This window comes from Perognathus longimembris, chromosome 2 (assembly GCF_023159225.1).
Source record: "Perognathus longimembris pacificus isolate PPM17 chromosome 2, ASM2315922v1, whole genome shotgun sequence".
In the NCBI taxonomy this organism is placed as follows: Eukaryota; Metazoa; Chordata; class Mammalia; order Rodentia; family Heteromyidae; genus Perognathus; species Perognathus longimembris.
In genome coordinates, this window is record NC_063162.1 from 14638141 (window position 1) to 14710229 (window position 72089).

Consider the following 72089-nt stretch of genomic DNA (forward strand, 5'->3'; position numbering starts at 1 on the left):
TTATTTATTTTAAATTTTATTGTTAAGGTGATGTACAGAGGGGTTATAGTTACATACATAAGGTAGTGAGTACATTTCTTGTCAATGTTACCTCCTCCCTCATTTTTCTACCATCTTTTGCCTTCCCCAGTTCCCCCTCCCTACAAGGTACCAAGGTGTACAGTTAGTTTACAACAGATTGTCTTGTTAGTATTACTGTTGCATTGGTTCATCTTTTATTCTTTCTCTCACCATTTTGATGTTCTCCTTCCATTCCCTAATTCAGATAAACAATGCACAGGGTGCCAAAATAAAATATAGTGACAACAGGGGCTAAACCATAGGGAAGAACAATGGAAGAAAAAAATGAAATAATTTCACAAAATATATTAAAAATAACAGCAACCATGAAAAACCACTGTGTCCATATCTTAGAGTTCATTTTGCTTAGCATCATCTTATATAGTCATATGTACATAGTCATTGAGCTATTCTGATCCTCTGCTAGGACTATCCTAGACATACACTAATTATTACCAATGAGGGAAAGCACAGACACATGAAAAAGTGCTCAGCATTTCTGGTCATAAAAGAAATGCAAATCAAAACAATATTGAGATTCTACTTCACCCAAGAAGAATGGCCATTATCAAGAAAACTAATAACAACAGATGCTGGCAGGGATGTGGCCAAAAGGGAATGCTACTACACTGTTGATGGGAGTTTAACTTTGTTCAGCCATTCTAGAAAACAGTATGGAAGTTCCTCAAAAGGCTAAACATAGAGCTCCCCCATGACCCAGAAAACCCACTTCTGGACATTTATCCAAAGGATCACAAAGTCATACTAAAGCTACCAGCACAACCATGTTCATTGTAGCATTATTTACCATACCTAAAATATTGAACAAACCCAGATGCCTCTCAGTAGATGAATGGACCAAGAAAATGTGGTACATATACAAAATGGAATTCTATGCTTTTATCAGATAGAATGACATTGCCCCATTTGTAAGGAAATGGAAAGACTTGGAAAAAATAATACTAAGTGAAGTGAGACAGACCCAAAGAAATGCATCTTTACACAATCATAAAGTATTTTTGTGAGAACAATAAAGTGTGTCTATAAAAAAGCTGTTATAATTGATATTTTGGGTTGTAGATGTTTTTGCCTGGGAATACTAGAAGTCACAACACCAGAGGAGCTTCTCATGGCAGCCTCTACTTATGAGGGAATGCAGACTGCATTTTATTTCTAGGCTATTAGAGCAACTAAAAGTTGTGTAGCTGGTTTAACATGTCATTGATGTCCAATGTGAGAAAAAGGCAGAGGCAGCTGTCTGACTATTTAAACTATATTTTAAATTAAGAAAGGAAGAAAGAAAGGCTGAGTGAGTCTAAGCCAAGAAACATGGAAGCTCAAATATCAACTGAGATCCCAGTAGTGACTGAGATCCAAGACTCAGATCTTGACTGAGATCCAGTCCATATTAATGATGTCAACAATGGCTAACATTTATATAGTAATGTCTAATATTACAGCATAAAGACTTCTGCTAATTTCTCTGCCTAGGACATCTCATTATACTTTTATAACAATCCTGTAAGCTAAGTAATATTATCCATTTATTTATGAAAAGTCTGAGGCTCAGGATTATATAGTCATAGGAAGTGAGGATGAGATTATAATTGAAGCTTTTTGGTCCTAGAATTTATACTACTGTCTTAGAATAACAATGAAATAAAAAGAAAAAAATGACTATGGTCAAGAGCTGATTCCAACTCATGATCAGAATGTCTAGGATACAAGAGTCAAGATTCAAGGAAAAGATGGCTGTATTTAAGCTGATGACAGGGGGAGGAGAGAAACCTCAAGAAGAAATCTGTTTTTTTTTTTTTTTTGCCAGTCCTGGGCCTTGGACTCAGGGCCTGAGCAATGTCCCTGGCTTCTTCCCACTCAAGGCTAGCACTCTGCCACTTGAGCCACAGCGCCGCTTCTGGCCGTTTTCTGTATATGTGGTGCTGGGGAATCGAACCTAGGGCCTCGTGTATCCGAGGCAGGCACTCTTGCCACTAGGCCATATCCCCAGCCCCTCAAGAAGAAATCTTGATGATTTCCTTGATCTTGGTCTTCAAGTCTTTAAAATCCCAGTAAAATAATTTTTTTGTTGTTAAGCCACCTAATATAGCCTTAGTTAAGGCAGCCTGGTGATCTATCACTAGTTAGCTATCTATCACTAGTTAGCCATTGCTCTCTGAGTTATAGTGAGTTCCATCATTGCCCTGGAGATTTGTCTACATTTTTCAGTGATTAAACTTGAATTTTTCTAGATTGCTTTAGCATCCCATTTGCAGAATCCAGTTTGGTCACACTTGTATATGGAAACCTCATCCATCCCCATTTGATGTTCCTTCTCTTCTTACATGAAGTTCCAAGAAACCCTTGCTGTCTCTTTTACATGCAGAGCACATCAATTCCATTTTAATCTCAAGAAGCAACTTTTTATCTATGGGTTATGAAACAAGGAGGTAGTGAGATTTGCTTCTGAAAATGTCTAACTCCTCAAGGCAAGGCAAAAAAAAAAAAAAAGACCTCTTTGGTGTGTCACCATTCTATGTAGCAACTGTTACATAATAAGTAAGTCCCTCTAGACCAGATGGCAATCATATGCTTCCGAGACAAGCTACCATCTTTTCATTTTTCCTTGCTGCACCACAATTCATGTGGATCAGGACAACAGGAGCAGGATGAAGAACATCCTGCATTTTTTCTCCATCTGTTCCTGGGAAGCTAGTGTGATAACAATGTGGCATTCTCTGCAGGATGACAACACTGGCTCTAGACTGGGACCAACAGAATCCTACTTCATAGTAAAAAAAAATGGTACTGTTAAGCCTTGGAAGGTAATTTACTAATTTCTGTGCCTGAAAGTTCAAAGTGCAATGGCATAGTAAATTAAACATGATATATAACCATAGAATCACAGGGCTCGAGGCCTAACTATGTACCTTCCAAGCTATATGACCTTAGATAAGTCACCTTTTAATTCTGAACATGGGTATTGAATCTGTCAATAGGAGAAGGAGATGGGTGCTGGGACTCAAATCTGTAATTCTAGCTACTCAAAGGTCTGAAATCTGAGGATTGAGATGCAAAGCCTGCCTGGGTAGAAAAGTCCATGAAACATTACCTCCAACTAACGAGCAAAAAGCTGGAAGTGGAAGTATATCTGAAGTGGGAGACTGCCAGCCTTGAGCAAAAAAGCCAAGTGAGACCATTAGACACCAAGTTGAAGCCATAGTATACAGTACGCACAGAACAAGGAGGAGGAAGAGCAGGAGGAGAAAGAGAAAGAGGAGAAGAAGGAAGAGAGGAGGAAGAAGAGGAGGGGGAGAAGGAAAAAGAGAAGAAAGAAGAGGAGGAGAAAAAGGAGAAGGAGGAAGTGAAGGAAGAGAAAGAGGGTGAAGAGGAGGATGAGAAAGAGGGGAGGAAGAAGAGAAGGGGAGCAAGAGGAGAAGGGGAAGAGAGAATAAGAGAATGAGGAGGAAGAAGAGGAGGAAAAAGAGAAGGAGGAAGAGAGGAGGAGGAGGAGGAGGAGGAGGAGGAGGAGAAGGAGGTGGTGAAGACATCAAGTGGGAGAAGTACCTGACTTGAGACTGCTGGGTCATTAAGGTGGTCAAAAATGTACTGTAAAAGTATTCTTACTCTAGGGGCTGGGGATATAGCCTAGTGGCAAGAGTGCCTGCCTCGGATACACGAGGCCCTAGGTTCGATTCCCCAGCACCACATATATGGAAAACGGCCAGAAGCGGTGCTGTGGCTCAAGTGGCAGAGTGCTAGCCTTGAGCAAAAAGACGCCAGGGACAGTGCTCAGGCCCTGAGTCCAAGGCCCAGGACTGGCAAAAAAAAAAAAAAAAAAAAAAAAAAAAAAAGTATTCTTACTCTAAAATAACCCTGTGAGCACAGAAGTTGTGATTATTACTTTGTCATGATGCCAGGCTATAATTAATTTGGAAAAGTAGGGATAGAAGACCACATTTTTTTTTTTGCTGTATCTTACTGAATACAGAGAGGCAAACATCAGTCCTCATCATCCAAAGCAGTAGGTAATTTGTGAATAAATGCTTCAACAAAGTAGAAACTTTCAAGTAGCTAAGACAACCTAGAATGGTAATTTTCCCTATTAAAAACCCATATTCAAATAATTTCTTTGGGTATAAGGTTATTTGTGTAGCAGGACAATTTTTTTTGTCAGCTTTATTGAGGTATAATTTACATATAATAAAATTTACCTATTTTAAATACCCCATTTTTGGAGATTTGACAAATGGATACAGTCATGAAACTACCACCACTTTGGCAAGGTAATTTTTGCAGATCATGACTAATAATGTTTTTCTTTTCTATTTTCCCAAGCGTGTCTGAGGCTCTAGCCTCCTGTCTTAGGTGAAGTTTATGTTGCAAAGGCACAGTTGACTTTTTCTTTTCTTTCTGATTTTGACCTCTAATATTCTTAGACATGGAAGAACTTAAGGTCTAATGGGGGGAACAAAGAGAGTTCCCTAGAGGTAAAAATGAGGATAATGATGAAGATGGTGGTACTAAAGATGAGTGAATGCCACTCCCTTGTCTGGGAGATTTGAGGCTCAGTTGCTTATTGTAACATTCTGTGAGGTAGGCTCTGGTTTTATTCCCATCTTCCAGATGAGGAATCTGAAGTATTGTGTCAGAAACATTCCTTGCTTGTGACAAAATACCCAAGAGAAGTAACTTTACAAAAAAAAAAAAAAAAAAGGATTCATTTGAGTTCACAGTTTCAGAGAGCTCCATCCAAGGTCAGCTGACTACACAGCTTTGGGCCGGAGGTGAAGCAGAACATCATGGCAGGTGCATGAAGATAAGAGGTTTCTCACTTCTGGAAGTCAGAAAACAAAGTGGGGGGGGGGGGGGGCGGGGGGCGTAGAACTAGGTCCAGAGCAACTATGTTGTGCTTTAAGTTATAACAAAAGTTCAACTGTGAAATTTTTATGCAATGTTTTCTCTCATATCTGGAAGTCAGATTATATATATCCATAAACATATAGAGGGTCATATATATGCGCATATATATATGCACATATATATATGCACACAAATGTATTAACCAAAGCATGGTTTATGCAAGGGAAAAGTCCAATGGTGTAATTCCTTTGAACAACTAACTTACAGTCTAACAAAATGAATACCAGGAAGCTGGAACTTGAAGTATTGAGAGTGGAGTGAGGTCAAGGGGAGTGGGGGTAGGTGAATGGAGATAGTAAGGGTGGGAAAAAGCAGTCATAATATTCAATGTGTGTGTGTGTGTGTGTGTGTGTGTGTGTGTGTGTGTGTACATGGAACTACAAAAATTGAGGGGTAATGGGGTTGGGAAAGCTGGGGAAGAATCGTGAAAGAAGTGACATTATACTCATAAACATGTCAAATTGAGGGTTGGGAATGTAGCTTAGTGGTAGAGTGCTTGCCTAGCATGCATGAAGCCCCAGGTTCGATTCCTCAGTACCATGTAAACAGAAAGGGTTGGAAGTGGTGCTGTGGTTCAAGTTGTAGAGTGCTAGCCTTGAGCAAAAGAAGCTCTGAGATAGTGCCCAGGCCCTGAGTTCAAATCCCAGGGCTGTCAAAAACAAAACAAAACAAAACAAAATGCTGAATTGAAACCTTTTTACAACCACTTAAAGACTGTGTGTGTGTGTATGTGTGTGTGTGTGTAAGTCTGCAGCTAGTATCAGAATGTGACCTCATATTTAGAAGTGGTATCATTAGTGATATAATTATTTCAAATGAGGTATCCAACTACAGTATGGGTTTTACTCATCCAATATGACTGATGGTCTCTTAATAAGGAGACATTTAGAGAGATAAACATGCAAAAGATTGTTATATGGAGATAAAGGCATATATCTACAGGATGGCTTGCAAACCACCAGAAGCTAGAAGCTAGAGCTTCTGATACATGGGTTAGTGGAATGCTGAATCTCTGAATTTAAGTCTAAGTTTAAAACCCAGTCTATGGCGCTGCTGTACATGATACCCAAAATGACACTATATATCTATTTGGGTGCAAAAGGAAAAGAACTGATCAAGATCAAAATGCATTGGGTTCATAAACTGACACGTTTCATTAAAACCTCTTTGTACAACTTTTTGAAGGCAATAAAATGTTGGGGGACCCTGGGCCCCCTTCCTCCTATCTCCCAGGGGGATGCCTGAATCCCAAACTATGACAGAACACTCGGCTTTAACCTCAAGCCTGCAGAAGGAACAAAGAGTGTTCTAGTGAATTGTGCTGAGCTGAGAAGAAGGTTGCCGAGGCCCCCTCTCCCCACTGTCCCCCCTCATGTGTCAGGAACGGCGGCATAGAGAGGCATCGGGAAGACAATTTGATGGTCCATACTTCTCACCCGTCCAGAGGGTGGGCAGAAGAATTTATTACGGTGACAAAGGTGGAAGGGGAGGGACTTGGGATGACTAGCTAATTGGCATGAAACTTCCTCTGTGGGCGGGGATCACAATCCCCCAAGGGTCAGGCCTCCGCCATTAGACATGTGGCCGAGCAGAGAGGCGGGGACCACTTGCTTCTTTTCTGGTTGAGGCTGGAAGGTGGGAGGGGCTCCCTCCCACACTGCCCCAGGGCTGGGGGAAGGGCAGTGTGAATCCCCAACATCTGCTTTTTTTTGTTTTTTAAATTAGCAGGGGGTGCTGTAAACACATGGCATATGTGGGCATGAGGCAAATGCTGACATAAGATATGTATGTGGGGCCCCTTCCACAAACGGGATGAGGGGTAGGTAAGGGGCCATCCATGTAACTTAGTCCAGAGAAGTTGGGGTCCTTAGCGTTTCTGTGCCATTCAAGATAATGCGGGCATCATTCCTCTTTTGGCAGTGAGGTAGAAGCAGGTTGAAGCTTTGGCATCTCTGGTAGTTCACAGTAGCTGGTAACGCTATCGATGTTGTGTGCAGGCAGGCTTCCTATATTCTCTTGGAAGAGCAGAAGAAATCCAGTACGGTCTTTGTTTTCCTAGAGAAGGCAACAAGACATTTCTCCAGAGTAAGTGCTCTGGGTTTAGTTTTCTAATCTGGAAAGGCACATAAATGTTGCATCCCACACTGATTTGGGATGATTTAAAATTTTTTGATATTTAATGTAAGCATAACTATCCTTAATTAATCCTGGGGGCTACCCCCCCTTTTGTTTTTTAAAATTATGACACCGGCGGGCACCAGGCAGGGCGTATGGGTGAAGGTCTTTTCTTCTATAGCTACTTCCTGCTGAAAGGGGGCGACGTAATCAAGGACCCCTGATCAGCCGGGCACCATCCAGTGTGGCTGGCAAAAGTTCCCATCATTACCACGAGAATGGTCACTAGGGCCAGAGAGTGGCATGGTCTCCTCTGGCCAACTCTTGCATCTTGGGCATACCCAGAAGTTTTCAGGTCTGTGTTAGGATGATGGCTATGAACGGCAAATTCCCAGGTGGTGATCTCAGCAAGAGATTTTATTCTGTTAAAAGAGACTTTTGAAAAGGTCAGGCAAAAGATTAATAAGTTTATAGAGCTAGTTAACATGAATGGCGTAGAACATACCATGGGCATAAGCCAGGAAAGTTCCATTTGGAGCATAAACCCAATTGTAAAATGAACAGGTAAGGAGAAATGACTGAAAGAAGTGTTTAGTGATAGAAAACTGGTTTGGCGTAGCCAGTCAAAGGCAAAAAAATAAATATATATATACATATATACAACTGGCAGAAAAAAAGGAAAATGGACAGGTATTGCCTCTCTCGATTTCCTGGCTCTCATCTGTTTTGAAAGGGCGAGATAAGGCAGCTCTGTTTAGGATATGACGCCATTCTCCTCTCACTCCACTCCATATTCCCGTCTCCTGGACTGGCTAAGTCCCAGGACTTTTAGCCCTAGTTGCTGGGATGGCATGCTCCCATCCGCATTTATGGGTTTTGAACTCGGGGCCTGAGCACTGTCCCTGAGCACTTCTGTTTGAGGCTGGTGCTCTACCACTTGAGCCACGGTGCTGCTTTCAGCATTTTGCTGGTTCTTTTGAGCCAAGCTCTCAATCTGGCTCTCTGCTGGTTAACTGGGAGGTGGAATTTTAGAGAGATTTTTTTTTTTTTTGAAGACGTATACCTTTATTGGCTATGCAGGTTACTTGAGGGGGGTGAAGCATGCCGAGTGGGTGGCCCCAATGCCAGGCTGATCATGCTTCACAGGCTTGTAGGTGATGGAGAACTCGCCCAGGTAGTGGCCGATCATCTCAGGCTTGATTTCCACCTGGTTGAATGTCTTGCCATTGTATACACCAACCATGCTTCCTACCATCTCAGGCAGGATGATCATGTCTCGAAGATGTGTCTTCACCACTTCAGGCTTCTCCATGGGTGGTGCCTCCTTCTTGGCCTTGTGCAGGCACTTCAGCAGCAAATGCTGCTTTCTGCGCAGACCCCGGTTGGGCCGTCGCCACTGCCGGGCACTGTACAGCTGCATCAGCTGCTCATAGGATAAGTCCAGCAGCTGGTCGAGGTCCACACCACAGTAGGTGAATTTGCAGAAAGTCAACAATTTTAAAATTTTACAAAATGAGTTATCAATTTTGAAAAGAACTTCTTTCCCAAAGTACTTTAGGGAGGTATGCTAGCAGGGAAGTTGAGGGGTTATAGGGTGGGCTCTAGGATGGGTCTAAAAGGTTGGTAGGTAGAGAATTTTGGACAAAGTCCTTTGAGGAGAAAGGGAAGTAATCTCGAAGTGGAGGCTTAGGTTGGAGAGAAAAAAAAATTTTCCCTGCATCTTTTATCAGCATCAATTAGTTGTATTAGACAATTTCATTTTGACATATATGTGTGTGTGTGTGTGTGTGTATTTGTGTGTGTATACATAATCTCCTTGATTACACTCACCCACTCTGTCACTCTCCTTCATCCTCCTTCTTCTTCTCAAACAAATCTCAAGAAGCTCCATTATTCCATTTCCACGCACGTACATCTGTTTTGATCATATTTACACTCTTCTAGCTTCTTTGTTCTCCCTCTCCCATACACTACTGCAACTTGCACTCCAGATAAGACATGCTCAAGATTCCATATTCTTTTTAGTGTAAAGCATTTGTGTATATAGCACATAATGCATATACACTGTTTTAATCAGAATGAACCCTCACTTACTGTCACTTTCCCATTCCCAGTTCTTCGTATTGTTCAATGGCTTTCGTTGAGTTCCATTTTGTCATCTTCCTCCACAGATGCGATGTATCACCCTCTGACATTCTAGAAGAATGGAAGAGGAAATATAGTATTAAAACTGGAGTGAAAACATACATTATATTGATTTTTCTCCTTGTGGATATTTCTCTGGTGGGGCTTTGAGCTTTCAGACTTTACCCCTTCCTGTCTGCTTTTGCCTCAACTTGCTCTTTTATACCAACATACTTAAAGTTTGCTGTTATTTTCAATCAGGCACAACTCAGGAGTTCTTCTTCAACATGGATTTGGTCTGCTTATTCATCTGCAAATAAAGAGCCAAGTGAAGTTCAATTGGAACAGGAGTATATGTCTGTGGTTTGAGATCTGCAGAGGCAAAGGGAGATAATGTAGAATTGTGTTTCTTTTATCCTTTATAACAACCTCCTTTCTCTCTTTTACCTGCTGTGCTTGAAGTCTGGGCACAATATGTACCTTCTCTGTGTCTGGTTGATCAGTTCATTTTCTTTCTTTAGTAAACATGAGGACCTAATGAGATAAAGCTGCAAAGCAGCCGCCATGGAACCTGGCTCAGAATAGATCATCTTCAGCAGTGTAGTTAGTGGAAGAACATTGGATTTGCAGATTTGCAGGCTGAAAGGCAACCATATCTTGAAACTAGAGGCATGAGTTAGAACTATTTAGAACCAGAGCAAAACATTATAATACTGATCAACTTTGTGTCTTGACTAAGCCTAGTGGATGAATAACTATAATAAATCCTCAAGATAAACACTTAGAGCTTACTTAGCACATGCTCATTTCTTCTCTTCCCTTTCTCTCTGGAAAGCTGATTTTTTTTAAAGACAAATGGTATTATTTTCTTGTGCTCACTATGAAGTAATTGTGAATGAGAATAGATACAAGGTCACTATTTATTGTATAAGAATTTCCCCCTAGACTTAGTGGTTTCAAGCAATTGATATTGATATTCTAGAGTTTCTGAGGATCATAAACCTGGTTCCTCCAATGTCAGGGTCTTTGATGAGGGTTTTGTGGTGATGTCATCTTGGTGATGGTCTCCTGTGAAGTCTTCATTATGAAGGAACTGTTTCCACATTTATTCAGGCAGTGTTTGTAGGATCAATTTCTCATGGGTTGTTGGAATGAGGGCCTGAGTTCTCTGCTGGGCTGAGATTTCTCTCAGTTCCATGCTACATGAACCTCTCCAAAAAGAGTAACTTTTAATTTGGTATCTGGGTTCATTCAAATTGAGCAAGTGAGAGAGGGAAAGACAGTACAGGAAGAACATCTGTCAGTCTATTTTTTGGCAACTTAAGATCACTCTTTTTCTGGCTGCTTTTTTTTTTTTTTTTTGGCCAGTCCTGGGGCTTGGACTCAGGGCCTGAGCACTGCCCCTGGCTTCTTTTTGCTCAAGGCTAGCACTCTGCCACTTGAGCCACAGTGCCACTTCTGGCCGTTTTCTGTATATGTGGTGCTGGGGAATTGAACCCAGGGCCTCATGTATACGAGGCAAGCACTCTTGCCACTAAGCCATATCCCCAGCCAAGATCACTCTTTTTCTTGTATTCTGTTCACTTGAGGAAAGTCTGGCTCACAATAGGAGGGAATTACAAAAGGGCACAGATATTAGGAGGTGAAGATCACTGAGGTTGTATGTAAGGCTGCCTACCACAATCTATTCTCTGATTCTCAACACTTCAGCTCTCACACATACAAAGCTAATTCTCCTCTCTTATGGCTCCAAATGCCTTATTCCATGACAGTGGAAACTGGAAGTCATCAAAGTCATCCTTCATGAGGGTTCTGGGAATGTATGAGGCCCCTTTACTTTGACTGTTAAGTCAACTCCCTGAGTACAGGTACTCTCAGTATGAGGATCTGTAGAATTAAGAAAACAGTGATTTGCTACCTCTACCCAACAGACAGTGATAAAGCAAACATAGGCTCTAGATATACGTGTTGTAGACATGCTTGTTCAAACCAGGGAGCAGTCTACAGCAACCAATCTATAGACATTCTGGAATTTCCTGCATGGGAATTCCTCCATACTTCATAGTTATGCTTGAAGGACTATACTTCAACTTTCTACTTATACAGAAGTTTTTTTTCTTGTGCTGGTCCTGGGGCTTGTATTCAGGGTCTGGGTGCTGCCCCTCAGCTTTTTTTTTTTTTTTTTTTGCTTGAAGCAAGCAATCTACTACTTGAGCCACATCTCCGCTTCCAGCTTTGTATTAGTCAATTGGAGATGAAAGTCTGGATGGTCTGCAAATCATGAGCCTCAGATCTCAGCCTCCTGATTAGCTAGGATTACAGGTGGAACCACCAGCATCTTGCTTAGCATTCTTATCTTTGAAGACTGATGCAATAGACTCATCATCAGACAGGTGTTTAAATGATGGCATCATTTCCAAGTCACACAGTCTCTCTGAGGTTAGTTTTCTTCTCTGTAAAGTGGGAATTGTATTTTTACATTGCAGATTGCTAGGAGAGTCAAGATGAAAAGAGATCTATGCATAAGTCCTGACAGATGACTGGACACAGAATAAATAATGAATGGTAGTTCTATTCCCCTTCAGTTAATTAGTGAGTAAAACCATCAGTAGACTGGCTTGTAATAAGGCCATTGGTTTTTATGGGCTTAAATAGTTCCAGTTAATGGCTTATGGATTCCTGCATGGTCAGACTCCACTAGAGAAGGAGGAGTGGGTACCAAGCAGACATAGGGCTGAATACAGGCCCAGCCAGGCAGTGATAATCTTTCAAGATATCATAGCTCTTCTGTAAGTCTGAAACAATGAGAGACAGAGGACGTCTCATATGAGAAGCTTCAAAGTTGAGTTACAGTGGCCACTGAGGATGAAAATGGATTATTTTTCCAGGGTGTGGGACAGTCATCTTGATTGAGGCCACAGGGCACAGATTTTTAGGTTGACTTCCCTGAATACTGATTCTGCTGCTTTCTTACTTTGTGGCCTGGCTAAGTCACTTAATTGTTTATTTCTTTGCCATGTTCCTGAGAGTAACAGCATCCACTCCACAGGGTTGTGGTGAAGATTAAATAAACTAACTTAATAAGGAAAATTCTAAACATGTCTGGCATGGGGTAAGCATTGTATAAATGTTGTTAATATTATTTCAAGCTTGAGAGAGCATCTCAAGCATATTTAATTCTAGTCAGCCATTTTGCCCCTGAGTAGCCACAGAAAGAGCTATGGCAGAAGATTCCTGGGGAGTAAGCGATGGCTTATCATGTTATATTTAATTAGCATAGTTGCAATTTATTGAATATAAATAGAATGAGGCCTATACTTAGAACATTATTATGGAAGGATCTAATTAGGAGATATTAAGAAAAAAATAGAACCACTTAAGTATTTGAGAGAGAGGAAGCAGAAAGCAGGGAACTGGAAGAGAAAGATCTGATGAGATAGTCCAGAATATGAGGCAGCTCTGATGACCCATAGAAGAGTCTATATCTACCTTGAGCTAGCAAGGCAAGGACAATGCAGAATAACTGGAAGGCACAGGCTGGGGGATGCATGGTTGCAGCTAGAACCTGTCCACTATCAAGTGGGAACAGGAGCCATGACAGAGAAGCCAGAAAGAGAGAAAAATCATATGGTTTCCCACCTTCTTGTAGTGTTTTCCCATTGGCTAGCCTCACCACAAGCCAGCTGAGAAACACAGCCTTATGGGCCTCAGCCTCTAGCATACAAAGTAGACCAGTGGAAGGGTGGTGGGTGTACTTGATGACAAGCAAGCCCAAGAATGGCACAGTTGTCATTGCCACAAAAAATGCACTCGCTGCCTTACATATGAATTTGTAACCCCTCTGTACCACACTTTGACAATAAAGAAAAAAGTTTAATAAGAAAAAAAGAGAGAAGGTTGGGCACTGGTGGCTCACACCAATTGTATAAGCTACTCAAGAGGCTGAGAACTGAGGATCATGGTTTGAAGCCCGTCTGGGCAGGGAAAGTCCATGAGACTCGAACTTCCAATTAGCCACCAAAATGCTGGAAGTGGAGCTGTGGCTCAAGTAGTAGAGCGCTACTCTTGAACAAAATGGCCCAGGGATAGCACCGAGGGTCTGAGTTCAAGCCCCAGGACCGGCACAAAACAAAAAAGCAACAAACAGAAATTTAAGCAGAAAGCAGTTTACAGATGTGGCTGTTGAAGCTGGAGAGATTAGGTTTACAATTGAAATAGTCATAGCTGAAGTGGCTGATATAGACAAGGATGTAACCAAATTAACCTGACTTCAAAGCCCATATTTTCCCACCCAGGACGGTGAGTCATGGGGACCCATCTTGCCTATATGTGCTCCATAGCAGGGTTACCTGCATGGGTCTGGGGTCCCTTTATTTGCTTCTTTGGGCTGTACTTGAGGACTCCAAGCCTATGTTTGCCTGACTTGAAGGGGTTTTGGCTTAATGTTAACTGTTCAGGTGTTGGGTGAGATCTGTGGAATGTAAAGGCCTTTGAAGGCATTTCTAATTATGCCACCAGAGCCCAAAGCTTCTACTTACAGCTTACTACATTAGGAACCAAGCTAGGCACATACAGACCACATTGCTGGACTTTTTCTTTTAAACTAAATCTCTTTGTGCTTGGAGATCCTGAATCAGATGAGCTATGAGGGGCCCGGGAAACTAAGGTACATGTTTGTTTTAAAACTTTGGAAATGACTGGCCTCCTCTGATCTTACCATCTGCTCTGATACCCTGCATGGGTGGGCAGGATTTGTTTTGTTCAAATTCAGTTCATCAGTAAGGTTGTCTGAATACTTAAGCTGTCTCAACATCTGGACAGAGTGTAGGGCGAGGCCAGGAGACCTTTGCTGGCTCTACATTCCTATGAGTATTTCTCACTGACCTGTGCTATAATGGCTGACTACACACTATTAAACTGGGCTTGATATGCAAACAGTACCACAGTGTTCAGAAGAAGGAACTTTCTGTCCTGTTTATACTTGACCTGCTAGCATTTTATATTTGCTTTTAAGAGTCTGAGAAGGCTCTCTACTAATAGGGGTTGCTTGGCATAAGAAGCTGTCTCTCTCATTACATTTCCAGATACACAAACTTCTTGGGCTAGTTTAGTATTTTCTTAGGACTTAAGAATTCAACCACACAGATTTGGAAGGTAATTCAATGCATGATTGTCTTTAAATAGCAGTTGTACCTAGAGATTGTTCTGTATGATAAAAAAATGAATTTCAGATTGGAATTCTACTAGTTTGCAAAAGGTCTCAATTCCAAGTGCACTCTAGAATAAATGGAGATAGCTTTAAAACATTGATGCAAATTTTCAGCCAGGAGCATTTTGATTAAATCAGCCTGTGGGATGGGTTTGAGCATTGCATTAGAAAAAAAAAAACAATTTTCAAGTGGTGAAAATGAATTAATGAATTGAGAAGAATTGAATGTGGCATCTCCCTGTTTCATATTGCTATGCTCACTGAAGCCAAGCAAGCTGGTTTCAAATCTGTGGTCTAGTGTCTCAAGAACTATATGAACTTACTCATTTAATTTCTCTGAAGCATAATCATATTGAGTTTGCATGTAGACTGGAGTAGGGTAGAAAGAGTTGGGGGGAGGAATCGAACATGTATATCGGCAATTAGAGTGTTATCTGTGGAAATCTTACAACACGGGTGAATGTAGTCTATCTTTCATTTCCACCCCACATTGGGACATGTTTAAAACAGTATTCAAGTAGCCCCCTATCTATGATTCAAGCTTTCCCAAGTTTCTGTTATGGTAATGTTAGAAGGCAAATTTTAGGAATAACTTAGAAATTAAAAAGTGAGAGCTATTTTCTCACAAGCACAGTACAACCTTCCACGACCCTACTTTGTCCAGTCAGAGATGTGAATCCTCACTTGGCGTAGTGTATGTAGGCTGTATACCCTACCCAGCTGTGGATCACTGAGTAGCTGACTTCTCAGATTAACTTTCAAGTGGGCAATGCTGTGTTCAAGTAACCTTTATTTTATCTGCTGACCCAAAGTGCAAAAGGATGACATGAGCAATTTTATGATAGTGTATTTGAATTCTTCTATGGATTACTACTGTTGCTAATTTATAAATTCAACTTTATGATAGGCATGTGTGAGTGGAGAAAAAGCATTGCATATAGGGGTCTGTATGAGCTGCACTTTCATGACTCTTCCAGGCTTCATGGATAAGGGACTAATCCTAGTGACTAAATTCTCTAGCGTTTCATTCCCTTTCATGCTCCCCCATGCATCTTTGGGATGGCACTGAGCTTAAGTCCTTCATCTGTAATACCTACTTTGCAGAGTTGTCTTTATAATTTAGCAATAGTATTATATTTGAATTGCCTCTTGGTCACTATTCCCTTCGGCCATATTGCTTGGCTTAAATCCGGACTTCATCATTGTAACTTTCAGCAAGTTGCTCAGTGTCTTTCCCTCAGTTTTCCTTACTGTAAAATGGGGTTAAGAAACCACTACTTTGTGGTCTTGCTTTTAATCTTGCTTGGCACCTGCAGAGCCCTCAATAAGTATTAGCTATTGTTAGTAGCATGTATTTACTTTCAGGTAATTGTTGTTTGTGCTTAATAACCATTTGCTAAGCATCTGTATTTCTAATGAAGTGCTAGTTACCTTCTTAAGGATTCAAAATAGAGAGTTAAGTATTGTGTAAGGATGTCAAAATTGTGAAATCCCAATCTTTCTCTTGGCACAAGACTCCTATCTACTCTAAAAATCCCCCACTTTTATTCCTTTCCTCTTATTATATCTATGCTGGAAATAGGCAGGATTTCATTCTGACATTTCAGACAAATTATACTGGTGTGTAGTCACCTGCCTCAAATATCATTTTTCTAATGCATACTCTCAAGAAAGAGAAGCTGGAAGACAGTGTACAGGTGTGCCATTGGGTTTAAATGAAATTTTGATTTCTGAATTGCTTTACCACATGTTCTTATTTATTCTAAAATATTACTTATGATAAGTTACATTCTTTAGCACTCACCATGCATCATCTCACTTAATTTGTTTGCATCAGAGCTCCCTTGAATACGCTGTATCTGTCCCTTTCCAACCTGCAATAAAACATGGGCCAAAGAAGCCAAGTGTGTGTGTCATAAGTAGAGCTTATGAATGGCAACCTCGAACCCAGGCCCCTATCTCCAAAGTCAATCGTCAACATGTACGCAAATGTCATTTCCTCACAGCAAATGTGCAAAGGCCATTCGTTGGTAAGGACATCCTGGGACATCATGATGCAATACAGAGATACAAAGTAAATCCATGTTCTGCTTCTATCTATGGAACTAGTTCTCTATTAAGAGTTTATGCAGAATTCAGAGCTGTTGCACAGCCTGCACAAGGACTAAAGGTTGCGGTGCAGTATCATTAACTTCACAGGGCAGTTTGTCATTGTCAAACATGAAACATTTAGGCATCTGCTGACACTTCATATTTTTGCTCTTTTTCAGCTGGCTCCAGTGTTGTCTAGTTCAGTGCAAGGCACTCCACAAGTAGGGAAGGATTCCCTCAGGCTGAAGCTTCTGTTGGAATTCTCTCTTCACTGGAGCAAAAAACTCTTGCAGTTTTTCATCTCTACCCACAGACCCTTCACATCTTTGCCTGTGCATTCCCTTTCCTTGCAGAACTATTTGCATGGTGCATTCATTACAATTACAATTGGCTTTTTAATTCATAGTTGCTCCAATCATTGTGACAATTATGGTTAATTCACAGCAGCTCCTGTTGTTATCATTGTTATTCATTTATTCAGTTTCACATCTAAAAAAATTTAAATACAATTATGGCTTAAGCCAGGGCATCCCACTCTCCACAGGATGAGTGTCCACCAAGCCATGTGTTGTCATCGAAATAGCATGAGTCTCTTTATGGCAAAAACCATGTCAGAATAATAGGAAGAATTGCGAAGATAAGCAATCAAAATTTCAGTAGTCGTGCAACTGTTTTAGTTTTCCTTATGCCTCTTTGCAAATTAGCAGAATGCTTTTGCACTGTAGTAATTACAACATGACTATAATTTTATGCACTTTCTTCTCTTTCAGCTAACATTCTCCCAGATGCAGTTGTCCACATTGTTTTACGGTGCCTGTAAGTTTTATATTAAATTAGAATTTGAATTTCTACTTGATGACCTTAAGCCTATCAACTAGCACCAAAGCTCAGAGTAATAGCTGAAAACACAGTGATCCGGGCTTTCTAAGCAATGCTTTCTGAGTTAGGCTGAAAACATGATTTCTAATGCTTGCCTTCCTTCCTTCCTTCCTTCCTTCCTTCCTTCCTTCTTTCCTTCCTTCCTTCCTTCCTTCCTTCCTTCCTTCCTTCCTTCCTTCCTTCCTTCCTTCCTTCCTTCCTTCCTTCCTTCCTTCCTTCCTTTCTTTCTTTCTTTCTTTTTTTATGAAGGTCCTTTTTATGTATTGTGCCAGGAACGCAGGACCTTTAGTTCTTGCTAACAGTCTGGCATTCTACTACTTGAGCCACATTTCTAGTCCCTTTTTCATGACCATTTATTTATTTATTTATTTATTTATTTATTTATTTATTTATTTATTTATTTGCGTGTGTGTGTGTGTGTGTGTGCGCACGTGTGTGAATGTGAATGTGTGTGTGCACGTGCATGTGCATGAACATGCACAATAATCAGAGGGTAGGTATACAAATTGGAGAAACCCTTAAAATAGAATTTTAAATATACATTCCCTCCTGTTTGATCACCTCTTAATCTATGACTTCAGTAGTCTTGTCTTTGATCCATTGAAACTTCATGGTTGAGAGTCTTTTTAGAATACAGTTCTTACTAGGCATTATAAATTAATGTTTTACTTCACTGGACCAACAGCCCTGGAGGCCAATTTGGCCATTTTGCGGGGCCAGCCAAGGCCTTACTTAGCTTAAAGGTAATCATCATTCTTTACTCTTCTTGTCCTGAGATAAAAGGCTTGATATGTGCTTTGTTTTGGTGCCAGTCCTGGGGCTGGAACTCAGGGCCTGGGCACTGTACCTAAGGTTTTTTTGTTTGTTTTGTTTTTCTGTTCTCAATGCTAGTGCTCTGTCATTTGAGCCACAGCTCCACTTCTCGCCTAATGGACTTTCCTGCACAGGTTGACTTTAGACCACAATCCTCAGATTTCAGCCCCCTGAGTGGCTAGGATTACAGGCATAAGCCACTGATGCCTAGTTTGCATATATATTTTTAAATGCTGATTTTTCAATTTCATTGATTATAAAAAGTGCTGTTAAATTTCAATATACATTCAAAATATTTTAAATATCATCCATAACATTACTAAATTCATACACCTGTGTTAGTTGTAGATAGTGGCAATCATGATTTATGTGAAATTTGCTATTCTTGCCTTTTACCTTACTACTGTGACTTTTATCTTTGGTGTCTATAATCTTGTGCATTAAATTCATGTTCTGTCATTTAGAAGCTTCTATTCCTAGGGTTTGCCATTCAGGTTGTTTTCAGAGTTTTACTATTATCCATAATAATGCAATGATCAATTTCACCTAATAATCACTTTCTCTTCTTTTAAAATACCTCTCAGAACAAATCCCCTAGAGTGGAATTTGGGTGTCATAGGAATAAGCTTTCCAAAAATTTACAATGTAACATTTATTTCCTTAGTAGATGAAAACTGTTTCACTTAAATTAATATCACTTTTCAAAATCTTAAGAAAGTAGATAGAGGACAATTTTGTAAAATGAAAAATTATCAGTGCACTATTTTTATGAGCAAATTATCATTCAGTACTTTTATTTCTCTTATTTATTGTCTCTCCTTCATTTCTCTTTCTTCTCCTCTTCCTTTCCTTTTTCTTTTCTTCTTTCCCTTCTTAGTGGCATTGGCCTTGCTTTTAGTTTGTGTTAGGAATTAGACAAAGCAGGGAATGAAATAGACTTGGAACAGGAATAAATAAGATTGATTTAATGCATTGTGGTAGGTGGACAAATAAACATAGTTTACCAGCAACCCTATGAAGTCCAAAATGCAAATCCTATCCTCATTTAGTAGAAGACAACTGAGAACCTAAGAGGAGGCAATGGCATGGCTGGGGTCATTTGGTCCTATGCCTTGATAAAATGTTGGCTTCCATTCTGTGGTCTTTGACTTGATACACAGTTTCTATTCCCTATAAAACTTTCCTTATGAAGTTGTCATAGAATAAAATCAGAGAAACCTATGGGTAAGTGCCAATGCCTGATTCCCATGGTCATAATCACAATATTATTATAAAAACCAGCCAATATTTATTAAGTGTTCTCCATGAACCTCAAAAGTGCCTTGTCTTGTTTAATCTTCCTGACATTCCTACAAAGTAGGTACTGTTATTTTTACAAACAAGGGAAGGGAAACACAGAGAGGTTAAATATCCTACCCAAGATCACAGAGGTATGTGACACCCAGACTGTGAGGCCCAGTGGTAGAGCTCTTGTTCTCCACTGTAATGTGTGGCGGGAGTTGGAGCTACGAACCTGCCTTGGATCTTGAACATCCTTCTTACCTTTGCTCTCTTCCTGGCCCTAAGAAGGAACCTTTCCACCTGGTCCTGAAGAAGTAGTAGCTATAGGGCTCTACTGCGCTATCAGGAGCAGCAATGATCATGCAGAGCCACGGACCAGCAGTTCCCTGTGCTTATGAACTTAGGTGGTCTATTCAGTGGCCTGTGGCAACAACAACAACAAAAAAAGCCCTTCTGAATTCCCTTTATTCTCCCTTTTCATGTTGCCCAAAGGAAAACCAAAGCAAAAGAAATGCTCTTTGAAGCCATTTTCTATATGAAAAAGTAAACAGTACCCTTTTGCAGTGAGAGACTCCGGTTTTGGAGCTAGATTTCAATAAAACCTCCCTGATTGCCAGAGCCCTAGGGAGAGCTCCCTGGGGGAAACAGGGATCCAGTCCCCCCTGAGAGAACTCCCCGGGGTGGGGGGAGGAGCAAGGGCCCAGAGTTGGCTGCCTGAGTCAACTCATTACATTTCTTTATCCCACTGAATAATTTCTGTTCCTGACAATTTCCATCTTTCTAAGCCCCATGAACAGGATGTTTTGAGTCTCCTTTAAATAATAAAAAATTAATTAATAAGCTATTAATAAGTTTGTTCACACCTTATGCTCAGAATAACAATGTTATGCTTTGAACAGAAGGAGGTAATGTGAAGATGAAAGAGTTTTTATGCAGGGACAGTGATCTAAACTCTGTGGTTCTTGTAGAACTTTTTTGCCTATCTTTACCCTACTTCTTTTTTGTTGCCAGTCGTGGGCCTTGGACTCAGGGCCTGGGCACTGTCCCTGGCTTCTTTTTGCTCAAGGCTAGCACTCTGCCACTTGAGCCACAGCGCCACTTCTGTTTTTTTTTTCCTATATGTGGTGCTGGGGAATCGAACCCAGGGCTTCATGTAAATGAGGCAAGCACTCTTGCCACTAGGCCATATTCCCAGCCTACCCTACTCCTTAACACCCACCCACCCACAAGCTCCCCTTGATTACCTGAGCCCTAACTTACCACCAGGCAAGAGTTTGATAGAAAAGCCTGGATTGAAGATGGAGGGAGCAGTTTCTGAGCTCTTCAGATGATCTCCAGGGTTATTCACTCTCCTGTACAGTAACATAAATGCTACTTTTGATTAATACCTTGAAACAGCAATCCTCCACTGCTCTGATGCATGATTTAGAGATACCGCTCATTTCATTAAAGATCGGTTCACCTTTTCCCTTTAGCCCTCCTGCCCTAGTCATGATCTCTATGGGCAAGTGTTTCTTGGCCTGGAGTATTTGAATAGAGAGTAATATATACTTCTAACTTTTCTCAGCAAACAGAACAGGCTGCTTCTTCCCACAGTCAGATTTTGGCTCATGGAGTGGTTAACATGAAAGCCTTTGATACAGTCCAGAAAACACAAGACTATGAGGCTGCTTAAATGCAAACAAGCTATCAACAGATGACATCATGCTTGCTTGACTTCTAGTCACTAATTACTCCTCAAATATTTCAAAGTAGACATTATTCACAGGGTGGCCAGGTGCTTTTTAGAAGATTCTCTTTGAGTGGGTCAGGATGGCAAACATAAAAATATAGCAAATAACTCACTAAAAGCCGTACTGCTAAGATATGTCCCATTTTCCGCCAACCACTCAGCATTTGAGTTATACTTCTTACCCCACAAAACACTGGATGTTAGCGATAATCATGAATTTGTTACATATTGGTTTTATTTCCAGAGTTTTTATTTATTTATGTATTTATGTATTTATTTATTTATTTTGCCTGTCTTGGAACTTGGACTCAGGGCCTGAGCACTGTCCCTGGCTTCTTTTTGCTCAAGGCTAGAAGTACTTTGCCACTTGAGCCACAGTGCCACTTCTGGCCATTTTCTAAATATGTGGTGCTTAGGAATCGAACCCAGGGCTTTGTGTATACGAGGCAAGCACTCTTGCCACTAGGCCATATTCCCAGCCCTCATTGGTTTTATTTCCATCAGCTGCTGGCTGGGATTTTAAAAGCTGGTTAGGAATATCACTTAGTAAGCAATATCCCTAAAAAGTTCTAAATATGTGAACCCTTTCCTAGTATGGCTCCATCAGGAGCCATGTTGAAAACTTGTATTGCATCCTCTCTAATTGAGATGACCATGGCTTTTGAAGGATAAAGGAGTCATTATTTCTCCCATAATCATCACTGGTGTTAATACACCAGGCTGATTGTGTGTGTGTGTGTGTGTGTGTATGTGTGTGTGATAAAACAATATAGTTTTGATTACATCCTCATTCTGAAATTGAGTTGCTCCATTCCATCTCAGTTTTATATGATTATTGAACTTCTATGAGAGCCACAATGGGATGGGACTAGGTAAGGAGTAAATATCCCTGAGAAGATGGCAGCGAGGACTTAACTATTCTCTTTACCAGCAGATGCTAAACTCTCTTTTTCAATAAAGGTCAAATGGTAAATATTTCAGGCTTTGTGGATCTTATGACCTTTGTCTTAACAACTCAACTCTGTCATAGTGTGAAAGCAGTCTTAGACAACAGAGAAGTTAATAAGTGTGTTATATTCTAATAAAACTTTATTTACAAAATCAGATGGCAGACTGAATTTGGCTTTAGGATACAATTTGTAAAGTCCTGTCCTAGACACTCATAAAAAGTTCTGGGTCTGAGTTATCAGGGTCTCCAAAACTTTAGTTACTTTTTTACAATAACTAGGAAATTTAAGGTGACTAGAAAAAAATTAAAATTCCCTGCTCTTTAAAAATTAAACATTAATATAGCTACTTGAATGCCAACAGGATATACCAGGTCCTGGATTTGTCCTCCTGCCATGGTCTCAGTATGGTTTGAACATGACCAATGAGTGTTAATGTGTGAGATTTAGTCCTCATTGTGAGGTATTAAGAAGTTGGAAACTTAGTCCAACTATGCTTTGGAGAAGTTGGCCCCTTGGGTAGGTGATTAGGATTAGATGAAATCATCATGATCTGGGTTATCATCATGACCTCCAAATTAATCATCAATTAATTACCAATTAATCACATTGTGGCTCAAAGTGGTAGAACACTAGCCTTGAGTAAAAAAAGCTCAGGGCCCAGGCCCTCCATTCAAGCCCCATGACCAACAAAAAACAAAGCAAACAAAAAAACAAAAAGCCATCATGGTGAGATTCCCGTGCTTGAATTCTGGTGGTTTTATAAGAAGAAAGATATCAGAGAATACATTTTTACCAATAACTTCTTTTTTTCTTAACCAGAGGGCATTCTCAATTTCGCCACAAACCAGTAACTTTTATGTAACTCACATATACTAGCAAAAAGTAAAGCTTAATGTAATGTCTACTGGATGCTTTAAATGCATAAATATGATTCCTCTGTAGGCCCAGGTCCAGTTTCCGTTCCAGGAGTTCAATAAGTTAATGGCCTCAACCCTTTCTCAAAAGAAGTGGTTTATCTTTGCTGTTGTTATTTTCAATGTATCCTATGAAATTATGGCTTTTGTCTCTCTTCCCCATGCCTTTACCCCTGATGTCACTGTAAGTGACTTTGATACATTGGGTATGGTATGTACATTTATCGAAACTAGGGGAGAGGAACACCAAAATGGAAAGACAAAGGTGAACCAATGCAACAGCAATGCTTACAAGACCATATGCTGTAAACCAACTGCACAATTCAGGGGAGGGGGAGGAGGGAACTGGGGTGGGAGGAACCCCAGTGGAGGTGGAGGTACCTCCACCAAGTTTGATAAAAAATGTATTCACTGCCTTAAGGATGTAACTGTAACCCCTCTGTACATTACTTTGACTATACATTTAAGGAAGTAGTTGCTTTGCTTTGTTGAAAGGCAGTTGGTTGGACATTGGTTGAAACTGCTTCTAATCAAAACCAATGTGTGTGAAGAAACCTCCCTGACAAGAACAACCCCCCCCCTCCGCCCTCCCCAGATAAAAGAGGACCGGAACCCACACTTCCCATCATGCTTAATCTACTCAACCACCACCAGGATGAAGGAAGGGTGGATGCCTTGAATGGCTGTTGAACTAAATTCTTCCTCACCAAAAGGCTGAGATTTAGGGGTAGGAAACATTGGCAACAAAAAGTGAATATGCTTGATCATTTATTTTCTTACATCCTTAACACACGGCATAGTCCATTGCTCGTTCTTTCCCCTTACAGGTTTTCCATACCGGGAACATTCTTTGGTCTTGTCTGAGAATTCTGATTAGTGTGACAATTCTTTTTCTCACCCTATTAACAAATGGCTGAAAGAGGAGTTGTGGCTCAAGTGGTAAAGTGCTAGCCTTGAGTTGAAGAGCTCAGGGACAGTGCCCAGGCCCAGAGTTCAAGCCCCACAACCGACAAAACGAACCAACAAAACAAATATGGCTTAGGCTTCAGCTCTTCTATTAGACCCTCCAAGCCTATACTAATATAACTTGTTTCTAACTCCTTGTATCTATTCTTGCTCTTCTCAGCACAGGCTGAGATTTTTTTTAAAGGCAAGAGGCCATTGTGAGTTCATGAAGGTAAGTGACTTCTAAACAAATAGGCAATGTGGCTTTTCCCTTTCTCCTTCTGGGAAATGTTCTACTCAAGTAATAATATATTTTGAAGTTGCCTTTTCTACAAACTAAAATGTGAAACCTTAATTATACCAGTAAAACTCTCAAGTCTTTCTAGCTTTATTGATACCTATTTTGATGTAAGCCAGAAAGGTGGTTTTATATGAAAAAATAAATAAGTCCTTGGAAAACAGCAGAACTCTTTTAAAAATGAACTCATTCATGCAGATCATCTCCACATGAAATGATACACGAAATGGCTCGTTTTCAGGAGGGCTGAACGGTTCACCTTGGCCTTCTACTTCTGGAGGCTTCTATTTAAAAATCATGCCTCACCTATTTAATAGTGGCAGTAGGGATGAGGTAAGGTGTTTTTCCTGTTTTTGTTTTTAAAATTCTGTGGAATATGGGGATGGAACTCGCCATGTTGCCTTTATCATAAATAAATGCCACACACACTGAAAAGCTCGGAGTGTTCCCTAGCTAAAGATATTTAATCAACACAAAGGCTTGAAGAATCATCATGGTTCTGTCTCCTGTGTTTCTCCACACATCACTGACTCTCCCTCTCTGAGGATCTGATTTCCAAGCCCATCTAGTCTACTCAGCCCAGGTCTTTTCATCTCTCTTCCTCTCCACTAATGGGTTTATGACTGGAATTTTTCTCCTGGCATTGCGATGACATTTCAGCATTGTTTTCTATAATTTATGTCAAACACTGTTTTCTATACTGAATTATTAACTCTTAAGAGTGGTAAGCAACATGTTCTACCTAAGCAGGACTCCGTAAAACAAACCATGAACCGGGCAGACCAGGACTGCCTGCTTTAGTTAATAACCCCAAGCACCCCAAACTGGTATGAGTCCCAATTATGCCCTTGTGACATTGTTTTAAAATGTTTGTTTTCTGAAATTAACTATATGTACTTGCTTTTTAAAATATTTTATTGTAAAGGTGATATACAGAGGGGTTACAGTTACATAAATAAAGTAATGAGAACATTTCTTGTTAAACATCCCTTGTTTCTCTCCCACTTTCCCTCCCCCATGTGTACTTGCTTTTAAGAACAAAGTAACGCTATGCTTCATTTTGGCCTTGTCTACTAGAACCACAGAAAGAAAGTTAGTGCCATGTACATCTCTATTTTCACATTTCTTCTTGAGAAGGGTGACTTATCTATCCAATGTGATCCCATTACCTAGCTTCTGTTCTAGTCTAATTTATTATATCTGTTTTAGAGGGCTGCTGTAACAAAGCAAGAAAAAACTGAGGGCCTTCGAAGAAAGTCCTTTATTCTTAAATCAAGAGGTCAAGTCAGTCTCTGTGGTGCTTTCACAGGCTTTAGGGAAGGTTTCTTCTCTGTCCTACCTCAGCCACGGATGGTCAAAGGCAATCTCTAATATTCCTTAGCTTGTAGCTGCATTACTCCTATCTCTGTTTCCTGCCATTTTCTCACGATGTGGGTCTCCTCAAATTCTTGTGTTCACATGGCCTTCTTATTCATTGACCTAGAAAGGCCCAGGGCTCTTCTTATCCAGGATGACCTCATCTTTATTTAAATGATTCTATGTGCAAGCTCTCTACTAGTAAGCAAAGTCTCATGTTGAGATCACAAATGGATATAGACTCTTTGGGGTGGAGAGGGAGAAGCACTGTTGCACCTACACTGTTCATCACGTCTCCTATTTTCTTTGTAGTATCTCCCCTTGCCTGGGTCTTGCGTGTGTTCCATCCTTTGTCTACTGTTTGAATCATTCTACCACTCTCCATGACATACTATACTGAACTACCTTTCAGGTGTACTGGACTTTTCCTGTTTTATTCTATACTGCCAGAAGGCATTTAGTCAGAATTTAAAAGTATTTGTGTTTGATTAATTATTTAGCTGATTTAGAGCTCAACTTTAATAGTTTGCTCCTGCTACAGGAACCTTTATTAAAGTAGCATTTGAGTTCCCTTACTTATTTATAACCTAAAAGTCCTTTTTTGAGAGAAGAGATGGAAAAGAAATTATAAACAAATAAATGGGTGTTTTGTGGGAGCACAGTGCACTTTCCCTGGTAAGTCATTAATTGTGATGAGTAATGATTGGATTCCAGGGCCATCTTTTAAAGTTAAATTTATTTAAAGTCATTTCACTTTAAATGGATTGGAGACATTACATATGGGCAGTGAAAAAGGCTAAAATATGCAATTATTTTCAGCATAGCTCCTTTCAGTGAACACTGGAGCTGGACAGTACATGAATTTTCTTTCTCAATCCCATGATGGCTTGGTAAATTATATCACTTTTCTTTGGGCTAGATTTATTAGTTAAGGGAACGTGAGCTATTTTTAACATAAACTCAAAGTCTTTTTAGGAAGTTAGTGTAATAGAAACTGTACTGTCCAATGCGGGTATATCTGAAATAACCTTCCTCTGGTCATTTGTGATCCCAGAGCCTTCCATCTTGTGGCCCCAACACTCCCTGGGCCCTCAGTAACTACTCCATTCAGGGAGTAAATAGAGAAAGAGGATAGAGAATCAAGCATGGATGGGTTTTATGGACCACGCCTGGCTTGGTGGCTTACCTCTGCTAAACTCAGATGCATACCCATCTAACTGTGAGTGTTTGGAGTTTATGCTGAAAGATGTAATCAAGAATTTAATTAAATTTATTTTTGATAAGCCACTGCTTTTTGACAGCTTACTAAAAGGAAAAATAAAAACAGTTGTTTTCATTTTTCCTTGGGACCAAATAATAAAACCCAACCTAGAGTGCTTAAAATAATAACTAAATAATATGTTTTGAAAATAATTTATTGATAAACTATCTTTTATAGTTCCTATCATATGCCAGACACCTTGAGCCTTAAAATTATTTACTTAATCCTCATAACAATGCTCTGCAGGGAGGGGGATAATATTCTTATTTTTTTCCTATTATAGATAAGAAGCTGAGGTTTAGAGGGTTATGTAAGTTGCTCATGATCACTTAAATACTTAGTGCCAAGTCAGGATTTGAACCAAGAAAGCATCTTCATAGCCAGGTCAAACATCTTCATAGCCAATAGTGTGGCCTCTATTGGATCAGGTAGGGATTTTGTCTCAGGTGCACAGGTACCTTTTAGGTGTGTCACCATTTGTTTCAGTGGATTTACTCTATGGCATAAAAATAATATGGCGGCCAGCAGGGCTGAGTTTCTCTACTTCTTTATGTATGCCTAATGTAGGGAGAGATACATTGCTTTTTCTTATTCCTAAATTTTCCTCTGCTTGTGTTTCTTTGGTGCAAACTTGTCCAACCTGCCTCTCATCGCTGAACCAATCTCCTGCCAGGGGATATAAACATAACTGGCTTACTTTAGCTCAGTAGATGACAAAGACAGGTTCAGTGTGAATGGCAACATTTCTAAGGACAAACCTGGTTCAGATATATAGGGTTATTCAAATGATGCTTGGAAGTTTATAGTATTTATTTCTCATAAAATGGCATTTTAAATGTTGGTCAGCAGGTGTGGTAGTACACACCTATAATCCTAGCTAGGTGGGAAGTGATGGTTGAAGGATTATAAATTGAGGTGAGCCCAGGCAAAATGAGAGACCCTATCTGAAAACTAAACTAAAAGCAAAAGGACTTGCAGGGTATGGCTTAAGTCATAGGGTACTTGCCTAGCAAACTTAAGATTCCGATTTCAATTCCCAGTATTACCAAAAGAAAAAAAAATGGAGTTGGACTCTGGTGGCTCACGCCTGTAATCCTAGCTACTCAAGAGGCTAAAATCTGAGAATCTCAGTTCTAAGCCAACATGGGCAGACAAACTGGAGAGGCTCTTATATCCAATTAGCCAGGAAGAAAGCTGGTCATGGAGGTATGACTCAAGTATTAGAGTACCAACCATGAGGGAAAAAGTTGAGTGAAAGAGTGAAAGTACACGGCCTTGAGTTCAAGCTCCAGTAATGGCACACACACACACACACACACACACACACACACACACACAAAGTCAAGCACTAGTTTCACATGTATATTGCTCATTTCCTGACTACTGGATTAGTCACAATTATGATTACTTATGTAAATAAATAAAGGCTCCAGCAATATAAATGTTTTCCAAAGCCACACAGCCACACAGCTGGGTGGTGTCAGAGCAAAGACTTTAACTTGTATCCCTCAATTTGTGATGCAGCTGTATGCCTATTAATTTCCCATGTTAAATAGGTATAAAGTCATATACAAAAAGAAATCCTTGTACAAAGCAAGAATCTGGGTCATTTCAGAAGGGTTTTATTTATTTAAAAATTTCTGGAGCAGGGATTAAGCATTTTTGTATTTGTCTTAATCCTCCTGGGAAATTTCTAACTAGATTTTTGCCTCTTTAGACTCAGCCTGAATGTTCTACTTTTTTCTCTCCCCAAGGACTTGGGCTGTTAAAAATTCCAAATGCTGGGAGCCTTTTATGCATGAAGAAAAAGTTTAGGGAGAACATTATATCAACCATATCTCCAGGACAGGATGCACTTCCTGTGCAAAGAATGAAAACTTTAGAAGCTTTTTTATTTCATTAAAAGTATAAGAACAAGCATTAATTAACAAGATATTATTAAAATAATACATAAAACATATCCTGCTGGCATCTGAGAGCTGACAGTCTTAATTCTTCCTTTCTTTTGCTCTGTGTGTTCTATAAATAGTGTTCAAAAACTTAGCCAATATGTCACAATATTAATTTGTTTCGGGGAACTAACTATAACTATGGTGAGGGCATGCTTATTATAAATGTCATGTTGGGTGACATTGTGGTGTTGGCCCACTCTGGCAGTGAGAGCTGAGAATATTGCTGGCTCTGTTTTGGTCCTTGTTATGTCCTAAATTGTGTGGAACTGATGGAAACTTAGAGCTGTAAATATCTCACAATTCTGGGTACATTGTAGATGCTGTATAAATTCATTGCATAAGTGCTGAGCAAATGAATCCTTCCCATTTTAAATGAGAAAAGTAAAATCCATAGAAGGGAAAAGACTGATTCAAATTTGCATGGTCTTTTATGGCAGAGCCGAGACCAAGACTTTATAATCAGGAGTTTGAGTCCAGTGTTCATTCTACCATGCAGGGAATTGAAGAAAGCTTTTCACACCAGGAGCTCAATGCAGGTTATAGAAGCACACTGTACAAAATACATACACAGAATTTTGACAAGGTGCTCTTTCCTCACACAGGTCTTCTTATGTGGAGTTGAGTACAAGTACATGAGGACCATGTTATAACTCAGTTGAGGATTGGTGGGGCAGCAAGTTGGTGAGGATTCCAAGAAGTCTTAGTGGTGCTTTCTTTCACTGAAGAGTTCTGGTGAGCTCTTGTAATAAACCAATATGTGATTTGCTTGGACAAGAGTCTTTTAGGATGGTAATATTACACCAACAAAATCATTTTAATACGTACAGAATGAGATGTAGAGGTTATGTCATTTTGCTGTATGGTAATTTGATCATGAGAAGCAAAGAAGCCATATTTTGAGAGGTTGAATTGGAAGTCTTCACTGGAAAGCCGGTGACCTCAGGTAGACTCTTGTCACAAAGACCTGCAGTCCCTCAGATATATACCTGACACTGTTAGAAAACTGAGCCATGAGAGCATAAGAGGAAAGTGGGAGCAGAAAAAAAAATTCCAAAAAACCAGATCAACCCCAATGGAGGGCTGAAATGGAATGCCATGGTTACCGGAGGAGAGCCAGAAGACACGGGGAAGACAGGCATGGTGTAATGGTCCCTGAACTGGTCTGGGCCTAAATAGTGTCAGGTCAGGAGACAGGGTCACAAGGAGCTTGAGAGTTCGCGATGTAAGATTGGCAGGTCGAATAACATATTGTCCAAGTCCCCTCGCCCGTCTCTCCAGTTCAGACATATCCATCACCTGGGAGGTAGGACTTCCCCTTCCTCCATCATGAAGACAACATGGCACCAGTTAAGCCCAATTCCCTGTCCACCACATGACCAACTTGGTGCCAGCTAGATCCAGCCTCCTCACTTCATTTTCAGTTCTCAGAAGAGAAACAGAAGTACTGAATATGTCCAAGAGTTAGCAATCCAGAACACAGTTCGAAGATACAAAGCGGAGCAATTGTTACAATGGTAGTGTGATAAATGAGCAGGTAAGACTCTGGAAATCGGAAGGCAGAAAGGTCCTGTGGCTAATCACTCTTCCACTTCTTCCTACTGGTAACTTCTATGGAAATACTCAGAACTATTTTAATTGGGGTCCTTAAACTGGACATGGTAATGCCTGTCCGTAATCCCAGCTACCTGGGAGGTAATTGCAGGAAAATTCCAATATGAAACTGACCCCTAGGGGAAAAAATGTCAGGCCCTACCTGAGGAATGAACTAAAAAGATAGAGGACTAGGAGGTAGGGAGGGTAAGAGCCCTGAATTCAACCTGCAGCATCAAGCAAAGAAAACTAGCCTTTTGTGGTAAGGAAATAAATAACAGTTTTGAAAATTAGGTTTCTAAAAAACAGAGCCAGGCTAGACAAACCATTGAAGAGCAAATTAAACAAAACAAACAATAACACAAAAATAACGAACTCTATGCACAGCAAAAATAATGACAACAAAGACTTTTATTTTGAAAAGCATACCTCATTTGCACTCTTTGAAAGCAATGGTTGGCTAACTAAAATTGCTTTCCAAAGAGTTGGCAAATAGGTCATAATTATCCTTATAAATCTACTTGGTGGGCATCATATTTATTTATGGCTTAAATTTGCAAATAACTTTATTATGTCAAAAATGAATGAAGATGAGACATGGTGTCGTTCTAGTATATTCCCTGTGCATGTGTTGGGTTGTTTAACATCTTTTAAAATTCAGTCATCTTGCTGCAGTCTTGGTATTTGTATGCTCACTGGGGCTCATGCTGAGGCTGTTGACAACATCAGGAAGAGTTGTGAGGGATGAAGTGTTTTGTGAGGATTTCTCATCTGTAAGTACTTTCAAGGGCTGTTCTTTTCTCTTCATGGTGTCCTTTATTTTTTCAAACATAAAACCCATTATTTGAGTCCTACCAGCCCAGTTTTCCTTCTTTTTCCACAACTCTGCTGTTGAAAATAATCTGTGACACGGGGGTATTCTTCCTCTAATATCCAGGAACATCTGGGTATGATAGTTTGGATATGTCTTCCCCAGAGGCCTGGGTGTTGAAGGTTGGCTCACTAGCCCCCAGCTCTATTGGCAGGTGTTGCAATCCTGGGCCTAACAGAAGGAAGTTAGGTCATGGAGAGTGATCACTAGTAGAGAATATTGGGACTCTAGCCCTTCTTCCTCTGTTTTCACTTCCAGCTTCTCTCAGGTGAGCTGCTGATCATGGACTAGAACCCCCTCCCCCAAACTGGGAGCCCAAACAATTCCTTTCTGTTTTTAAGTTTATTATCACGGGTATTGTGTTACAGTAAGTGGACTAACACATTGGATCTCTATGTACTGTATTTATCCATGTGAAATTGGCTACATCATTTTTCCTTCCTAGTTTTGTCTTATTTCCATCATAATTTCCCACCCTAAGATGCACTTCATGATGAAGATCATGAGGAAGGGAGGTACTCTACTTTGTAGCAATCTGTTCATCTCTAGCCAGAAGGTCTAGAATGGAAAGAATGTCTATCCAGCCAAACACAGTATTGAAAATGCTTACGTAGGATGATCCTTCTCAATGATCATTTTAAATGTCCTCAGGCTTAGATGAAAAAAACTGATATCCTTTGCCCAGAAAGGAAAACAGTTTGTTCAAGGAAACATATTGGCCTCTAACCTCTTCCCACACAAACATTAACATTGGGAAAGCAATTAAGTTATTAGGATTTTTACCACCTTCTTTGCTACTCAAAAGTTTTTGTCATTACTATGTGTAGTTCTAGCTGTAATTAATAAGAACAAAAACAACAGATCATGTCTTTCATCTGAAAATATCAAACCGTTTTTGAATCTTTTATCATAGCTGGCAAAACTTGGCTCATAACATACTCATGCTAGCAGACCTTAAGAATTATTAATCAGGGGTCTGAGAATATGGCCTAGTGGCAAGAGTGCTTGCCTTGTATACATGAAGCCCTGGGTTCAATCCCTCAGCACCACATATATAGTGGCTCTGTGGCTCAAGTGGAAGAATGCTAGCCTTGAGTAAAAAGAAGCCAGGGACAGTGCTCAAGCCCTGAGTCTAAGCCCCAGGACGGCAAAAAAATTATTAATCAAATATTAATATGTGCTATGTATTTATTTATATTTTATTATAAACATATATGCCTATTTTGTTACAATACTTAGTGGGTTCAAAAGAAAAAACTCTTTGAGTAGCTTCCTCAAAGCAGAGATGAATATCAGAAGATTCTTTTGAAAGTCTACTCCTATGGCAGACTTAATCATCATAAACCATTCTTGGAGCAATATCTATGCAAGTCGGATCTCTCAAAATAAGGAATGCATGTTTAATGCATTATATTGTAGATATCCAAAGATTAACTTCATAAAACTTAAATAAATGACCCTGTGCTCGGGGAACCAGAGAAGAGGAAGATATTTTATCTAAGTGGGCCACTGAAACCAATCTATATTCCAAAATAAGAGGGTGTGAGAAACTAGCAGAGAAATTTCTTTTTCTTTCTGTCAGTACATGCTTCAAGTATATAGGAAGGAATTTAAAAGTATGGTTATAAACAAGCTAGATACTCTTTTTTTTCAATATTCTCTCTGAAGGCTGACTCAAAATGAAGAAGGTAAAGAGAAAGAGGCAAAAGATAATTCTCATCTACCAGGAATAATCCTACAATGCCTGCAATATAATCTACAACAGGTACCACAATGGAGTTTCTGCACTTCCCTTTTGTCAAACCCTCCAATCCCAGGCCCCACTTGGTAGAGATTGAAAACATGGTTGCTTTTTTCTAAGAGCTGCATAAGGAAGTGACCATGTGGTTCCTTGTGTCAAAGGTCATTTGGCCTTGACCTCAGAAAATCTTCTACAAAGTCTGAGATTGTTGAGTGCTCATAACTAGAAATAAAGTTAGTTTCTCAGTTGATTAAAAGTAACTGCTAAATATTCAGAAATACAGTTTAAAAATAACCATCTTCACCTATCACTTGTTTCAATATTTGAGAATTAACAAGGTTTTCATATGAGCATTGAGAACTTCAGCCCTTGGGAAAACCTAATTAAACACCTCCTATGAAGAAATGGCCTCTTGCTGTTTTGTTTCCTAAAGGTAGAGTAAAAAGGCCCATGAGTTTAATGGATTCTTTTGTAAAAAGATTAAAATAGATATGAAAAGGGGTCTCTGTTTTCTTTTGCCTTTTTGACCTTTGTTTTTTTTTTCCCTTTAACCTATTTTTTTTATTACTTGTTATGGGCTCTGCTTTGAAACTTAATGAAGTGAAAAGCTGTCAGACTTGCTGAAACAGTTCTTGAAAGTAACATTCTATGCTTAGCAGAACAGCATCACACAAATGATCCTGAGGGAGAGGCAGGGAGATAGGAACATCATTCAGTGTTCAGCTGCAAGTTTTATCTTGGGTCAAATAAAATTGTTACATGAGCCTAACTATACCAGGCACATCTCTCTGTTTCTCTGTTTCTGTCTCTGTTGTCTCTCTGACTCCCTTCATCCTCTTTGTAAAATTTCAACTCTGTTTTGACTTGGATATTCTCTCATGTATTCTCAGGTACAATCTGATATACATCAGCTAAATAATGCCTTTATTTGAACAGATTTACTATCTTTTGATACTTGGAAATAGAGGCAGCCAAATTATACTCACTCTAATAATCTCTTGGGAATTTTCTTTAATTCCTAAGGACTAGGTAGAGGCTTACCCTGTATTCCTTCCCAGCCAATCTAGAACATTCTTATGGCATACAGTATACAGAATAGCAATGGCCTATTACTTCCACGAGAACATGTGCTCTTTGAAGGTAAGGATTTGTCTTAAGTGGATAAACAGGAAACCCTTCTGCATTTCCTAAATGAAATGAAATGGCTCAATGAACAGAGTCCCATAGATAAACAGTGGTGATACCTTATTACTAAACTTGCATGATTTGAAGTCTAGCTAACCTTCTTAACCTGACACAGAGCTCAGTGTCTGTGTCAAAAGAAATCATGCAAGGAGAAATAAGAGTATGTGAAGGGCTATTGATTAATATCAATAACCCAAGGAAAATGCTGTAGGTACTGCTTCTGTAATTGGATTGCTACTATGAATTAGATGCAGTTATACAATTGGTCACTATTGATCTATCCCCACAAATTACTATTGAACATTAAATCTGTCCATTGCATTCTCATCCTATCTGCCCACTCTAGCTCTATCTTCTTTATGTCTTGTGTTGTAGTTCATTTGAATATCAGGGTACTTTTAATTTGCAACACAAAATGGTGACTTCACAAGTGATGGCATCTCTGGTTGGACAAGCGTTGGATTTTTTGAGACTTGAAGACTCAAATCTCTGAAATGTGACTCAACATGCTTGAGCCGAGAGGCCGGGAGACTAGAACAGTCTTGTTGTAAGTTTGGTCTTGATGGATCCATTCATTTTATTAGTCTTCTTCACTTAAAAGACATGACTTTACTATGGCTTATTAAATTTTGTCTTACCAACCTAGAATGTAGCATAATAAATGCCCTTAGTATTAGCAAATAGCAAATCTATTATATTAGCAAATACCATCAATTTCACTTATTGATTTGGGGATATTAAATATATGAAGCAAACCCAATTGGTCACTTTGTATAGTGATTAATTTTTACATGTTCATGTCTTATTATAGCATTCATGAGAAATATTTATAGATTTATAGTTTCTTATGTATTGGGAAGTACTCCATCCTCTTCTATCTTTTGGAAGAAACAGTGTAGATTTAGTGTTAACTCTCCTTAAAAGATTGATTAGAAATCTCTGGTAAAGACATAAGGTTTGGATATTTCTTCATTGTGACTTTAAAGTTATGAATTGAAATGTTGTTAATAGTTCCAGGGATCATTCGGTTATGCCAATTTGAATTTCTCAGTTAATTCATCCATTTTTGTCTGTCTAGTAGAATTTATATGTGAAGAGTTTTTGGTAGAATTCCATTATACCATTGTGTTCATGCTTTCTTTAATGCTTTGATCCTTTCCCTATTGCATCTATTGTCATAATTATGATGACAGACAATCCCAGACATTTCCTGTCTGCTCCCAATTGGAGACTCAGCAACTTTCTAGATTAGAATGAATGCCTGAGGTTCAGGGACCGTTGAGAATGATAGTTCTCAATCCACTAGGAACCATAAATTTGTACTGTTGTTACAAAAAAAACCAAACAATCTTCTCTGTAAACTAAGATACACATGCTGCTAAAGCGAGTGGGGACAATGCATTCCTCACTGTGACAACATATCCACCACTGCGGCAGGATGGGTGTCTGAGCCGACAGGGATAGGTGGTTGGGAATGCTGTAACCATAGTAATAGCATCAGTATGCCAATGGATTCCTTCTTCGGGCATTATTAATTTTAATGTAGAGCACCCAGTAAATTGCATGCCTTGATTAATATTGAAAACGTGGGGAAGAGAGACAGCTCATTTTTGTTTATCTCTCTCTTGCTAACAAGATAGGATGTCAGCTTGTCTGATGGTCATGAAGGAAATGATTTTGGAGTGGGGGATTCAGGAGTGGAAATGAGCAGAGGCAATCCCTGAGGAGGTTTTGTGCCTTTCCTGTTCCATTAAGTATATGTTTAAAAAATTCTTGTTTAAAGAAAAAAGAAATGCAAAACCTAGTTGCCTAAGGAATTCTGCCTCAAGACTTGAACACAGAAAATCTACCCTTGTTTCCAGCATGGTGAATTATTGCCCTATACATTTTAGATGTGAGTCTGTTGTATGACTGCATGACTCTTACTTGAACTTCCAGTCTGCCAGATGTCCAATTTCCCAGCTTCACAACTGCATGAACCAAGTCGTGAGATAATTCTCTCTCTCTCTCTCCCCCCCGTGTGTGTGTGTGTGTGTGTGTGTGTGTGTGTGTGTGTGTGTGTGTATCTGTGTCTGTGTCTGTCTCTTTCTCTCATTGCTTAGACAGAAGGAGAGGGAGATAATATAAATTTGAAGAGTTCTGTCCACTCCTAGGAATCTTGCTGCTAATGGATGTTTTGACCTCACTCAAGGTAGCTTTCTTCTCTGCCTTGTAGGGCTCCCTTCCACTGGGCCAGGCTGAGCTCAAGCTATGACCAGATGTCTCTTCATGAGGAGAATGGGATCTTAATACTTCAAAGTTATGGTAGAGCCTATTAGTGATTAAATAAATAAATAAATAAATAAGTGAATAAGTGTTCCCTGAATGAATGACAAAGAGAAGCATGAGGAATGATGAATGAGGATAAGCTGGCTTATATCTGAGGGTGGGCAGAGAAGAGGTTTGTTTTGTGTCACTTTTGAAACTCTTGTTTTTAATTATGTGTGTCAAATGAAGACACATAAAAGGAAGTTACATTTTTTTTTTGCTCATGGGGAATTGCAAAAGAGGCTGTTTGCAGAATTTCTTGCTTCCTAGTATCTGTGAAGGTCTTAGAAAGAGGTGTCAGACATAAAGCTCCTAATGAGCGCCAGGCAGTGTGCAAAGCATAAAGGATAATTTAAGGCAAGAAATAGTAAAGGCTTCCTTTTCATTAGTCTAATCATCACCCTTCTGAGGGGAAAACAGAGTCAAGAAAGAATAAAAGGACAGATTTCCAAAGGATGTTTCTGCTACTCCTTACCATAGGAGGCAACTTATATATGTTTTCATACTGGCAATGAACTCAAAGCCTTGAGCATACTAGGCGAAGCACTGTGCCACTTGTAGCATGATCTCAGCCCATTTGTCATTTATTTAAAAAATAATTTAATTTTTGTTTTTGTTTTGAGACAAGAGTCTTGCTAACCATTTGTTCAGGGTAACCTTAAGTAGGTGTGTATATGCATACACACACACACACACACACACACACACACACACACACACACACACACACACACACACACTGCTATACCCGGCTTGATGTGGTCTTTCAGTATGGATATTCAAAGGACATTCTCTCTGTTCAGAAGTACATTTTACACCCTGAAGATGTGAAAGGATATTCTTGTTTTTGTCCTTGATGACCGATACTTTCAGAGACTTACTATATCTGAGGCTAAGGTTGAGATTGATGCTCTTCTGTTCTGGGGTTGGTCGTTACCTCCCATGCTGGATCTGCAGAGGCTTAAAGGAACGCACAGAGCCATTCCTAGAGAGTGTGTGCTCTGCGGTGGTGAACAGCAGCCAGTGAGTCAAGAAGGGAAGGGAACCACGTTTCTTTGGAAGTCAGCACCATTATGAAAACAAAGTCAGCAACTTTGGGTTTCCTTCCCCCCAGTTTTAAGCAGTGGATTCGCTTTTTACAATGCCTCTGTTTCCTGACAGGGGACAAATCTTGATGGAAAGGAACTGGAAGAGGGAGGCTAGAGGCCCTAGTGTAGTGGTACTAGTAAACTGGCTGGGGAGGGTGGGTATGGAAAGGAGAGAGAAAGCTTTGCTTTGTGGTATCTGCTGCTTTCTATGGTGTAAATGGCTGGTTTCTCGGTGTCAAGGATATCAAGGGGATGGACATGGAGAGGCTACTCACTGTATATAACTGGTAGGGAAGAATGGTAGGCTCTGATATCTCCGAATCTTAATGATATTTATCATGAAAGTAGACAGTGCTGGAAGCAGATAGCTCTACCTTTATGTTTACCAGTATAACTATGCTAAGCTCAGCTATGTAACAGTCCTACAATATTGTTAAAAAGATGAAATTAAATATGCAAATTTATTTGAAGCTTCATATTACAGTGCCCAGAGCACACAATAGATTCTCATGCATGTGATTTTTATTCCTTTTCATTAAAAACAGGCACTATTTTCAAGCTGTATGACTTCTTCATCTCTCTTCAGTCTGTGGGATTCAAAATCAACACCTTCCACTGGAATGCATCTGAGTAAGTCCTGAACTGGTGTGGGGGATGGCCCATCAGTGGGATTTTATCACATTCTCCTTTCTGATAGTTCTTCTCCTGTTATATCTTCTTTTTACTTCCACAAATAATCACAAAGCTGCTGGAGCTTTTAGGAGGTTTCCCAGAGATAGTGAGCAATTTGTTCCTAGGCATCTAGCAAGTATGTCGCAAAAATCAGAAATCAAACCTAGTGTTTCTTATATATAATCAAGGTTTCCATGGACTGTGTTGCTAAAAGCTGGCCAGTCTTTCTCTGCATGGAGACAGAGATTAGCTTTACAACCTTACCTACTCTAAACAAGCAGGTCTTCCTTCTAGAGAAGGTGGGGTCAGAGCATACAGTGTCCATAGTATTTGAAAAGACAGTGGACCAAATGTCAGCATCTGTGACAGCCCCACTGTGATTTCTGCTACTTCAGAATGTGCACAATAGATAGACTAATGCTCTCCTCTCTGGACCTGGGAAGCCAGCCATGATATGAAAAATGATAGTGTCATGGCAGGTAAAAAGCACTGAGCAAATGTGACATGTTATCACTGTCACCTTCCTAGGTGAATCCACAGCAGAGGAGTGGCTAGCTCATGAACTCTGGTGCTAGATCAGTCCTAGCTCTTGTGCAAACTAGTGAGCAGATCTTGGTTGACTTATTAGCCCTATCTGAGAGTTGTTTGCTCCTCAGCTATAATGATGTTTCCTACTTCAGATGGTAGTTATGAATTTAAATACAAGCATGGTATGTCTCTGGGTGTGGCACTTGGCATCTTGGTGTTTATTAGCCATCAGTTACTGTCATTATTATTATTTATTTATTTTTGGTTCTGCATTAGTCTTGATCTACTTGTAAACAGGGATTTTGGACAGAGTAAACTCAAAGAGGGTAACAAAGGGAAGTTCCTTTCCATCAAATGGCTGCAAACTTGCAGCCTCTCTAGTTTTGCAGTGTGGGATTCTCCTGCAAGTCACAGGAGAAATGGGGTCTCACAGATGATGATTCTATCTGGAGCATCCTAAAGGCCATAGGTGGGCCAGCCTCTGTGATCCTCTTCTCTACAACTGTATCAGAGTCGTGTTGTTCCCACTCACCAGTGAGCAACTGCCTCCTAGCATGATCACAGCACCTTCCCAGGGAATCTTATTTACTTAAGTGGAAGTTAGATGTAGATGTGGCTGACTCTAGAGCCTACTCTGCCTCCTGTGTGAGGGCTGGTTTTCCAGGACCATAGCATCTGAAGAGTGATGTCTGTACCACCACCAGCAGCAGTGATGCCATCTAGGCAACTGTTAGACTTATTCAGCACCATTAGGGTAGGGTACAGCAATTGGGTCTGAACAAGGCTTCCAGGAGTCTAAGTACCACACTCAGTAGCATCCTAGGATTTCTTCCAATGTATCTCCTGTCCTAGCTTATCCATAGTCAGTCCTTCTGGGCTTCTTCCAGTGTGAGCAAGGAGATAGCAGTAGTGTGCTCTTTTACCACTGTATAACTCTTTCTAGGAAAATTCCCTGTACACCAAGGCATTACTGAAATTAATTCATTAGAGCAAATGAACAGTGCCACTTATATTCTTAACATGCATCTGGTGCCAATAGTATTTTTAAGTTTGATTTTTTTCCCCCTCTACTAAATAAAGCTTCCATATTTATTTTCAACTCAGGGCTCTGGCTGAGATGTCAGAAAAGAACCCAGGTTGTTGTTCAAAGGCTTTGGAAAGAATTCCCATTCCCCAAATTGCTGCCTAGTCTCTCACCCGTGCTCTGTAGACATAGACCCTCTATACCGACCACTTGGTAAGTTAAGGATATCTGAAAGAAAGTATTCTATAGAAAACTGGATTTTATGTCTTACCATGAGGAAAAAGACTGGACTAGGCAAAATTGTCTCCAAAATACTGCTGTGTAATATAGGATATCTGAATAATTCATACTTCATTATCTTTGAAGAGAAGGGGGTTAGGTTTCTAGCATCTCCTTCCAAATTTGTACATCTGGCAGATGGGGAGGTTGGGGGAGGTTGTCTGTCATGCAGAAAGCACAAAATGGTGTTATTTCAACAAAAATTGTAGTCATGAAAAATTCAAGCATTAAAAAAAATGATATGATATTTAAGATCACTGTCAGAGTCCACAGGAGCTGCCCAGGCTACAGCTGTAGGAAAAATTTGAGAAGATGGGTTCCTTTCTTCCTATAATTAAATCTTCATGAATTTAAGTTCCTTTGTTTATGCATAGCATGTTCTTACAAAGCCAGGTTCCACAAGTGACCCATATTCCCTCTACCGCAACACCCATGCAGACTGGATCTTGTGGGCTTGGGGAGGGAGGAAGGGGCTGCCGTGGTACTCCTGGCTAGGAGTTCTACTCTGGCTTTGGTGTGACCCAATGGTGAATTTAGAGAGGGGGTTTGTTATCTCAGCCTCTTATTTCATTTTTGGTTGGTCGAATAGAACGGAAGCTGTATAAAGGAGTTTAGCTCACAGATTTAGAGGCTGAGTACAATTGGGAAGCACCATCTATTCATTCTGTAAGCCTATGAAGCTAAGGTCAAATGACAGGAACAGATCATATGACAAGACAGGAAGCAGGAATTTGGGGAGACAGAGTTTGTTCTTTTCAAAACCACTTTCCTCTAAAGGAATCAGCCAGGTGTCATAAAAGCTACATGAAACCCTTCTGAGGGCATCACCTGCAATGACCGGCTAGCGTTCCTCTAGGTGCCATCTTGGAAAATTTACATCACTTTAGCACTACTGTATTGAGGATCAGACTTCCAACTCATGGCCCTTGGAGGAGCATGTTTAAAACAAATCCAACCCTAGCACTGAGGGCATTTTCTCATCCACAGAATGACACTGATATCACCTTTATGGATCTCATTTAGGTAGTGGTTGTAGGTTCATGCAAAGGCACAGATATGAGTGTAATTTGAAAAGTTTGAAGTCACACACACACACACACACACACACACACACACGGTTCAGACAAAATTTATGATGTGCATTTCCTAAACTTTCCTGAACTCATTGCTGCTAACTTGAGAGAACTTCATCTTTGTTACTCATCTCCAATCTCTGTTCCTTTCTCCCCTGGATCTGGAGCTCTTCCTCTGTCATTAGGTTACAGTAAAGGGATGGGAAAAGGCAACACAGCCTCCTAAGATTTTGAGGACTGAAGAAGCTCTAAGGACACTGCAGTGTATTCTGAACTCAGTTCCATTTTGTGTTGTTTAAGCAACGATTGAAAATACTTTAATAATTCAAAGCTGTTGAATTGTGTTTCTTTGACTATGATACCATGTCAAAACAACTTGGACCATTAGCTTGTGCTGGGGCACTATTTTTTTACTTTGCTTAGTTTTTATTTTATTACAGTTCTGGGGATCAAATCAAGGGCCTTGTGTATGTTTGGCAAGTGCTCTACCAATGAATTACATTCCCAGCCCTTGAGGTACTGTTCTATTTCTTAAAAAATATTTATTGTTATGCATTCAGAAGAGAGATAGTTACAGGAAGTAGTTGAAGCTCAGAAAAACAAAAGGATAACTTAGATAAAAAAATTCTTATCTCTGCCTCCCTGACTTATATAAGATGAGTAGTTTTATAAGAATGTGTGAGTATATGTATGTATGCACACACACTCATATATTCACACATATACCAATAAACTATTGAAGGCCTTTGCCTCTACACAGATAAAACAACCTACTTCCAAGAAGAAAATGTCAGTCTTCTCATTTAACTAGACCCAGATGCAGAGGAATTTAATTTTAGCAGTGACTTTCAAGTGCTAAATAAAATGGTCAAATTCAGCTCACTGTTGAGCTTTCCTTCTGTCCTCCTCCTGCCCTTGATTTCTGGAATGTCTTCTTGACTCAGGTGCTAATGTGTCCCTGAGTTTCCTGTGCTTGTTCCTATGCTTTCTTAGTGGCTAATACCATCTTTGCTTTTGGCTTCATCTCTTGGCTACATGCAGAGGACTTTACGATATTAACTTACTCCTTCAACTTAGATGGCTAAGCCCATGTGTTTATAATTCTTCTAAACATGTCCATCTGCTAAGTCACAGACCTGACCTACCTAAAGATGTCCTTTCCATTTTGTTCTCCAGTCTGTATTCCTCCATGTCTATATTACTCTTTTTAACCATGGAAACCCCAAACCCTAGAGTCATTCATTGGTATTGGGTCTTTCTAGACCCCACTCACTCTTAATCTATTATAAATTCCTATCAATTTAATTTCCTTAGCTTGCATCTCTCCCTATGGATGCTTTAAGGTTTTTTGCCACCTAAGAAAACATAATTGATTTTGGCAGTACTAGGGCTTGAACCCAGGGCCTTGCACTTGGTCAGGCGAGTACCCTATTCAGCTTCAGGACGATCTTTAATAACCCTGTTAGAGATATTTTTCTACCTCTATTCTTGTCCCATCCATTCTGCTCACTGCTGTCAGAGAAATTTTTCTAAAATGTAATTTAAATAATTTCAGTGTCTCCAATAGTTGAAATTTATGCATTGGTTCTTTATGCCTTCAGAAAAATGTTCAAATCTTTAATGATGCTTGGTGTTTCAGTATCTTATCTCTACATTTATTTCTAGTTTCACTTTATCGTCTTCATTCCAACTACCTTGTTCTCTAAATATGCTTACTTTTTTGCCCATATTTTCTTTTCTCTACATGTCATTCTTCCTTGTCTTTACCCACATTCCTTCTTTAAGCTTCTTTTGCTTGGATATTACTAGATTTTAAACTCAGAACTTTGTGCTTGCTATGTTACTCTACCAATTGAGCCATATTTCCAAATCTTTTATATTTTAGTTTTCAGGTGAAGACTGTCACATCTACCTGGTACTGTCATCAGACCAAAATCTCCCTACCTCTGATTCCTGCATAGATGGTGTTATAGACATGAATCTCCACACTTCACTTTTTGTTCAGATGAGGTCTTCTTGATTTTTTGGTGGGGTGAGTTATTAGAGCTGAGTTTATCTTGAATCTCTATCCCCTAATTTCTGCTTCTGAAGTACTAGGAGCATATCCATAATTATTATAGCTAGGAAGATGAACTATTTCAATAGGCCCCCATTTAAAAATTTTTCTGGGAGTTGTACGTTTTTCTCTGCCAACAAATATTTCTGTAGATCATTGTCAAGCAACTGGTTTGTGAACACCCAAGGTCCATTTTGTCATATGCTGTGTTTCTAGGATCTGAGGCTGCTCTGACATGAGAGACAATCTGCAAATGTCTGTTAAAATGGTGAGAGTAACCAGTAAGTGGGGGGAGGGTCAGGGGGGGTGAGCAGCTGGTGTAGAATTGTAAGAGGTCAGAATTCACTCTGGAGGCATAGTTCTTCATTTGAGTTCCTGAGTCCCAGTTCTCTGAGCTTCCATGGGCCAACTTCCTCTATTTTTGCGGAATACATTAAGGGTAAAGCTGCATGTAAGAAAGCTCACTACCAGGGTCAAGAAGACCATATTCTATTTCACTTTCTTTCTATTACAGCTTGTGTTTCTTTGAGCTAAAAAAAATCAAACCACTACTCTTTCAAGGTTGGATTATAATAATCATAATTCCAATTAGAGGCACAATCTAGCTACTACAAATGAGGGAAACCATGAAAATGTTTCTTTGGATCTGGCTTACTTTGCTTAATACAATTTTTCCCAAGCCTTTCCATTTCCTTACATATGCTACAATATCATTTTTTCTGATGAAAGCATAAAATTCCATTGAGTTTTATACCACATTTTCTTGATCCATTTGTGCTCTGAGGGGCTTCTGGGTTGATTCCATATGGTGACTGTGGTAAACAATAGTATAATGAACATGGTTGTACTGGTCACTTTAGTGTGGCATTGTTTGCAATCTATTGAATAAGTGACCAGAAGTGGAATTGCTGGTCATTAGCTCTATGTTTAGACTTTTGTATATATGTATTTATACAAGTAGTATCTTTGGTTGGGGGGGGGGTTAACCTTGAAGTAAGAAACTTGAGATATTTGTGACTCTGTTAGCGTTTTATCACTATGGAAAAATGCTTGACAAAAACAAGTTCAAGGAGGAAGGATTTGTTTTGGGTTAGGGTTTTGGAGATTTCGTCCACTGTCACTGAACTCTTGTTTCTGGACCTGTGAAAAGGTGAGCATTAAGAGATAAGGGTATAGAGCTGCTCACCTCATTCTGGCTGCCTATGAGAGGGAGAGGGAGAGAGAGAGAGAGAGAGAGAGAGAGAGAGAGAGAGAGAGAGAGAGAGAGAGAGAGAGAGAGAGAGAGAGAGAAACACCAGGGACAAAATATATCCCTCCAGAACAGGCCACCAGTGACTTTCTCCACTAGGTGCCACTTCCTAGATCCCACCACTTCCCAATAATGCTACCAGATGATGACTCTATCAATGGATTGTTACAACAATTGGACATCGTTGCCCCAGACATGTCCCCAAAGCTCCATCAGTTTACAATCAACTCTTTCATACATGAGTCTTTGCAGAGACATTTTAGATTCATACTCTAGTAGGGACTCTATTTTAGGGTTTAATCACTCATTTTTGCTTTAAAAAATAAACAATGATGGAGGTTTTTACTTTTATGGAAAACAAACAAATGGATAAATGACACATGTGTTTATTTTATAAGCATATTACATATGTGTTTGCTGCAATGATTTACCTCCCCTGTTACGTGTAGTACAAGCCACACTAAAGTGAATGTGGTTTCTTTGGACAAGAAGGCGTGAGCTCAGCACATGAGGACTTGAAGTAACAGAAGAGCAGTGTCGCCTCAGGAGGATGAACAATAATGCTTGAAGAGCAGAGGGAGGTTAATTGTGAAACCATTTTGAAACTTGTTGATTTCCACAGCTGACAATTAGCTTGTCAGACTGCTGGGTTGCCAGGAAGGGATTTGACAGTTTAATGACACCTGGCAACTTCCATACGACTCAGCCTTGTAGGAAACACCCCGTTGTTGCTTGGCAGCTGGTACCGTGAACAAGGAGGAACTCTGCTGGAATTTCTATTCTTCTGGGAAAGTTGATAATTGAGTAAGGAGGTTTCTGAATGCTCAGCTGGCAGTGCCTGGCACTGTCTGATTGACACCTACTGTGGCAGGTGGCTTTTGAGAAAAATGGCTGAGTGGCAAGGGTGCCATCGAGTATGGCTTCATACTACTGTTCAGGAGAGACCTTGGGTTTATATACTTGCATTGGAATCCAGCCTGGGTCACTTGTTGCATGATCTTGGAGAAACTACTTATTTGAATCTTAGATTTTAGTTTGACTCTTATATTTTCATTATGATAAATGAAGGGAAATGGTACCTATTTCATTAAGTTTATGTAAGAATTAAATAAGATTATGTGGATCAGATGTTTCCACATTAGAGAAACTCAGTGGCAGAGCTCAAGATAAGATCAGAGGTAAATGGATTGACCACTAACTGTCTATAGTTTCCAAAATGAGAGATGGGCAGAGAGAGATTCTCTCCTTATTCAACATCTTTGGTATTTCTTACTTTAGTAATCATAGAGTAATGACAGAAAAAATCATTTTGCTACCCCTGCTACCTCAAGGTCTGATTTGTCAAAGTTGTATCTACACTGTTGTGCTTTAGATTCTGATTTTAGATTCTGATTGACTCTTAACTCAGCTTCTACAAGCTATGTATCATTAAATAAGTCTCTAGTATTTCTGAGCCTCTGTGTGCTCAGAAGAAAGTAGTAACACCTTAGCATGCAGTGACTTAAGAAGAACTGAATGAAGAAAATGAAAGTGTAGCTAGAATGATCTCTGGCTTTGTGAATTCTGAGTTGACATCCCCCTAAAGAAATCGTGTAGTCTTGTCTGTTAGTTTAGTGCACGATCAGTGGTAGACTGTTCAAATTGCCAAAATGGAGAGTACCAAAACAATGAAACAGATGTTGATCACATGGCTTAGAGTCACAGTGCCAGTGTCTCATAGGTCAGGAATCATTCTGACAACTTGGCAACCTTATTCAATAACCAACTCCTATTGATTTGACTCCATAGCCCCAGTAACTTCGCAGCAGCAGCAGCAGCAGAATAAAAAAGCTTCTGCTGTTTTGAACGGCATCCCCATTCTTGGTTTTCATCCCCCAAGTGAAACTCAATAAAGCCTGACATGGCTCATCTTCATTCTCAAACTCTTAGCCTGGGGGCTGGGAATATGGCCTAGTGGCAAGAGTGCTTGCCTCCAACACATGAAACTCTCCATTCGATTCCCCAGCACCACATATATGGAAAATGGCCAGAAGGGGCGCTGTGGCTCAGGTGGCAGAGTGCTAGCCTTGAGCAGGAAGAAGCCAGGGACAGTGCTCAGGTCCTGAGTCCAAGGCCCAGGACTGGCAAAAAAACAAAAACAAAAACAAACAAACAAAAAAACTCTTAGCCTGAAATGGACTTATTTTAAGGTGGCCCAACACTGTCTCTGACCTACAGGTCTTCTTTACCAGATAGTCTCTCGATGTTCTCCTGGAAAAGCTCATCAAATGAAAGCACCCTCCACCTACCTCATCTATGTGATGATCATTGTTTTCCTACAGTTGTCACCCCAAATCCTATCTCCTCCACCGAGAAGCTTCTGAGAGCAACTATGACTAGAATTTTTTCAAAGGTACATTTTCTTTTCTGTAAAACTAGGAATTGGATTAGAGCAATCACTCTTAATAATTCCCTGAGCAGTGAGCCCAGAGAGAGGTGCTAAAGAATCTATGTGGCCACAAAGGAATCTCTAGACTGTATAAGTAGGATGTCTGGCACATACCAGAACGGCTATTCTTCAAATACACGTAAGATGCCTTTGTGATTAGAAATTCTTTTAAAGGTGTTGCTGAATTCATTGTGGCTCTTCTCATTTGCATTTTATCAATTGGCAACAAGTACTTGGACAGTGCTCAGGTAACCTGATATGAGTTTGCTGAATCAAAACCATGCTGTTTCCTGATGGCTCTACGTAGTACTTTTCTTACCCTCATAAGTTAAAGCAGAGTATTGCAGGAGGGTTGTCTTCCGTTCACTGTATGCTGCTGGGGTGAGCCATGGCCCTTCTCAAATCTTGAAATAAACATCTATTTATTCTGTTATCTACTCTTCTCCATCCTAAGGTTTGAAGTGGACATAGAATCTAGGTTTGACTACCAGCAGGTGCCTCTGCTCCAGATACATGAGCACATGGTTCTATTACTCAGATTGGCCACTGAATATGAGCTCCAGGAATTTTATTGGAACTCTCAAGAGCTGTATTTATTGTTAGTACTTTAGGCTCCTATTGTTAGTATTTTAGGCTCCCTTGATGTAAGTGACAGATCATGCCAGCCACTTTTACTTCCTCAGAGACAGAATGGCTAAAACTAAAGTGAATAGAATGATGGGTTGAGATTTGCATAAGCTACATGATGGTGCCCACCAACTTTGATATAGGCATGTTGGAAGGTCTTATCCCAAATTTTCCCAGTTACTTGAGTGAAAATTTCCTTTTTGACATAAGGGAGTCTGAGCTGGAGTTTCTGTCTCTAATATCTTGACTGAGAATATTTTCCCCTCATCTATAAAATGGAAGAACTGGACAGTTAACTTATTTTCTTCTTTCTGGTGGTACTTGGCCTTGTACTAGATTGGCTGCTTCTGTACCACCTTCACCACATCACTGGCCATGGTTTTAGCTGTTATTTTGTAGATGAGTCTAGAGGAGAACCCTTCTGCCATCCATGCTGGCCTGAAACAACTATCCATTGGATCACAGTCTCTTTTTTTTTTTTTTTTTTTGGCCAGTCCTGGGCCTTGGACTCAGGGCCTGAGCACTGTCCCTGGCTTCTTCCCGCTCAAGGCTAGCACTCTGCCACTTGAGCCACAGCGCCGCTTCTGGCCGTTTTCTGTATATGTGGTGCTGGGGAATCGAACCTAGGGCCTCGTGTATCCGAGGCAGGCACTCTTGCCACTAGGCCATATCCCCAGCCCCCGGATCACAGTCTCTTGAGTGGCTACGATTTTAGACCTGAGCCACTGGTACCCAGTAGGAAAGGTGCATTCTAAGTTTGTTGTCAGGTTGAGAATTTCTAGGATTCAAAAGCTACTTTTCAAAGTTGATTAGCAGGGACATAAATCTCCAATTATTGGATGAGAGCTAGCTACAAGGCTCTAGAAAAGTAGCTAATTGGTTTGTTTAGGTTTCCATAGTGAAACCTGTCATGGAATCTTAGGATGCTCTTTGATGGGAAACACCTTTGAAGAGCTGCTTCATTTTGCCTGGAGAATTACTTTGAAATATAGATGGAGTGAGAATCACCTCATGTATAAAGGAAAATTTGAAACATCCTTTCACTAGTCCATCTGCATCATTAGTTTAGACTCTCTTCCTCTCCTTCCCTCTCCCTTTTCCTTTTCATCCCCAACTCTTCCCTTTTCTCTCCTTTCCCTCCCCCTCTCCCACTCCCCCCTCTCTCCATCTCTCTCTCCTCCTCTTCATCTCCCTCTCTTAATCCCCACCCCCAGCCTGGGTACAACATCAAGCTTAGTCTTCAGATCTTCAGTTGTGTGTGTATTTTCATCTGTTCAGACCAGCGTCCTATCCTGGAAGTTAATATGCAAATGTTAGTTTTGAAGATCAGTTTGTTGTTGTAGTTGTGCCTACCTCTGGAAGCTGATTTAAAAAACAAAAAAACATAGTATACTATCCTTTCATATAAGCTAGTTTATTTTCATTTCCATGCAGCAAAACTGATTGCAAGTGGCATAATGGAAATTTCCATTCTCCACTGAAGACAGAAGAGTTTTGGAGAGATCTCAGTGATCCTTCACTTATGTCTGAGCTCTGTCCAGTTACAGATATCACAAAATCCTCATATGAACAAATTTACCTAAAACAAATCCAGAGGAAAATGTTTTTGGGCAAGTGCTAATGCCTCACACCTATATTCCTAGCTACTCACAGAGCTGAGACCCCAAAAATCACAGCTCAAAATCATCCCAGGCAGAAAAGTCCACATGCCTTCATCTCCAGTTAACCAGTAAAGAAGTTGGGCTGGAGACATGGATGAAGAAGTAAAGCACCAGCCATGAACAAACAGCCAAGAGAGCACATAGCCCTGAATTCAAGCTCTGATAATGGCACACAGAACAAAACAAAATTGTACTTACAGGAGACTTGATTTTCTGACAAAGAACATGGCTTTCACTGAGACACTCATGACTGCACCAATTCTCCAAGGAAAAAATATTCCATGACTGTTTGTCCTATGGCAGTCTCTGATCTGGCATGAACTGCTCATGTTTGATGACCTTACGGAAAATAGTTGCAATTCATGGTCTCCTTTGTAGTAAAAACTTTCCATTTATGCCCTCATTAACTGAATTCTCCATTAATCCAGACAGATGTTTAGCAAGGATCTTCATATCATAGAGGAGTATTTAGTTCCACAGAGGTTAAAACCTGAGGCTTGAAGTGCAAGGTCAATCACAGTCCCTGGACCTAGGATTTTAATCACCAGGCTACTGTGCCTTCAATCGGACCTGTTAAGGCATCAAGCAATGCTTCTCCATCTGCATAACTTTTTATATTCTTTTGAGGGAGGCCACCCTTCTGTTTTCCCCTGCTCAGGTGTCATTAACGTTAAAACAGTTTCACTGAGTGCCTACAATTACATTTAGGATGTAGCACTGAAGTGATTATTTGTGGAAAGCCAATGGCCTCGTAAAAGTCCTTTATGCAATACCACAGGACTCACAGAGCAGTGTTTTTAAACCATCTCATTAGTGGAACCATCCACAATGATTTTCCAATATAGAAATAAACGTCATTAACTGGTAACCTTCTGGATGGATGAAAACAAGTTTATAAATAAAAGACTTACTAATGAGAGATTTTTTATGGTTTTTTGATGGTCCAAGAGGGATGATAAGGTCCACTAAATAAATGACTGATATTAAATATCATGATTGCCCCAATAGATGCTGAATAAAATCACAGAGGTTTCCAGGCTTCTCTTTCTGCTGCTAAAAGCACTTAAATAAGCAGCAAGACAATGAGGCTCTTCCTTAGCTAGCAATCCTTGAAGGCCAACTCCTGGATCAGAGACTTTACAATGTCATGTCTCTGCTTTTGACCCACCCCCAATTTCACATTCAGGACTGACTATTTCCATGTACTCATATTCATGTTTCTGAGGGCCACCTGATTCTCCTGCTACCCAGTTTCTGAAGTGGATACCATGTAAATGATCATCCACAAAAAGACAAGATAAAAGGCAAGTCTGACTAACTTTTCTGAGTCAAGGCATTGAGAGATGAATTGCAGTTGTTCTGTTGTAACTCCAAGGTATTTGCAGCCAGGAATGTTTTTCTAGCAGAGAAATGTTATTTTCCCAGCTCCCTTGTCATGACCAACACTATTTTCCTTCAATACTCAGCTCAAACACCTACCTTACATTTCTAAGTATTCCCTCAGGCCATCTTCAGTCTCCTTGGTCTCTTATCCCTTAAACATCCACTCAAATGTGCTTATATAATTTCACTCTCAAAAGAACTATGTATAATTATTGTCAAGTGTGTACCTTGTTCCTCCTTTCCACCATGCTTAGACCCTAAGTATTCCATAAATGTTTGGTTTGGGCATACAGGGAAGGAGAGAGTACCGAATTCTTGATAAATATTCAGAAATTAAATTAGTTTTCATTGTTTGAGTGTGCTTTTGATGAGGTCTCCAACAAGCCAGATTCCCTGGATGTTCTATCTGAGTTATTAGCCCTGGGGAATGGCTCTATGATGATAGAGAAACTGAGCACTGATTCTGCTCTGTGAAAAATTGCTGCATTTTGACTTCCTTTTGGTCTCTAGAGGTATTGGCAGCATTATTTTTCTCCTCCTTTGGCACAGATCCCTGAATGGGGGCCCTAACATGGGATCATATTAAGGTAGGAAATAACACAGTTTGTAGAAGAGACTAGAAGGGCTACTAGGTAAATTGTCCTCTTACCTATGTTCTTTGTAAGTGTTTTTTTTTATGCCACCACCAGGAAAAGAAAACCTGAGAGAGATGAGAATAAGCAAAATGTAACTTGCTGGAACCCAGGCTTTGTCATGAAGAGGCTTCCACATTATCTGATTATAGAAGGGTCTTATTGTCTTGGACTCTTTTGCAGATATTTACTACTGTCTATTTTCTCAAGATAGAAGGAAACTTGTGGAGACCTGGTAGTGATGCAAGTAATTCCTAACTACAGAAATGATGACTGGTTTGTTTAGTGATTTCCTTCCTATGGAAGCAACCATAGGGGGAAATACATTAGAAGACTGACTTCAGCATTACTGAACGTTTGTGCATTATGTGTGCCTGTCTGTCTAACTTGATCTACCTAGCTAGATAGCTATCATACATTCCTTAACATCTTTGAGCCTATTATAACAATGGTTCTTTTATGAACTAGACTAAAAGTATAAACTTTACATGGGCTCTTTCATATTTGTATGTGAGTCATGATATTACTGTATTTAAAAATAATTATTCTTTAATTCTCTCATAACTTATCAGTTTGGTTTAGTTAAATAAATAAATCACTTAGTTCATCTGGACATGGGTAGCTGACACCTGTAATCCTAGCTACTCAGAAGGCAGATGAGGGTGGCATGGTTTGAAACCAGCTAAAGCAGACAAATCCATAGGAATCTTCTCCCAGCAAATATCCAGAAGTGGAGGTTTGGCTTAAGTGGTAGAGTACCAGCCATGAGTGAAAAAGCTAAGCAAGAGCATGAGGCCTAATTTCAAATTCCAGTAATGACAACAGACAGAGAGACAGACACACATACACAAATACACACACACGCACACGCGCACACACATACACACACAATAGTCCAGAGTTCCATTTGCCAAGTTGATGTTCTGCTTTGCAATTTGCTGATTTTGTTTGTAAGATCATTGTGAAATGATTTTCCTTTTCTGTTTTCAGTGCAGTGAGTAAGAAGGAAAATTAGCTTTCTGACTGAATTAAAATACCTGATACATTTGTCATAGTTTGGAATTTATCCCCCAGCAATTTTAGGCTGCTGAGTTTTGGAGGTAATTGAAAAGAGACACAGTCCAATCTGGTAGGTAGGAACTTGGAACATTTTATTATCTCTGTAATATCTCTTAAATACCTCAAGAAAAATAGAAATATAGGCTCTAACTTCAGAGGAAAAGAGTATTTGGACTCAGGTTTGGAAAAATTACAGAAATCTGTTCCCTACAATGTAGAATCAGAGAATGGGATTTGATGTCTTTCTTGAGTCTCATGTATTCTTTCTATTTTATTTTATTTTGTCTTAGGATAAAGTATTGATATGTTGTTCAGACTGGCTTTGAACCATCTTCTCCTCCTGCCTCAGCCTCCTCAGTGTTGCAATTTTCGGATGCTATGCATGTACTCTTTATGCCTGGCTTGAATTACATTCATATTTTTATGTCCCTTGTAGTAAATAGCTACTCTGAACGTTCCCTGATTATACCAAACTTCTTGTGGAGTGAAGATCAGCCAGTCAGTTTTGGAGATCCTATTTGTATACCACATCTCATCTTGTACCAGAACAAATACTAATGGGAAGCTAAGTGTGCAGAGAGGTGTAGAACAGAAAAGGTTGAGTTCCCTCCTCTAGGGGGAATCTAGTACCCTAGGAAGACCTTTCAAGGAAGGCCTATAAAGAAGACTTGGGCAAATCACTGGGAAGTTGTATGAGCTTTCTCAATTAAGGAAACAAAAGCAAAGTCTGTACAGGTCAATGAGATAGATGGGAAATAGGAAAATTTTGAACTTCTCTTTGCATGCATTGTTTATTCTTTTCCTGTTTTTATATTCAGCCTTTATACCTTTTTATATTTCCTAAATTTATTCACAGTATGGTTTATTCATTTATCCAGCAGATGAATACAAAGAGCCTCTTAATGCACCCACCTTGGTAGTAGGCACTGGAGATAAAATGATGATTCATAAGGTCACTACCCAGATTAGCTTAGTCTAATGGATTTATTTGCTGTACTTCCCAAGAGGATTTTATGGTCTTTTTGTGCTTTTCTTGGAAAAATAAATCCAAGGCAGTAAAATATTAGTTATCAATTAATAGTCCAGGATAGAGATACTCAGCACGTGTGGTATGGTAATGTAAGGCATTTTCTTTCTAAAGCTTTATTTTCCTGAAGCTCCTACAGATAGCTACTTGGTCTATTTCCCCAGCATCCCAGGTTTACATTAGGAGGAACAAGAAGTATGTGGCCAACAAAAGGAGGAAGGCTTTGGTGGGTTGCAGACCAAGGTTCATGACATATTATATAACCGTTGGAAAATTGATCACTTTCTCCAAAGAACAGCTGGTTCATCTGTTAGATGAGACCATGAATATTAACTTTAGATATTAACTTAAGCAGGGGAAACTTCTGCACAACACCAAACATATAATAGGAGTCATTCAGTCATTTTTTTAATCCTTACCATAGACAAATGAGGCTTTGTGGCCCACATATTTGGTACATAATGTTTATCTCTGTTGCTCTGAAGTATCCTTAGGTGGCATGTCAATCACTCTGGTGGTTGACTGCCTGCAGATGATCAATCAGATTGTGCTTATTTTATGCTTAGATAATGTCTTTAAGGTAGATTGTTGATAGGTATGTCATTCCAACCTACTGGGAGACCAGAACAGATACCCTAAAACTTACTGAGTTCCCCAGCCCAAAGCCTTTCTTTGGGAATGGAGCACATACCCTGCAACTTGATGCCCCAGGGTGGATGACCTTTACTGCAGAGATAACCCTCAAGCAGCAAGGAGAAGATAGAATCTTGTGGATAAAATCCTCACCTTCCTTAATCTCGTGCAGAACTCCAAATTGCCCAAGTCTACGTTGTTTCTACGTTGTATCATAGAACACACTAGTAGGATTAAGGACAAGTTGCTCATAACAGTAACCTACTATTAACACATCTTATCATTGAATATGTTTCCTTTTTTCTCAAAGAGATTTCTGATATGATTTTGTGCTCAAACCCTTGACTCAAGATATGATTTGAAAAAATTCAAACTATGCTATCCCTAAGACAGACCAAATGGGGAAACTGCAAGAACAATCTTGCGCCCTGATCTATAAAAGAAGCTAGTTAGGAGGCTGAGATCTGAGGACTGTGGTTCAAAGCCAGCCCAGACAGGAGAGTCTATGAGGCTCTTAACTCCAATTAACTAACAGAAAACCAGAAGGGGCACGCTGTTGCTCAAGTGGTAGAGCACTAGCCTTGAGCTAAAGAGCTCAGGGACAACACCCAGGTGACACAACCTACAAAAAAGGTGTGTGTGGGGGGGGGTTTCTAGCTGAGTACCAGTGGTTTATGACTATAATCGCAGTTACTTGGGAGGTTGAGAATGGGAAGGATTGTGGTTCAAGGTCAGTTGGGGTAGAGAAATTTGAGGAAGTACACTCATTCAAACCATCAAGTCCAAAGGGCAAAGCTGAGGTTGCACACAGGAAATGTGAACCCGAGTCAGAATCCAGACAGATATGAGGTTGGATCTGGTGCAGGCTGAGGTGCTATCAACCTATCTCAGTTATCTGGCTGATATTTAGTTAGAGGTCCCTTCTCCAACTATAGTTCAGCATGGTGGTGCACTTCTATCATCCCGGCTCTGTGGGTAGACTGCAGTTCCAGGCCAGCCCTAACAGAAAAGTCCATGAGACCACAAATCTCTATCTCATTTGAAGCAACTAGGCAAGATGGTGCATTCCTGTTACCTGAGCTATGATGAGAAGTTTAAAACAGGAGAATAATAGTCCAGATGCAGGCAGGAAAACAAGATCTTATCCCCCACAATAACCATTGTACATAAGGGATGGAGTTCCAACTTCACTGTACAGTGCCCCCCAAGGGCAAGGCTCTGAGTTCAAACTCCACTACCTTCACAAGAAAAGAAAAGAAAGAGGAAGAGGAGGAAAAACAAAGATATGTATTAACATCTAGAACACTCTCACTCCAAACATAGAGTCTAAAGGGGCAGTGTTGAGGTTGCACACAGGAAATGTGACCATGAGTCAGAATCCAGACAAAAATGAGATTGGATCCAGTGAGGATAAGGTACTGTCAACCGGTCTCAATCGCCTAGCTGATAGGTTGTGCTAACAGACCTATTTGAGACACTCAACCAACCAGTGGTGCTACCCATAGGACTTTGGAAGTTGCAGCTTTTCACTTAGCAGCCTTCTTTCCAGAAGGAGAAACTGTCTAATCTGTCCCAGCTGGACCCAGCAGTTGCTTTCTAGTGGTAGTTGTTGAGACAAGATAGACTTTAATATTTCATTGGCAGGTCCCATCCAGAAATGATGAACCCCTTCTTTGGATGCCAAAGCTGCTGGTTCATGGGTGCTTAGGGACTACAGAGGATATGGAGATCTACCACAGATAAATTTTTTAACCTTGACAGAATCAGTGGGAGTTTAATGAGTAACCAAGATTACAGCAAAAGAGATAAATGCGTAGGCAACCAGGAAATAGAATTATAGCATTTCCTTACTTGCCTAGACTTAGGAAACTAGATGAATTCATGAGTGATTGGTACTCTAATTCAAGAAAATCCATGGATGAGGATGTAATGACCCTCCCGTCCTTCCCCATTTCCCCCTCCTTCATCAAGAAAATAAAAATGAGCACTTTGTGCCATGATGCAGGAGAAATTTAATTGGATGCTGATGATTCAATTTAGCTTGTAAATTAGCTGCCAGAGAGACTATGAGTGCCAAAAGCACCAGTCTTGCTGTCTTTTGGTTAACTTGTTGACATATTTGACACAAATTAAGTATCGATTTATGGTGTCACAGTTGACTGGCTTCAGAAGGCACAGTGATCAAACTCAGGTCAAAAAAAAAGTGATCCTCTGGTCTCAAAGTCAACTTTTGAAGGGTCCTTCCTCTTTTCAGCTTTAAGAAAATGAGTGGGAATGACACCTTTTGTTCCCCTGTCTTAAAGTGGTAACAGCCTTTGGAAGAAGTGTAGTTTGTTTACCTGTCTCAAACCTTGCAATGTAAGCATGCTTCCTCCCAGCAGATGGTGAACATTTGATCATATAGCTAGCTAAGAGGTAGGTGTCACAGAGCTATGGGATTTATAGTAATCACCTTATTTAGCCTCCATGATCACTTTATGGTTTGCTCCTTAGATTCCCTTTTGCAGTTGCAGAACAGCCTCAAAAACATTAACTTGTCCAAGCTTATGCAACGAACATAGGGAAGAACAGGAGACAAAATCATTTATCATGGCAGTTGGCTACCTTTGCCGCCCGGCCTGTGTTGCCTGCCAACTTCTGGATCCATTTTGATGGGATGCACCTAGAAGTATCTTTGTTATCTAGGTAACTCTCACTCCCTGACCATTTCCAAGCTGGCATTGTTCAAGAGGCTTCTATAGAATTGCCTGGTTCGTTGTCATCCTGAACAAAGCCACATCAGCCAAATAAACACTTTTACAGTGAATGTTGATTTTCTTCCCTCCAACATTTACATTGTCTCATGTTGGTTGGGCTTCTAATAAACATGCCAACACTAGCATTCTGAGGTGAGGAAGGGCTGGTGGGACCTGTTTTGCATCTGGTGTAAAAATACGGGAGGGGCACCCAAGCATCTGCCTCCCAACTTCAGAGGTTCATGGGAATTTACATCTTGCTGTGTGAAATAACATATCCCCACAGATACATTCAGTCTCTCCGAATTCCATCCTGTGGCTCAGTAAAGACACGATGACCAGAATCTTAGACTTCTTGGTGTCTTTCATACTTTGCTTTCTGTCCTGGTTAAGCAAAGTTTGGGAGGAGTCATCTCTAGCTTCTTACTGCATGCCTCACTTTCCATTTATTAACTTGGCAACAGGAACCACTACAGAATAGCCTCCCCCACTCCCACTAATGATTCAACTGATATTATTCTTCATTGCCTTTTTGCTTTAAGGCATCAATCAAATAAACCCACAATGAACAATGAATTAAAAAAACTCATACCAATTATACCACTTCAAAAATTTAAAATCTACTACTTTCTTTGTTGAAATGTGTGCTTGCTATCTTGTGATAAACATGGCATATTTTTGGAATTACTAGGAAGGCTTCTGTGAAGTTCACCTGTCTCAGTTTGTATTCCTTCAGTGCTTTCTCTTCAAGACTCTTTGATTTTCTGAAGTGTCCATATGGAATTTTTCCCCCTCCCAATCTTAGAAACAGAATCAATGACGATGGTATCTGTAACTTAAAAATTCATTTTCTGGATTTTAAATTATAGCCAAATTGAGGATCTCTGTACCAGGAATACTTTGAGTCCAACACTTCTGTTGTGTGCTTAACTGGACTGTTTTTCCATCAAAGTATGTAAAAACTTGTTATTTTTTCTCACCAAGTCATTTGTTCATTGATTAATTCATTCAGTTAACTATTGGGCTGGCATGAGCACTAATTATTGTTTGGATATTCAAGTATGAGTAAAATGATCCTTAAGCCTAAGATTCAAATGGAGTTCAAATCCCTGTGGTCTATATTAAGAATCGATATCATAAAACAAAAAGTATCCAATCTTGTTTTCTAGAGATGGGTGTATAATTAATTCAGTTAGTTTGGGTTTGATTATTTATATGTGTATGAAAGGCTGAAAGCAAACAAGTCATTATAGTTGAGAAAATGACTAAATTCTCTCTATTTCTGACTTTGCTGCATCAATCTGTAATTCTGGGACTGGACTCAAATCAATAGATGCCCAGTCTCTTGAGATATGCTTCTTGATTGGCAAGATTGCTTCCCCAGCTTGCTTAAGGAAATTTGAAAAGACAATTCCTACTTAGTATACAAATAGTATATTCTTAGTGCATTTGTACGTTTGTACTTAGAACATACCATTGGTGATCGATTGTGCATACCAAAAACTGTTTAAGATAGGAAGCAAGTTCCTTTGTATGCTAGGAAGTCTCTAGAACAGCTGTGTGTATGCTTTCCCTTGCCCATTTGGCATTCCCAGTCAGTATATTAAAGAATCAACTCTACAGTTCTCATTCTGGGTTCACACATTCTCTGAGCTTCCCACGGTATTTCAAACCCTGTGATAAATACACTTAATCCTTACAACCTCTCCACAAGTAAATAAAAAGGTAGTTATTGTTGGTCCCATTTTCCAGATGAGGTAATTTATGTTTAGATCAGTTAAGCAATCAGCCAGTTAATGAGAGAACCAGACTGTAATGGGGATCTATTTGACACCAAGCCCATGAACTTTCCTGTAATGAGTCACTTAGAAAGCTCACACCTGTAATTATAGCTATTGAGGAGGCTGAGATCTGAGGATGGTTGTTCAAAGCTAGCCTGTGCAGGAAAATCCACCAGACTCTTGATCTCCAATTAATCACCAAAGCCAAAAGTAAAGCTCAAATGGTATAGCACTAGACTTGAGCACAAAAGTTCAAGGACAGCACTCAGGCCCAGAGTTCAAGCTCCAGGACCAGCCACCCCCCAAAGAAAAGTCACCTTGACTTTGTGTTTCTGTGTGTGCTTAATTTTTTTGCCTTGCACAGCTTTGAATGAATATGTATAAAAAGGAAAGCTTAACACAAATTTAGATCTAGCATTTAGGGTCAGAATTTACGGTTAGAAGTACAATTTTTCATCTGATTGAAATATTTTTAATTTATTAGAGTACTATCTTTAAGTTAGAGATAATGTACTTGAAATTTCAAGGATGAGCAAATTATAATCGCAGATTTCTGAGGACCTGCCTCACCTAAAATATTTTACAGAATAACAGTGCTCCAAATGACTGGCTAACTTCAACCTACAGTTTTATTTATTTTTTGCAGTAGACTTACAAGAGGCTCCTAGAAAAGAAATTCATAACATCTATTTTTTTTTATTTATAGACACTTGTTTCCCTATGAGTTTTGGTTTACGATCAGGTGCCTTAGACAATTACTGTGTTTCACTTTCCATTGTCTTCTCCTCTCCTCTCAAATACCAGGTCACTTTTCCTCCTTGACTGTTATTTCCACTTAAAAAAAAAGTCTGTTCCTGTTCTCACTACCCATTCAAAGATAAGTCATCTTGTATTATCCTCAACTGGATACTCAAAATGATACCTTCTCTTGTGGTTCAGCTCATAGTCATCGTACCACCCTTTCAATACCTGGTCCATAACTGTGCGATAAAAATACAGCACGAGTCATAGAGGCACTGACACAGCTCTAGTAAGCACAAAGAGAGTGAAAAGAAAAAGAAAACAGGTGACATTAATTTAAATACTATGTTTTGCTTAACCTAAGATCTCTAAAATATTATAATTTCAACATGCAATCAGTATAAATTATTAGTGAGATATATTACATTCTTTTGTTCATATGAGATCTTTAAAATGTGGACTATATTTTACAATGTGCAGCAAGTTTTCAGTTTGGAGTAGACACAAGAGCTCCGAGCCATGTGTTCCTGGGCTATCAGGCTGGAGAATGTGGATTGAGCCTCCCTTTCTGGGGGTATGCATCGAGATATATCTTCACTTGTTCAAGAAATACCATTTGCTAGATAGCATAGCCATTAAAGAATGGACTTAAGTGTGAACCTAGTCCCTGACTAATTGTATGACCTTGGGCACCAGACATCTCTGTGACTGTAGTTTTTTCCATCAGCAATATGGATAATTGCATGCAGCCTCCATCCTTCTGGGCTTTTATAAGGATTGAATGAGAGAATGTATGTAGTGATGGATCAGGGCCTTGTAGGGAGCAAGGTACTTCAGAAACATCGGCTAGCTAGCAGGGGTATCTTCTTATTCTTTTTTTGTCCTTATGTTTCCCATTTCAATTATATCTTTCTATGAGGTCTTCTCAAAGCATTCCAAGTTGAGAGACTTTATCCAAGCATGTGTTTTATTGTAGTGATCATAATGTACTTTGGACTTAGTCATTGGTATATGGGTAGATTTTACCCCTGTTCCCACTCTGGTCTATGAGCTTCTCAAGGGAAGAGCTTCTGTTTTGTTTTCCTCTCTATTCAAGAGCCTAGGGCAATTTCTACCAAGGAATAATACTGCGATAAGCATTTGTTGAACAAATGAATGAAAACTGAATTTTAGCAACAGTGATTTTCCTATATAGGTGGCCTCATCAAGAATAAGTGGATAGATTGTGGAATTATCCACTGAATTAATGAACACAAAATCAAATCATCAGGATTATTAAATATTAGATATGAATGTAGTATCAGAGTGGTTCTGATCTGTATAATTGTATTATTAGAGAATGTAGTCTGAGCCTCACGTTTCTGAGACATGCTTACAGATTTATCTTTGCTTCTTCTAGAAATACCATTCTCTAGATAGCTAGACATCTTTCACCCAGGTGCCTGTTATAGAACATGGAAGGAAATTAGGGAGAGATTGTGGTTAGTTTTAGACATATTGGATTTAGGTTTGGAGCTCAGGAGAGGAGTGAGTAGTGGAGATGAATCTGGGAATAACTCCATTAATACTGTCATTGAAGTCCTGGTGAGGGCAGGTTTATGCTTTTATCTGTCTGTCCTTGCCAGAAAAACACAGCATACAAAAGGGCTGACTCAGGGGAAGAAGAACATGAGGAAAGTCATGAGAAGGAGATGCTCAGGAGGGAGGTGTGGGAAACAGAGATGTCAGAAGAGTTAAATCTAAGTTATTCAAAGCGGAAGGGTGGAGACTACTCTTAGGTGGGCATGTCTCTAGATCAACAGAGGTTATCACGTCGTCATTGTGGTCAGCATCATTGTCTTCTTGTTTCCTCCTCCTCCTCCCCTTCCTCTTCTCCCCTCTTCCTCCTTCTTCCTGCTTCCTTTTGTCTTCTTTCTTGACTTTCTTCTTCAGTGCTGGCATCTTGGGCTTAGACTCAGTGTCTTGAGCTCTCACGTGACTTTTTTCTTCAAGTCTAGCCCTTCTACCACTTGAGCCATTTGTCTACTTCTGGCTTTTTGCTGGTTAATTGGAGATAAGGCTCTCATGGACTTTTCTGATCCAGCTGATTTCAAACCATGATCCTCAGATCTTAGCCTCCTGAGTAGCTAGGATTAAAAGCATGAGCCACCAGTACCCCAGGTTTGAAACCTTAGTTGTTGTTTTGTTTTTTATTCTCACCTACCCAAACCTCCCACCTCTTCTTGTAGCCAGGCACCTTTATTTTGTTTTGTATTCTGTTGGCTTTCAACTCATGCTTTGGGTTTTGAGTCAAGGAAACAGTTTGGTTGGAAAGTTACATTTCAATTACTGGAATCCCATTCCCAGAATAAATGTTTGTGCTATACTCAGACAAGGTCTGATTTCTTCATAGGTAGATTTTAATCTTGAGTATTGGTAGTTTCAAAGATGTTTCCAATTGATTCTAGTATTCACAAGGGCAAGGGTAACAGTAATTAACGGAGCATTTGGGTAGTGATGTTTTTTAATCTTCTAGTTTCTGATGCTTATTTTTCCATTCCAAACCATGTAGTTCCTTTATTGTATGAAAGTCAACTGAATTCGTAAGTTCTCCAAGAAGTGTTTGTTGGCTGTATTTGGTCAAGGTGACATCCAATAGTTTTTACATTGTGGAACCAGAATAGATTTTAGTTAATAATAATAAATCCATTTCATTTTGTCTAGTTTGGACAAACAAGGCAAAGAAGGAGATGAAAGTAAACCTTAATTTGGTGCCTACAGTATTTGAGTCACTCTGCTAGGAGCCTATGTACATCATGCTGTTTAATTATTATAATCAATCTGTGAAGGAAATAGAATTCCTATTGTATAGGTGAGAATTTTAGAGACTAAGTAGAAGACGCTCTTACACTTGGTTCTGAGTTAAAAGCTTATGCTTTGTTTTGCACCCCTACCCCGTAGTAGTGTCATTTTGACCTCACTAAATTCCCTATAGAAAAATAAAATTTTAGGACAGATGTTTTTTTGATAGAGTAGTCAGCCTCTATATAAATGCAAATTTTGATTCCTCTGCTAGGATTAGCAGGCACTCTAAATTAACATGAGACCCAAGTGAATATATCCTGTTCATTAAAAGGTATGATGCATTGTTCTTCCCTGAAAGGCATAATTTTCTCAGGAGTACTCTGGGTCTGAGTTTATTTCCTCTGAGTTTGTCCTTCTCAACAGGCTGCAATTTTAGCTGTTCCCTGGGAGAGATGATTCAGATTTCTGAGGTTACAGTTAAGGCAGTGTCAAGATCACAAACTGCAGTATCTCTACTCATTTTTACCTGCGTTGGGAGCAGCAACAGGAAACAAAGACATGCACTGAAGCTTTTACATTGTGGTTGTGTTCACAAATAGTGCCTTAGAAGTTCCATGGTTTAGGATTTTTCTCAGAGTGCCCAGATGCTGATGAGAAAATCCATCGGAACCACTTTGCCCCTATCCTTATGCTTCTTCCTTTTCTATATGGAGGGATGAACTAGGATGAAGCTGAGTCCTCCCTCATACAACGCTTAATGATAGTTCTCAACTGGCATGTGGTTTGGGGAGTGTTTAAAACTCCCACTTTGGAACAGTTGTGATAAAATATCTGGGGGTATCAATATTTTAATGGCCCTCAGATCATTTTTGTATACAACCAAAGGGTGAGACTCACTGATCTTTGAAGTCTTAAGATCTAGAAAAATGTCTCTCAACATTGGCTTTACTTTGGTGTAATCTAGGCAGCTACTAAAAGTGCCCACATTCAGACTCTCTCTCTTTCTCTGATTAAATTGATGTACAGTTGGTCTTGTATTCACAAGGGCAAGGGCCACTGTACTTAAAGGAGCATTTGGGTAGTGGTGTTCAGATTGTTTCTCAGAATGGAAGCCGCCAACAAAGTCTCCAGAGATCTCATTAAAATATAGAACACAAGTTGTCATGGCTGTGATAGAGTTGCTGGGTGAGTAGATCTGGAGTGCCTTTGTACTTTACACAAGCGCTCAGACCACTCCATGAGCCGCATTAGGAGAGCGTGCATCTTGCTAACCTGCTCATAATCATTGGGCCTCCCTGTGGGTTCGATAATTTGGGAATATACTTTCCCCTTCCAGATGCTCAACAAGCATCTCAGTCCTCCTACACACAGCCTTCATTGCTCTTCAGTTTGCTTTCTAACTTTGCTTTAACTCTTTTCCTACTGTGGGATATTGGTCAGGGCAGGAGAAGTTGCTAGGGTTTCCTTGATTCTAAAATGTGGATAATATTAGTCCTACATTATGAAACTACTGCAAGAATTAATCGCAATGCTACCTATAAATATGTTGGGTTTAGTAGCTAGCAAGCTACTCCATAGAGGACAACCATTGGTATATATGCATTTATGACAACTATGGGATTTTAAATTTAGTCTCAACGTTCTTTCTTTAACTAAAATGTTCATGTAATCTTCCTATGTGTGGACTTGACAGAGTTGACTTCATGCAAGAGGCAGAGAGGTATATACAGCGGCTGGTATGCTTCTGCTCCTCTCATGGCATGGCATGATCTTAATCAGAAGAGGTGTGCCCACTACCCCTGTAAGTCACTTACAAAACAATACTTGTAAAGCAAGACTGGAAGTAGGGGCACATGCCCCGATAGAAACACCATGAGATCTTATTTAAAAAATAAAGCCAAAAGTGGTCAGAGGTGTAGCTTCATGGATAGAATGATTGCCTTCAAGTATGAAGCCCTGAGTGCATACTCCAGAACCAACAAAATAAACAACAAATAAGGACACCCTGTAAAGCATTTAGATAAGGTTATAGAGTCAGCAACTGGTAGAGTCTATTTTGAACCTCCTCATGATTGTTCTATTAATTGTTCTCAGCTTTCATCCTCAAAGACTTTGGACTAAGAGTTTAAGACTGCTGCATCCACATTTCTCTTAAAAGAGGAGTCTTTTTTATTAACTGGGTTTCAATTTATAATCAGAATAAATTTACAGTAAAGAAAAAGTAAACCACAAAGGAAAACATAAATTCCTCTTCCCATTCTTAGGAATTCCATCCCCTCTTTTCAAAGTAAATAATTTTCTGGATATCTTCCAGTGATTTCCACAAATATATAATGAGGATATGTAAAATATTTATAAATACACATTCTTTCCCACAGATGGAAACAAATGATGCATGTGATTCTATTCCTAGCTTTTTTCACTTGATAATTTATTTTCCAAATAAGATTCTATATAATATATAGGTATATATAAAATATATTACACATATGTCTTCTTATTATAAAATATTTGTAATTTTCTTTAACCAGTCTCTGTGGTGTTGGCTATTACATTGTTTGCATCATAACTATGGCTATGTTGACAGATGTGGACAATTGTTATTAGGTTCCTAAGAATGGAATTTGTGGAGTCAGCCTATAAGATCTCCATATCCAGGATTCCTTGTGGATTACCACCCTGTATCACCATTTTCTTCCATAGGGCTATTGGTAGATCACCCTTGGGAAAAAAAAAAAAGAAGCTTCTAAGTTTGAAGTGCCCATTTGTTCTTACAACGGTTGTGGCCTGGCTCACAGAAGTGCGAAGTTTCAGCACAGCTCTGAGTATTTTTTCCTGATAACTAAATGAAGCAAATGTTCTCTCTTTAATTCCCACTAGGGAACTTACACAGACACTTACAGTTCCAAATTGCTTCCATCTCTTCCACCTCCCCTACCCCCCCATTCACTCAAGTTCTCCCAGCTAACCAGTAAATTCAATGTATCTCACAAGATACAACCTAGTATGGCTTCCTATGAATACTTTTTTCTACCTGCTCTGGAGGGTTCTGAAAATGGAAATATCAGAAATATACACCCTGATCTATGAGTTTTCTAGTGGACTAAGTTGTTCAGTGATTTTTCAGATGATGTAACTAGAAAGGGAGAATTGGTTCAGAGCTGTGATTAATAGCACTATGTTCCTGGCTGCCTTACTTCCTCAGCTCATCGCTGTAAGTAATTACCAGCCTGATCCTGGACAGGTCCTTCTATTTGGCTCAAGTCAGCTATTGATCATTTATTTAAGAAATACATACTCCAGGGAAGGTGAAAAAACTTCTCTGAATTAATTTTTTTGAGCCCACTGTGATCATGAATAAAGATGTTTCATTTCAGACAATTTACATCAGCAACTGCTTAGCTGTGGGGATTTGTTTACCACTCCTGACCTGCTCCTCTGAAAATTGGTTTTCTAACCACTCGGTGAATAGGAGTCTTAAATTGACAACATTAAATTTTCAAAGTTATATTTGACTTGGTATCTCCTGCTTATGATGTAGATCAGTGATTTGACAGGGACAGGCCGATGTCCTACATGTAAGACAGATAGGTTTCCCCTACTTGGCTGTTGACAGGACACATTCTCATAGGTTAGGAATCTAGGTAATAGAATTAAAAACTGGAAGGGGCAAGGATGAGGTGTGTGCCTTTTGTCGATTCACTCCCCCTCTCTTTTTAAGCAAAACTAGTTTGAAAAACAAGCAAAAATTTCAAGTAGGCAATTTTAGTAACAGTTTTTGTTCACTGAAGCTTCCTAAATGTGAATTTTATGAGCACTGAATATAGAATTAAAATGCTTTTTGTAAGTAAGAGAGGTGGCCTTGAGAAAATGGTCTCTTTATAGTATATACATACTGTGTGTGTGACACTTCCACTTGTTTTGTGTCAGGTATTCATAGCATTAGCATATTCTTTACTGGTCTGCCAGTAGTTTTCTATTATTAATAAGTCAGGGATAACAACTCCCTGTGGTCTTGAAACAATCTTTGTTGACAGGGACTTGACTATTACTTAGAAATATACCTCTATAGCATTATTTAACAACAGGCCATGAGTTTCCCTGGATAGTGCATTCAGATGAATTCAAGCACACAGGTTCACCATACCTGCATGCAGCTCTCAGATACAATGAAAGTCACGCTTAACACTGAGGAGATATGAATAACATCATGTTCCTGAAGCCGTGCTTCTGGGGTTGACCGGAAACGCCCAGTCTTCTATGGTCTACTGTTTCTTCAAGCTCAGACTTTAATAATTGTACTGTAGCTTACATGTTTGAGGTGCCAGCTTTCTGCAGTTTCTTCGCCTTTAATGTTGGAATTGCAGCCCAGATTCTAGTAGAGTCCTCTTCTGTAGGAAAACTAAGAGTGAAAATGCAACTGTAGAGTTTCTAACAGCAAGTTTCTGGGAGCAGAGCTCAGTTAGATAAGCAGCAGCTTGGGTTAGGATTCATGCCTAGTGGAAGATTCGCAGGAGAGTGGACACTAGCTTTTCTTGGATTCTGCTTCCCTACTGAGTTCTTGGTTTTGACTAAAGCCTAATTTGTTTGTGATTTCAGAAAAAGGATTTGTGTGCAAGAGAGGAAATGATGAGGGTAAGATCTTAGTCTGCTTCAGGATGCTAAAAGTACTATTATTTAGAAATAATGGGCATTAATACTCCAAGCACAGGCACTCTTCCACATTTATGAGAAAGCAAGCTTAGTATAGAATAGAGAGAACATTCCTAGTGTTCACTTAGCAAGAAAAGCCATCCCTTTTAAAGTGAACAAATCTACTTTTAAGCAAATGTAGAGGAACTCTTAGTTTCCTGACCAGACTGGGAGCTGGTGGTTCTTACCTGTAATCCTATCTACTAAGGAGGCTGAGATCAAGAGGATCATAGTTTGAGGCCAGCTCTAGCAGAAAAGCTCACTGGAGACCATCTTAAAATTAGCAGTGAAAAGGCAAGACTGGGATGTGGTTCAAGTGGGAGAGTGCCAGCTTAGAAAGCAAGGCCAACAAATACGAAGCACTTAGTTCCAACCTCAGTGTGAATCCTTGAGTTAAAATCCTTAGTTTCACAAAAAAAGTTTCCAAAAAACAAACAAAAAAGAAGGACTAGCTGGGTGCTGGTGGCTCACACCTAAGATCCTAGCTACTCAAGAGGCTGAGGTCTGGGGATTGCACTTCAAAGCTAGCCCAGGCAGGAAAGTCTGTGAGACTCTTATCACCAATAACTACTCAGAAAAAGCTGGAAGTGGCACAGTGGCTCAAGTGGTAGAGAGCTAGCCTTGAGCAAAAAGAAGCTCCGAGAAAGCACCCAGGTGGAGTTCAAGCCCTATGACCTTAAAAAAAAGTATGACTAACATGTGGTATCGTTATGGCTAAAAATAACTCCTGAAGGAATGCAGACTATGATAAGAGATTCTAGCACTAATGAATATGTGAAATGACTTCCCTGAAGGGTAGGTGGGAAAACCGATTACTGCAATAGTTTTGAGATGAGTGGTCTGTAAGGCTGAAGACAAAAGGGACTGCAAATGGCAATTAATTCTGTTTGACAGCTGTTTCTCATACAAGGATGGATCATAAATTCCAGTGTAGCTCTACGTGTACGCTTGAACAACTAAGAGATGGTGAATGGTGAGAACCAAGGGTTTCATTGCTGGACTGGTAATTTATGCATCAACATGGAGAGGGGTCTATAGTCATCCAAATACATATGCTTTTCTAGGCATGTATATGTATACATATTTATGGGTTGTGTGTTGGTGTATGTCCACCTAGCACCCAGATCTTGGTTTCTAATACCAAGTGAGCTAGAGGGCATCTTGGAGACATAGAAAATGAAAGCTCCAAGTCAGTAACCCTGCAGGATAAATCTGGAACACTCTAGAGTTCCAGGAAGTTAGGAAATGCTAAAACAAACACAAAACACCCCCCTTTCATACCATACATAATACTGTGAACCTAGCAAAGGAGGGTGGAAACCAATTGAAATATTTCTCTTATTTACAAAGCCAGAAAAATATAACAAAGCAAGTAGTATCAGATTATAACCCCAAACTGTAACCCAAAATGTATCATAAATGAATGCAGTTTGATATCATTAAATTATTGAATAAATTAGCAAATGAGGAGCAAGATTGCTTTTCCCATGCAGTAAACTACAAATAATTTGCATACATGCATACTCCAGAGGGGAGACTTCTCCACAGACTGAGAAGACTTGTGGCTTCTTGACAGGCAGGCTTTGCACAAGAGATGAGACAGATCAGTGTACTGAGAGAAAGAAATGGTTTGAGAAGATGCCAGGAGACCTGAAGCAGGATTGCAGGGTGTTGGGTATAGAGTCACGACAAAACTACTCCACTGAAAAAGAAGAAAGGAAAAAGAAGGAAGCAGTCAGAAAGAAGATGAAGAGAAATACTACTAGAATGAAAGGGGGAAGAGGAAGAAGAGAATAAGGAGGGGGAAGAGGAGAAAGAGGAGGAAGAAGAAGATGGAGGAGGAGAAGAAGAGGAGAAGGAAGAGGAAGAAGAAGAGGACAACTCAAATATAAGACCTTTGAATAGGTTGTTTGGGCTAAAAATACTTAATCTTCATTTGGAGCACACTTATCACAGAGGACAGATGGTTGAAGTATTTCATGGTCAAGTGACATTTGTATACAATGACTATGCATATTGATGAGGGGCAGGTTGAAGAAACCCAGAGAGTAAGTGCGATGAGAACTCAATCAGGAAAGTTTTCCCATATCTGGTTGGAAATAGGATGCAGAGGAGGAGGAGAGTAAGAGGCAGATGCTGGTGAGGAGGAATGATCAGAGAGTTGAAACAATGCTGGCTTTGAAGATATAGTCTAAGTGAATCATGGGGGCTTCTAGAATTTAGAAAGGGCTAAGGAAATATTCCTCCCAAGATCTTCTAGAAAAGGATATGATGCTGCTAATGCCTTTTTTTTAAGCTCAGGGAGTTTTATATTGAACTTTAATCTACTGAACTCTCTGATAATAAATGTATGTTCTTTTCAGCTACTAAGATAATACTAATTTGTTATCCTAATGGGAAACTAACACAGAGACTTTAAGCTTAACAACACATAGGGACCGTGTTAAGTAACTGTGCTAAGGGGAGACTCAGCTGTACAAAATAGCTGAATCTGTTTTAGATGTTAAGGGATATACCTGTCCCTAATATTCCCCTCACCCCTGCTGACTTCTTAAATTAGGGGTATGGATTAGGTTAAGAAGTTATCAATTAGAAAGGAGGAAAACAGAGGAATTCAAGAAAGGGACAGGAAAATTATGGGAAGAAAGGAGAAGATTAGAAATATTCTAAGGAAGTGGACCTGTGGCTCAAGTGGTAGAAAACTAACCTTGAAAGAAAGCCCAGGTCCTAAGTTCAAGCTCCAAGACTAATACTTCCTACGACCCTCCCACTAGCACCACAAAAGAAATGTACTAATATTCTTTATTCAGATTCCAGAAAGTATGGAAAATAAAACTTGAATTTTGAGTTAAAGATTCATTGGGAAATTCTTTTAAGGTACATTGATATGCACAAACATCTAATTATTAAGGTATGTACTTCGGTGTTACATATCATTATTTACAAGTCCATGAAGTAAGTAATGCCACTTGTATGTTGCAGTTGAGTAGACAGAGGTGGCATAAAGTGGGGTGACTTGCCTTAAGTTTACTCAAGTGGAAAATGGGGTGCCTCAGATTCAAATCGACACCTGTCAGATTCTGAAACTCATCTCTCTTTGTAACTCAAGCTTTTATACCTGTAGTGGTGAGTCAGAGCATGATATGTGGTTAGACTAGAATGAAGAGCTAGAAAAGAAGTGAAGGCGTTGAGATAGGTGTGGTGCAGAAGGCTGGGCTGGTGGATGTTGAGATGGATTGGAGGATGTGAAAACCTATAAAATATAAGATTGAAAATATAGTCCTATATAAATATATGTATATATAAAGCCCACCTGCTGCTTGGTGCCAATTAACAATAGGGAAATAAAAGAAGCTGGTTCAAAGCTACAGTACAGTATTGTACCCAGTTCATGTCACAGTTTCGACTGCATAGATTGTGTGTGATTGATCTAGAAAGCAAGTGACTCAAAAGATGGTTGTTGCTGGGCATGGATGGCTCATACCTATAACCCTATCTACTTTGGAGGCTGAGATCTGAGAATCTCAATATACAGCCAGCTTAGCCAGGAAAGGCTATGAAGTCCTATTTGCAATTAACCATAATCGTGCTTCAAGTGATAGAGTGCCAGCTTTGACGGAAAAAGCTAAGTGAGAACAAGAGGCCCTGAGTTCAAGTCCTAATACTGGCACAGAAACAAAACAAACCAAAGGTAAAGAAAAGATAGTTGCAAGCCAGTGGTTACCAAGACAGTTGTTTCTAAAGGAGAAGGTGTGGAATAGTAGAGTTTGATTATTTTTTTGAGGAAATGCTTTGCTCACAAGCCTCTGCTCTTTGCATGCATAGCCTGATTTCTCTTGTTCAATGGATTAATGGAATGTACTTCTTCCACTGTTCCTTTACAGTTTACCCCTTACTGTCCTGTGCGTCTAGAACATTCAGATTAGAGAGTATTTACTTCTCCTTTATCTTCTTAGAAAACAAGTTTGAGTTAGGTTTTCTAATGCTTCACCAATACACCAACTAGACAGAAATTATTTTGTTTCAAAGCTTACTCCAGTATCAAAGGCTGCCATTTATCCTTTTCTCATTTCAGCGAAGGTGATTAATATTCAAATTGGTGCTGTGCAGGAAATTAAGCTGATGGTGTATTCTCCAGCCATTTATGCTAATTGTAGCCTCTCATGTACTGAAAGTTTCATGAAAGTATCAAGAGACACTCTATATTGGATTTAAACACTTTCACACTGGGTGTTACAAGCCTTAGGAAAGAACAATTATTAAAATGTATTATTCAATTAAACAGAGAAATCTGTATCTGTCTCAGTAAGTTGGGAGTAGAAGAGAAAGTACCATCAGAGGGAATAGGCAGACTAAATCTGTCTGTTGTGGCATGTGGTACTTTATATGACCTTAGGAAGGAAGTGGCTGGGAATAGAGACAGTATCATAGGATGACAGGAAAATTCCCACTTCCCACGGTTCTGTCTCTCTGTTCCTAGGGAGGAAAGAACCCTTTTTGTTAGGGATAAAACCCTCTGAATACCTAATATTTTCCTAAGTTAGTCAGTGAATTTTCAGAAAATGTCTATTTTCCTTTCAGTTAGAAAGTAACCCTCCAACATTTTCTCCAAGAAGATAAGTACATGTCAAAGGAGGGACCCAGTTTGGGGGTCTAAAGAACAGTTTCTCACTTGACAGTAGATCTCTCCATAGTCCCAATTTCCCCTTTCCTAAAAGATACGAACCACTGAAGTCCATTCTCCAAACTGACCAGCATGGTCCTGGCTTAGACCTCCACCTAAGCTCTGACTGCTCATCTCTGTGGCGGATTTTAAACGCTTCTAAGATCCTTGTCTGGTTGCAGACTTGTAAAACCAAAGCATTCAGTGAGTTCAATGTTTGCTGGCATGAAGCCTTGATCTCTTGATTTTGAGTGCATTAGGTGTTGCTGCCCGTTGCTTTCTGCTTCCTGACTTAGCAAGAACCTCCTAGAAGGGAAATTATAGAAGAATAGAAAATAGCTCCGAGGAAGGAAAAATTACACACAAAAAAACCTATGATTCTCAAAACCTCTAACCAAAAGTTTGGTCTGTTGTCTAAATAAAGAAGTCTGCCGTAAGGTGCCTGGAAACTTGGCATTTGGGATGCATACCACAGAGAGCAACAGCTCCTGCCTGAGGAGACAGTTAAGTGTGAGGAAGAGATTTTTCCTGGGCTAATAATATAGCTGGCATATAATAGTAAATCCTCAATACATGCTGAACAAACATTCCCACGATCCTCATCTCTGAAAGAATCCCACTGATGGCCAAGACGGGGTCACCTGAACATCAGCATATATATCTGAAAAGTCCTCAACAAG

At 39.7% G+C, this 72089-nt stretch overlaps 1 protein-coding gene across 1 annotated transcript; it reads right to left on the reverse strand.

Annotated features, from left to right (window-relative positions):
* Positions 1 to 8132: 8132 nt before the first annotated feature.
* On the reverse strand, positions 8133 to 30193 carry LOC125343766 (40S ribosomal protein S15-like). The gene is made up of 3 exons (XM_048336306.1): positions 30004 to 30193; positions 27526 to 27614; positions 8133 to 8662 (listed from the first exon to the last, which is right to left on the reverse strand). Exons 1-3 carry the CDS (start codon positions 30191 to 30193, stop codon positions 8177 to 8179), a joined length of 765 nt encoding a protein of 254 aa, XP_048192263.1. The 3' UTR covers positions 8133 to 8176.
* Positions 30194 to 72089: the final 41896 nt, after the last annotated feature.

What these genes read in the sequence shown, in the direction of transcription:
- LOC125343766 (XM_048336306.1), bottom strand. Translation starts at nt 30,193, where the DNA reads ATGGATATGTCTGAACTGGAGAGACGGGCGAGGGGACTTGGACAATAT. An exon ending in TGTCTTCTGGCTCTCCTCCG is followed by an intron (nt 27,615 to 30,003) that starts GTAACCATGGCA and finishes ATCCCCTGGCAG; the next exon opens with GAGATTGGTTCAGCGATGAG. An exon ending in TAGGAATAAGAAAAAGCAAT is followed by an intron (nt 8,663 to 27,525) that starts GTATCTCTCCCT and finishes CTTCCCTGCTAG; the next exon opens with CATACCTCCCTAAAGTACTT.